Source organism: Dermacentor andersoni, chromosome 4 (assembly GCF_023375885.2).
Source record: "Dermacentor andersoni chromosome 4, qqDerAnde1_hic_scaffold, whole genome shotgun sequence".
NCBI classification, from domain to species: domain Eukaryota; kingdom Metazoa; phylum Arthropoda; class Arachnida; order Ixodida; family Ixodidae; genus Dermacentor; species Dermacentor andersoni.
The window spans coordinates 161,806,375-161,867,322 of record NC_092817.1 but is presented as its reverse complement, the minus strand read 5'-3'; the positions used below and the strand labels follow the sequence as shown (position 1 = coordinate 161,867,322).

Below are 60,948 nucleotides of genomic sequence, written 5' to 3'. Positions count from 1 at the left end.
TTCAGATTTCTTCCAATGCCTGCGATCATTTTGTTAATGTATCAATAGCATTTAAGCACACTCCATACATTACTATCCAAATTTTAGATTTTAATAATGTATTAGTCCTTAAAAAAAATTTAAAGCTTTGTGCTGCATAACCAGGCATTCTGTAGCGGGTAAGCGTGATTCCATGGAAATAAGATCACTCTCGGACAAGTCGTAGCAGATATAAAAAAAAGACACGTTTCAGGAACCTTATGCGGGAGTATTATGTATCAGTAACATTAACACGGATATTTGTTATTGTGGTGGCGGTAAAAAATGTGATGATATGATCAGCTTAAGACATACCGCGTCCGACGCTGCAGTGTTGCCCGTCTCCGGAGTATGCCACAAGGAAGCGGAGGAAAAAGAATTCCTTCCACTCGCGCGCTTCCTCGTACGTTGCAGCCTGCAGCAGCCACCGGATCTGCACCTACCGAATACTGAATCATCTGAAACGCCAGCCTGCGTAGCAGCACCATGAGGAAGACGACCGGTGCCTCTAAGCATCCACCGAGGGCCTCGACACTGACCGCCTTGTCGAGGGGAAAGGACACCGTTGGAAAGAATGTCGCGAGGCAGTCGGCGGTGTCGAAAATAGACGGCGACTACTCGCCGCCGTGTACGCGCTCGCAACCCGAGCGCTTCGCGAATCAGCTCAAGATCCAAGAAGAAATTGAAGAACGCCGTGTGTCCATCATACGCCAGCGGGTCGATGACCGTTCCGTGCTGAAAAGCATGGAGAACCTTCGACTGAGCGAGGTTGGCGAGGGAGCCCGTCGAAAGACGACTGTGACCAAGAACGACGGCGGCGACGGGAATAAACAAGCGGCTGCTCTGCAAAAGACGACGAAGCCTAAGAGTGGTGCAGTGTCCGCGACTGCTGGCGATGGTAGCCAGGACGAGGGCTTCAAAAAGCCGAAGGCCAAGGCCCCTTTGAAGAAGGCGAGCAACACCGCAGCCTGAAGTGGCCCTCACATTGTTGCCAGCCGTTTGGCAGGAGTCGGCCGAGAGGAGCAAGGAGGGTTTCCAGGAAGTCCCGTCGGCTGGAGTGTCGACACCCGCCTCACGTTTGTTGCAAGAGCCACGGACTATAACATCGCTACAAGCAGCATTCCTTTTCGCTTCGCTAGCGTCTTTTCTTTCTTTGCTTTCCGTTCGCCCAGTAAACCGCGTCTCACTTTCTTGAGCACCGTTTGTTTGCGTCAATAATTCAACTCTATTCGCGAAAGAAGCCGATCGAATCAGTAAAACTTCAGCGATAACTTGTCGCTTAAGTAACTTAAAGACAGGGTTAAATTTGTATCTATACGGTACCACCAGTTCATGGGGTAAAAAAAGAGGAGGACAAGTGGTCGGCTTCCACCAATCGCGAGTAGAGGACAGGCATACGGGGTAGTTGAATGCAGTTTATACTTGCATGAATGACACGAGAAAAGGAACAAGGCAATGGAACTAGCTGCCTACAGTGCCAACACTTCGTTGGTTCTGCACGCGTTGGTTATTGGCTCCCGGGCAATTTACAGCTCGTTTGTTTGGTACGGGTGCTTGACTGCAGAGGTCCAGTCATAAATTAATATTTGCTGATTCGCTCGCTGTGGCATTCCATGATGATTATGCTATCTCTGATTTACCAACGTTATCGTACCTATCAACGTCAGCATGCATGATCACGCCATGGTGAGATTATCCCCTGCTGATGTTGATTAGTAATACAGTCGTCCCCGGGGTGGAGTTGGGACTTAATGTGCGAACCACTGCCTGTAGTTCCGCAAGAGTACCGGGGACATCCATCTCAGCTTGTCCTGGCCTTTGTAGGATGGTTGCTGTTGAGGTGTTTGGGCGTCAATGTACTTGGCGGTTAGGTCCCGTAATAGCTGAGCAGCTGAGCACGGAGCCAGATGTGGTTTCTGAAGGTTCTGACATTGTGTAGTTTTACTGGTGCGATCACCGAGGAGATGCCGGAGGATAGTCCAGATTTTGTGGCGGTGAGATTGCCGTTGGATGCCGTCACATACACCACGCCATTGCTGATTGGTGAATTGATGCGCATAGTGCTCGATATCCCGGTTGAACAGCGCGATGCGATTGCGGAGCTTAAGGTTGAGTTTGATACTGGTGCCGCCTTTGAAGTCCCTCGAGGGCTTCTAACATATACAGGAGGCGGTTGTCGAGTTGCTGTAGGCCAGCCTCTTCAGAGACAGTTTTGGTCGTTTCCCGGGCGCCCTCCAACAAACCGGCAATCCGGACCTCAAGAGCGGGCGGAGGGCTGCCCGGAAGGGTGCGCCGTGCGCACCGTGCCCGAAAGGCATATCCCAGTCCGTGAGGCTGAGCGGCCGTCCAACCCGTCTACTCGGACCGGCCGTGATCTGCGTCTGGAGGACGAAGTGGCCACTGCCGAGAGTGTGTCCGGTATTGAACCAATCTGCCGCGGGAACACGCTTGGTCAGTGTTAGATCCGGAGGGGTATTCCTGGACACGCCGTTGCCGGTGCACGTGGGGTTGGCAGGATCAGTGAGCACGGTGCAGCGGAGTTGCTGAATGTCTGCCCAGAGCTGACGGTCCTTGCGTCTCTCGTGGGGGTATTCCGATGCAAGTGCGGGGGCGTTAGGGTCTCCCACAACAACGAGGGGGGAGCCGTGGGCAAAACGATCCACTGCCGCCAGGATGCGGCAGAAGCGATGCTGCTTCCCGAGACTGCTGTACAGATTGAGGATAAATAGACTGGATGTACGGTGTGTGTGGAGAGGCGTTAGAGCTGGAGGCCATGGCTGCCCAGTTTACCTGGGTGGATTACGTGGAGGCTTGTTCTGTGGTGGGGTTGCATCTTGATTGGGATGTGCCGCGGTTTCGGGAACGGCTCCTCCAACGGGCCCTGGAGCAACTGCGGCAACCACTCCGTGGTGATGAAGACGGATCTCCGGAGCGTTGCAGAGGCGAGGGAGGACGGGTGACTGCGTGTGCCGTGGTGCGATGTTGAGTCTGTGCTTGCCGCCGCTGAAGAAGGAGGCGAGGGGTAAGGTAGTGCCGCGCACAGACCTTGTCCCGAGGTGAGGTGACCGAAGCCGCAAGAAGAATATCGTGGCTGGTAGGCGTGGTCCGGTTGAAGATCTTCGTAGCATGTGGCACATCGGTTGTGGGGTGGGGCCGGGCAAACATCGGCACGATGTCCGACTGCCCCCAGGGGGTACAGAATTCGGCTTTCTTCTTGCGGATATAACATTCGCATTCGGCACGTGCCTCGGTAGTAGACTTGAAACGGGACTGGTCCGTTGAAAACAATGAGCACCGAGTTCGTCTTGCTCATCCGACTAGCTCGCAGTATAGAAGGGTTACGCTTGTTAACTAGGCTGGTCGTGAGGGTTTCATGGGTGTCGTATGGTGGAATGTTGTGGGTGACCTTTTAGTGATGTCATCCTGGGAGGTAGCGTAGGCCGCCGCGGGATCGTTCTTGCCTCCGATCTGAAGGAATGTGATCGTACAGTAGCACTCGGCATTGTGCATGTCAGGGCTGCTGGCCAAGACAATATTGCAGGCTGAGTATATCCTGTAGGTATCCTCTTCGGAGTCAGTCAGAGTGAGGCCTGTAGAAGCGAAGATTACGTCGCAGATTTGCGATTCTCCTATTACGGCGGCAATGTAGCCGTCTCGCATGCGAAGAATGACTTTGGTGTCGTCCTCAGGTAGATTGGGCTGTCTTGAAGCACGCGGGCGATGGGCGAGTCGCAGGGCCCTGCTGCGACTGCGTGGTCGTGACGCGTGCCGGCTGAGTCGATTGGTGCTGGCGTTGCTTGTGCATGTAGCAAAGAAGCCATCCGGATCCGGTGGTACAGCCCTGGGGGGCAATCTCTGTCCCTTCAATTTCAGCAACATTCATGACGATAGTGCTAAGCTCGAGCAACGACGCGGGATACCAGTGGCATCAGGGATGCGCGTTCGCAAGGCGAGCGGAGAGCTTGTCGTTAGGGTTAGCTAGGCGGCGGCGTCGCGTGGTAATAAAATCACCGAAAAAGCTACTTGCTATGTGCCAAAATGATGAGAGTCCTCTACGCAGAGCTGATGGTCGCTCGATGTGAGAATTTTGCCAGAAGGATTGATGACGGAGCTCATACCATATGCACCACTGCTCGCGCCTTCGTCATCGTCTTCCGCACAGTACTAATACAAAAAATGTTTCTGTGACTTGCACAATCACAACAATTTCCACCGTAGCTGTTTCCATTAAGCTGTAGCATTAAGGCTTTCATCTGTCTGTAATTAAACAACACAGATTAGAACGCTGACCGGTTATGAAGATTTTGAGCACTTGGTTAAACATTTAGCAAATTCCATATTTCACCCACACTCTAACTTCGCAAGCACGTCAAACATAATGTTCCCTCATTTTCACCACAATTGATCTCAGTGGATCTTACATGCGGGTAACTTAATTCTACGCCATTTCATAAACTTACTTAAAAGGCGCCGGTCCGCTGGCGTAAGCTTACTTACTACGAAGGCCATAATAGACCCAAGCACTTCGAACTATGTATGTCTACACATCAACTGTGACCTGCACCCAAGTTCCACTATATATATATATATATATATATATATATATAAACGAGAAGAAAGGGGGTTAGCAAAGGGGCCCGATTTTTATTAGTCATATCATAAGAATATCGTGCGATGCTCTACCAATATATATATATATATATATATATATATATATAGGGTGACTCGCTTGGTCGCTAAGGCCACCTCTGGCTCCTGGTCAAACGCAAGAAAATAGGAAAAGAACGAGGGCGCAGTAAATATTTGCAGGTCTCATAATTAGGTCAGAGGCGTTAACGTTTCGCCATGGATTACGCGTAAAATTTCCTCCATTTTCACCAAATTTAAACTCAGCGTGACATATACAGTTCTCTTGGGCTACTGGTACAAATAAAGAGACCGACCACGTACATAAGACTTTGCAGTACTTGTTCACTTAGTTTTTCTAAACGCTGCGATTAACAACCGCAGGCATTAAACTTCGCAGGCGCGCGAGACAATATTTCCCTTATTTTCACTATATTTGATCTCGTTGGTAGCTATAACTTCCAGGACAGCTAGTTAAATTCTGCACCGTTCCCAAAAGGCAATTCTAACGCTATGAACTGCGTGCACACGTAATTTCCTCTAAATGGTGTAATCAGCCTACAAACCGCGAACTTTGCATATGCATCGCCCATAACGTGCCCCATATTATTGCGAAATGTAGAAAAGATTACTTCTTTGATCCGCTCGCGGGCACCACTCTCCATATATTGATGCGTATTCAGACTTGTGCGTAACGAATTGCATGTAATTGATTACATATAATTGATTATATTTCTTAGTATTTCTGTAATTCAACGCTTACTTTTTTGCTCAGTAACGGTCGCTGTAGTTCAATTGCATTTTTCTGTAACCAATTACACGTAACCAGTTAGTTTATTAACGTAACATCTTGTAACAGAAGACGTACCTATTGGTACTTTCATTTAGCAGGAATTACAGTAGGACGCCAGTGGTTGTGCAAGCGTCGTGGATGCGCCGGTATTGATATGCAAGCCCGACTTTTGCGCACCTCTCTCTTACGCGCTTTTAAGCGGCGTCCATAGGTGGTAAGAGTTCACACTCAATTTTTCGCTAAGCGCAGTCTCCAATATCGCTCATATAGACAAGTTTTTGGCCGTTAAACGTACATGTTCCTGTGTGTCTGCATGATACGTTAGCCGCATATACAATATATAACAGAAACAGTATTTTAAGGTCTGCAGGATGTGCACTTATATCTTTAATTATATTACAGATTTCGCCAACTTTTCGAGGAACGTCAACTACGGCGTTCGTGTTGTCCGCTTCTCTACTCTTGTGTCCTGTCTGCACGCCTCACCTCTTTTTTGCATAATGAATCCTTACCAACTAGCTCAGCTTTCTGTCGTCCTAAGATTCTGCTGGGGTCCCTTTAATACTTCGGTTTAAGTCTAAAATTCTAACGAGTGAAGGGGTAAGGCAAGAACTCCGCGAGATGTTCGTGAGGAATTGTCAACGAACAATCGAGGCTCGCGAAAGACCAAGGTGGATTCAACCTCTTAGTTCGACCTCTAGCGTCAAGACCCAGGTAACCAATAGTATTAAGGGCCAAGTACGCTCGGGACACGTTCGCTCGTACTGGAACATCTTGAAACTGAATATGCACGTCATCTTCAAATTTTTACTGATGGCTCTGTGGACAAGGTCAGAGGATCTTGTGCAGCTGCTTTTCATATTCCCGCTTTAAAGTATGATTGGTCGGTTCGCTTCACTACAGTCGTGTCCTCCACAACGGCCGAAAGCGTTGCCATTGAGGCAGCCCTAAAAAAGCTACGGCTTTGTACGCCTCAACCCGTAGTCATTCTTACAGATTCGAAATCCGCCCTTCAAAGGTTAGAGTATGGGTTCCCTACTGATGCTTTATGTCTAAGCTCCCTACGCTCGGTGCACACTCTCCTTATCAAAGGCTTCTCCATACGATTCCAATGGGTGCCCTCGCACATAGGTATCATAGGCAACGAGATGGCGGACAGCCTTGCCCATAGAGCGCTGTCTGGGAATCCTTTGAGAAAAGTGCCTCAAGAGGACAAGAGACTCTTCAGAGAAGCGGTGTCGTGCCACTTCCACTCTTTGTGGAGCTCACCTCACAAGCCATGTGTGACTAAGGGTCTCAAAAGAAACCAAGCCACTTTACTGCTCCGCATTCGCACGGGCTCTGCTCGTACCCCTGCGTGGATGTGTAAGACTGGCCTGGCGTTGTCACCATTATGTTCAACGTGTGGTGTGTGCGGTGACATAGAACATTACCTTATGTGCTGTACTCTGTATGACGCGGAAAGGAGCGTGTTATTCGGGTCCCTCAAGAGGACAGGAATTCCCCACAGTTCTATACAGGACATTGTTTTCCCGCGCGGGAACCGGTTAGATAGGAAGGAGGTTTCTCGCCTTCTTTTAAATTACCTGCAGGACACGGATTTGGCCTCCACATGGTGACCTTAGGTGTGACTATGTGTAGTGCAGTTGTGAGGTCTGTGTCTGATTTATATGATTTATGTATTTTAAGTGTCGCTACGGTGGAGCAATTGCCGGCAGCTACTGCAAGGCTAATCCCACCAGTAGCCTACAACCACTCAACTCAACTCAACTCAACTCAACTCCGCGAGATGTTGGCCGACGAATTGAACTGGCGTGACTCGGTACGAATGGCTCGGTACGAATGGCCACTTCGGAAGTTGTTGCCAGCAAATCACCTGCGGGCGATTTTCTTTTAGCCTTTGCCTACCACGAACAATGAAGCGCTACGATTCATAGAGGATCGAGACGCGATCATCGCGGCATTGTGCTACCACGATCTCGTGCGTAAGGAACGCTATACATACCTACATACCTAAGCTGCATACGTTGTATACATACCGCCATTCCTTCCAGCGCCCACATCGAGGGAGCTTTCAGCGTCACTGCTGGTGTCTTTAGAAGAAAAAGAGAAATGTGCGATGAAAATCATGAAGAACAATTGTTAGTTAAAGCGTGTGAATGAGTGCAACGGCGCACCGAAGAAGCCAAGCCAGCTCATTCGATATACTTACTGTATTCTTGCAAAAGCTGGCAGGAAAGCAACGTAATGATAATCGCTTTATTTTAGTAATTGTCCATGCAGTTGCTTTCGTGGGGAAGTAAATGATAACTGCAGTCAATTACATTTTTTACTGAAGTATTTGAATTGTAACCGGTTACTTTTTTTTCTGCAACCTGTACAAAGCCGCAGGTATTATGCATGAAAATGGGGAGAAAAGGAGGACTTCAGGTTAAACGCAAGAGAGCACGCAGAACAGAACAGAAGAAAGACACAACGCTACTAACAAGTGAATCGTTATTACATACGAATAATACATAAATACCACAATACAATATGAAAAAAGTAAGCCACTAGTCTCTTCTTTAGAAAACGAGGGTTCAGTAATAACTTATAACACTCATGATTAAGCCAGAAGAAAGGGGAGTTAACCAAGGGGCCGATTTTTATTAGTCTTATCATAAGAAGCCTACAAACACTGACACCAAGGACAACATAGGGGAAATTACTTGTGCCTAGTAAATGAAACAAAGAAACGATAATTTTATGGAAATGAAAGTGGATTAAAAAACAATTTGCCGCAGGTGGGGAAGGATCCCACAACCTTCGCATTTCGCGTGCGATGCTCTACCAATTGAGCTACCACGGCGCCGTTTCCCCATCCACTTTCTTGGGTATTTATGTTTCCTAGTAGAACACTGCGAGTGTTAGCCAGCGCCACTGCTGCTGCTGCTTCTAATTCTAATTTGTTCTTAATTGCCACAGCAATTATACGGGCACTTCAGACGAATTTTCGCCGCTGCCATGATGGTCAGAAGAAGTTTAAATGATAAGAGAATGAGCGGCCCGCGCACCATATGCTTCGGGTGCGAGGGCAAGTGTGAGAGGTCGAGCCGAGAATGGCAGTGGCTTGATGAGGCGCCATCCGTCCACGCGCACCGTGTTGGAAGTCACGTGATCCAGGGCGCGCTAGAAGAGCGGAGCAGGCGTGTCTCCCTCTACGAGCTGGCCGTGGCCGCGCATGGCTGTCCGCGCGGCTCAACCGCCTGCGCTTCCTATGTCCTTTGCCTTGGTCCTGCTTTGGAGTGCAACACCCTCAGCACCGCCTACCGCCACCTCGCGGCCTGCCAGTTCGCGGCACTGCGAACTTTCCTAGAGTTTGCCGGCGGGGTTGGGCTTGCCACCCTGCAGTCATCCGAAGACCGCACGCACCTTTGACGGCAATTGCCACAGCCTCGTCTGATTATGCAGCCGAGCCTGTCCCTCCACTCCTACTTTCTCTTTAAACTTCTGCACTGCTCTTCCCCAACCTCTCAATCTTCCCCAGGCGCTGAGCCGTGCTCCCATTAGAGTAGCAGAAAACCGTGCCTTTCTCCTTTCCTATAAGCGCGGCCCGCCTGCCGTACGTTGGAGGTCATTTGCGGCGGGCGCCATGACTGGAGACTTCACGCTCGCTGTCTTTCGGCGCACCTAGAGTTGGAGGTCGCGTAACCAGAGTTTCGAAAACGCGGCACGGTTGAAATGGGGAAGCGGGTAGCTGCGCGAAGCGATCGCTTTGGAGCAAGCACGCGCGCTCCTTGCTGCAGGTGCTCCTTAGCACGTCAGCCTTGTAACAGTGAGTGCTCGCGGTCATTGAGTAAGATCGGTTCGTGTTTGACGGTGCGTGCCTGACACACTGCTTGCGTAATGAGCAAACGAATATTGCCGGCAGTTTAGTTGCACATCACTGTCAATGTTCCTGCTTTCGAGCAAAACAGCGTTCTCTCGCTTTTTTTTTTTTTGTTAATGCGGAGCATTTGTTGCCTTATTCTTAGCACTGCGTTAAGGAAGTAGATAGGTAGCTAGCTATAGCTACGGGCTCGGCTCGCTTTAATAAAAGAAAGTAACGCGGAACCAACGCTGGCATTGAACCTCTACCGTCAAGCACGACAGTTAGGCATTGTAATCATTAGGTAACGATCGCTTTTCTTTCTTTCTTTATTGTCGGTTTTGTAAAACAGAGAACCGTTTTGTTAAAAGCGAGTCCACCTATCTTTGTTGACGTAACGAGATTAAAATTTCTTCGATACAGACAAGTCACCAAGCACTCTAATTCAGTCAGGCTGTCCAGGCAGCATACCCTGTACTGACTGGACAGCCTGACACTTTCTATGAAATTTTCACGTACTGAGCGAGCGTACAAATACATCAGCATTCCTCACCTGCGTAGGTGTTTTTCACAAGCTCCGGAGGCCAAGGAACGCATTTCGGTGGTATCAACTGGTAGAAACCTGGTTCCATACGTATAGAGTGGTAGCTTTCTTTAATAGTGTTCTGTAGAATGATCCAGTGAAATACTGGGTCCTAGCATTTTAAAAAAACGTGCTCAATGGTCTCAGCATTTTTGCCGAGTAGACAGTTTGTCGTCCAAGGGACGAACAGAATTTTTTCGCTCAACCATGCTTTTGTAGATGTGTTTGTGTGCATCGTGAAGAATATTTTTTAAGGCGAGAGCCTTAGAACTCTGTTTCAAAGTCCCGTTGTGAGGTACTGAAAATATCACGTGGCCCAAGCAAGGCCAGAAGCGAACCAAAGCATGCCCGGCTGTTTAAAGAGGTAATTAATCATTAGCAAAGTTAACTAATGATTTATCAGTGATATGATTAAAGTGTACTAGGGTGTATTAAAGTGATCAAGGTGGACTACGGTAAATTAGGGTAGATAATTAAGGTGAATTACAGTAGGGCTTTACAAGGCTTCCGCCTTCGCGTCTCTTAAGCGATAGCTAAGGACACCTGGGACATTTCCCTCGGCATACCTAGACATTTGCAGGTCGCTTTCAACATGGTGCCCGCGCGGCCGCGCTCCGCCACGCAATACGCGGACGCCGTCGGCGTACAACCCCCTTCTCCGGTGTCTCGCGCGCAGTGGAAGACGGCGCGCTTCGTCCCCGCCTTCGTCGTCGTGCCCCTGTCGTCACACACACACACGTACGCTCGCGCAGTGGAAGACGGCGCGCTTCGTCCCCGCCTTCGTCGTCGTGCCCCTGTCGTCACACACACACACGTACGCTCGCGCAGTGAAAGACGGCGCGCTTCGTCCCCGCCTTCGTCGTCGTGCCCCTGTCGTCACACACACACACGTACGCTCGCGCAGTGGAAGACGGCGCGCTTCGTCCCCGCCTTCGTCGTCGTGCCCCTGTCATCACACACACACACACGTACGTACGCTCGCGACCGTACAGATTACTACTCAATTTACACAAACACTTTGGCCAGCCTGGTATCGCGTTGCGGAATCTGAAACAATGCTGGAGAGCCAGACACCTGCGAAATGTTTCGCATAACATGGATTGCCAAAGTTCGTGGGATATACAAATGTTTGTTTCTTGCATTGACGTGTTCTCTAGATATACACTGTTAGACTCGGGATGTGTATCGACACGAAAGAGCGAAACGTATTTGTTTTCTTTTTTTCGGACTCACTGAGCACTCAGTAATATACGTCTGGAAGTTCTTGGCACCGCCGTGGTGACCATGCATGGTGGAGCTGAGATCACCAAGAGCCCTCGCAAGAACAGCTTTAGAGTAGCACTGAATGTTCTTGTTCGCCTAGTGGAAAGCCCAATTCTTCAAAAAATGCTTAGAGGCAAGGTGCGGTGTTCATCTGGTGGTGCGACATCTGAAGTGGTTTGTGACACGGTTTCAGCTATGCGAATGGCAAGAGGTGGTCTTATCGCTAAAGTAGTCCTTGTCAGCGAGTATAAAATTCTTTGCATCAACGTATCCAGTGAATCATAAGGGCAAGTGTGCGGGCGTCGGAACGCGAATGTCTCCATCACTAAGTAGCAAAGATTTCTTTTTGAAAATGACACGCCAAAGTGAAATGAACGGTAAATGTGCGTGCTTCTACACAAAAGATATCATACACACTACCAACACTTTTAAATTTGTTTCTGAAATCAAGTCTTGATATTCATATAACTGATGTACCAGCTTTACGTGAACCTTTTGTCACTCATCCCTTCATAAATAATTTAAGAGCGTTTTTCAGGAAATTTTTGTTTTTGCGTTTATTTTTGTGCATATTTCACATGTAGTCAATTGCTATGTATATATATATATCTCCTGTTCAATCACTGTTTGCCTTGTAAAGGAGGCTGCGGGCTCTAGTCAAGTCGTATGCGTCTGAAGCGACTTTTACCCGCAGTCTCCTCCATCACTGACGGAAATAATGAAGTTATTATTAATATTATTATTAACACACTTGATTTCTATTCAAGCCACTATGAGCTGCTAATGCTGACGGGAACTGCTAACTTGACGGTGATTAAGCACAGTCAGTGTGACTATTCAGGAACTTTCTCAATTCATTTGGTTCCTGCACAGCATGGCTAGGCTGCAACGTCATCTACAGGCGCTGTCACAGTAACGTGAAAGCAGCGTGCCCATCACGTGTACGACGAGTGTCCACAAAAGAGCTACTTCCACAAGCGACCACGTCTCGTTCGCCGAAGTGTCGGCGGCTGCCGCCGGTGACTGATGCACATTTCAGCCACCAGCGCCAGGAACGGAATCGCGGAGCCCAACAGTGCCGCAGACACGAAGGTGGCGTGCATGTCTTTCAGGCCCAACGGCTGGAAGCCCTTCTGTCGCTGCGCGCAGCGACCCCAGTCCGGAAGCATGCGCTGTGTCCACAGGCCCATCAGGCCGGACTCGCGAAGCCAGCCAAGCCTGCGGACATGCGAGCAACGGGAAGAAACAGAAGTTCATTTTAGAAATGGCAGAGAGGCCGACCCGACGTTCACTCCTCTAGCCTGATACTCTACGTCTGCATAAATCAAAGGAGAAAGTTTACGAGCTAACGTGGGCGGCGTCTTTAAGCTGAAGCCACAAAAGCATAGGAGCTACTTCCGGGGCTGTATAGGCAGAACTAAACATTGTCTAGATGCAGAAAGTTGGCCTAGCTAGTTGGAAACTTGATATTATCGAATATTTGCAACGCCTTTCACAAAAAAGAGAAGGGGACAGGGTGAACACTCGCTCTATAGTCCGCGGTACCAGCCTGAAATCAAACAGACATCCACAAAGCGATGTCCAGTATTTTGTTGCCGCTTGAAATCACAACATTAAAAATTTCTTGACACGCAGCCCTTATATGCAATGCGAGAATCGATATGGCGTCACATAACGTGCTGAATTCAAAGCGGAAATGCGTTGCCCGTGGCATCGCTGCAGAGAAAGGAAACTGCGTCCCTTTTGCTCACGACTGTACATACTGCCTACGCGGTATGCGCTACGTACAACCAGTACACGTGCACGGCGCACGTTCACAGAAGCGTGTGGTCGGCAGGCTCCCGCAATGTGTGCAGTCTTGTACATCTTAAGATGCTGTACTACAACCAAGGAGGTTAAATAAGAACTTTTTAGCAGTTTTTCTTTAACCTCCTTGACTACAACAATGCGTCCAATCCACGATATCGGCGAGGCGACGGAATCGGCTCACCTCTGGTCCAGAGCGCGGCGGAAACGTGGGTCGAGCCGCGCGTTGACGTACAGTCCGAAGGAGAGCGTGTTGATGGGCTCGCGGGCCACGTAGAACTGCGCTTGCGGGTAACGCGCGCAGCTGCGGCCCACCACGTAGCGGAAGCTGGTGCGGTCCGACAGCACCACGGCTCTCCCGCGGGCCACCTGTGCCAGGTGGGCGGGTCGGTACAGCTCGTCGATGGGCACCTGGCCCGCGTGGCGCTCGACCATGCGCCACACGCTGCGCCACACGGCACGATCCGAGCTCTGCGCCGCGTCCGCCACGGTGAATATGTACGGCGACATCGACGTGCAGGCAGCCAATGAGCAACGAGCGAGTTGGGCATTCGTGAACGGCGCTGCCATTGCCAGGCAACTACTATCAGTAAGCACGTGGGATCATATTCAGTTGTGAAAGAAGTCGTATGTGAGAGCGCTTAATCGTCCTTTTTTGAATATGGACTCAGTGTCGCAAAAGAGTATTGAAGAAATCAGCATTAGCTTTTCGAAACAGTGGCGTGGAATTCAACGCTATCAAACGTCCACGCGATACGTTTCGCCGCCGAGTTTGTTCATGTACATCTTTCGAGCCTTCTGCATGATTTATTGGGACAGGCTCGAAGTTGATAAGCCGGTGAGAGGGAACCCTATTTGCTCTTCCCTTATGTTTTACTACTTACGCTAATTACTTCACAGAAGCAAGATCTTTACGCCTGTCCCATGTGTATGTGAACGAAAACAATTAGGAAATCTGATGGGCCCATCTTTAAAGCCAATTTCTCGGCGAACTACTCCGTGATTTGACGCGTCGTCATCGCGGTCGTCGTTGGTTAACTCTGCGAGGAGAAACTGCCTCTGCTCAAGCCACAAGAAAGCTTCTTGTCACGATGTCTCGCGGGCTTCCACCAATGGCAATAGAGATTTCAATACGTGACGCAAACCTCGGCCCCCTGCAACATTGCCATATGGCGTTGTCCTCCGCACATCACTATAGGGAGCCTATACGAACGCGTGCGAGACCGAGTCGCGCGCCTAAATGTAGGCAGCCTATACGCATCACTTGTGTCCCTGGGACATTGCACATCACTGATGGTGGAACCCACCAACTGTGCCCGCAGTATCGTTGAAGTTTGACCGTTTTGCCGCGGCGTGGATTACGCCTCCCCGTTTCCTTCGTGCGGATACCCTCGCGTCTGTGGTTAGGGCGGTCGCGGGCGTTTGCCGTCGCGTTCGCTCGCGATGGAAGTGACCGCGCACATTGCACACACTACAAAGCTGCGATTGCATCAATTGCACTTTACGCAAGTAGTTTGTATGGGCGACGTTTAAAAGAATACGTTGTATACTTGAATACTTCAAAGGTCACTCGGCATGTGAAAATCACATTTCGGGTGAATGTTTCGAATGGGTACATATTTAATGCGAAATATTCTTTGCATTTTGCGGTAGGTAGGAAGTTTTCTTTCTCGCCTCGCCTTAAGATTCGTAAAATAATGCGTGACCGAAGTGGGGATCGAACGTCTTCCACCGAGCACATATCAGGTGGGTGGTCTAGCAATAAGGCCACGGTCAGTTTTTCTTTCTTTATTGGCTTTACTTCATTTACACAGAAGCACACTGTACAATCGTACCAGCCAAGCATGAGTCGAGGAGAGCAACAATCAAAACTCTGGCATGGACATCAGCCCTTCTAACCTAGGAAGCCAGTCTGGTTCTGGTTTTTGCAGTTTATACGCTTAAACCATTCTACTTACAGGTCCTCTAAAGTATTGTCCTCGCGTCTAGATCTGCATGACGATCGGCTATTCTCCACAACCGAGTACTATTTAGGTCCAGCAGCATTATCATGTCAAATGGTATGCCTTCGTCGGTATGGACCAGTAAAAATCTAATGCCGTAGCTATTAGTGGGTAAGTTGTTTTTTAATGTTCTTTCAAGAATATTCCAAAAGAACTAATCTCCCCAACAGTCTAGAACAACGTGTTCAATTCTTTCAGGTTTCCTACAAATAAAACAGTGAATACCCCAAGGTACGAACATTCCTTTTTCTTCCATGTATATATTTACTTCTAGCATATTTGTATGCAGTTTGTAAAAGAAACTTTTGACACCTCGTCCCACAGGGATGTTTTTTACCCTTTTTAAGACGTCTCGACCTGGGGCAGCATTGTATTGGGCTCTATACAGGGTAATTGGAATAAACACATCGCATAAGCCTTTGTACAGCTCTTTGCGAGACACGCGACAGTGTTATTCGAGCGATAAATAAGATTTTCTAGTACGACGCGAAAGGTAGACTTCTCTGATATACGCAGAAATTGTAGCTGGCCGACACTCCGTCTACATAAGCCTTGGACATATCTACCTAATCTCACTTGGCACACAGTTCGTAAAAAGGGGTGAATAACATTCCGCAAAAACATAAAGCGATTCACCAGCTGTCTCAGATACAGATGTGACAGGCCAAGTCCTCCTAGACGGACACGCCTAAAAATACTTGTTCGTTTAGTTCTTTCCCACTTGGATCCTCGGACCAAAACAGCAAAAATGTGATGCAATTTTTTAATGTTATCACTTTGAAGTCTGAATGATAACGATGATTTCTGAATTATAGAACTCCACTTAGAAAAAGCATTTCATTGAGTGCCTCAGGATGTATGTTGTGCATTTTGCAGCAAGTAAATGTCGGATCTATTATAAGAGATGGTGTTGCCATGGCGTCCAGAGGTTGCACAACGTAGATTATTGTTAATAAAATGGTGGGAGAGCGAATCAACGAGCAACGCTCTGTGCGCTAGTGATGTCCCCTCTCGTCACTACTTCTTTGCTTGTACATTGAGCCATTTTGTCCAACCGTAATCAACAGCACCAGCGTTCGAGGCTGCACGCTACTGGAGTATACGCTACGCTGACGATATTGCTGTATTCTGTGCGAACCAAGAAAGTTTTCATAGAGTTGTGAACATAGCAAAACATCTTTGTAGAGTCAGCGGTAGCGCTATAAACTGGGGAAAGGGCTTGGGATTCCGGCATAGGTACTGGCTTATAAAACCCTGTATTTTCGCAAACATGTCTTGAGTCACTACGCCAGTTAACTACTTGGGTGTATCTAGAGATCATTGTAAAGACAGTGAGCACTAATGGCGCGGAAAAATTGCCACAGTGCGGGACTGCTCCGAGCGTTTTAAAGGCTTCAATCTATCTATACTCGCACGCATCACAATTTGCAACTTGTCCCTCGTTCGCAAATTGTACGTGCTGCGAGTATTACATTGCTCACGTGATGAGGCCACGGTCACCCGCACGCTTCCCTCGTTCCAAAGCCAACCAGCCCTTTGAAACACTCGGCGCGCGAACCTCGTGCCACTTTGTGGTCTTCTTTCCTTGCAACAGCACGCGCTTTGAGGCGCCCTGTTAGACTGCACTATCTCCGGGGCTGGCCCATTTTCCCCGGCACTTTCCTCGTGGCAGCTTACGCTACGTAGAAACTGAGTGATGTACAGACTCCACGATCGCTCAAGTTAATGAACTTCTAACATTTTTTCGCCGAAATACAGATGCCGTCGTCGTTTTAACATGCACCACATGAAATAGCCATGTGTACGTACGATTGCATATAACACATAGCGGCCGATGACGTCACAATCCATCTTTCTATCGCTTGCGCTCGTCCGCCAACTATGCAGAACCCAACAATCGTAATGCTGTACGCTCGCGTCGAACGGCCGGCGTAGAAATCATGCCATTGCCGTCATACGATCGTCTGCAATGTGGTGGACGTCGTGCTGCTGTCGTCCGACACGAATAAATACTCAGTTTACAGGAACACGTTGGTACAGCTGGTATGGATTTGCGAACGACAAACAATGCTGGATAGCCAGGTACCTGGTACATGTTTCGCATAACGTAGATTACCGCACCATGGTCAGTGTCGGACTTCGCTCCTCGATGAGGCAGAACGCGTTTCGAGTGAGCTCCCGAAGAACACTTCGCAGTGTGCTGAACGCGGTTTAAATCATGGAACCGGGACCTCAAAGAGGTGCGACGTAATCCAAACGTATTCCTGTCGTATTTACCCTAGATAGCAACTTAAGTTCCTTTCTCTCTCTCTTTTTTTTGTATCTGTGCATCTATTGCATCTGAACACGTTGAGAGCGCCACCAGAGAGCACTCACCAGGGCTGATTCGTCCTGTTTAGAGAAGAGCACGCACACCAGCTGTGATAAGTTGCCGTGCACCACTTCAACTTTGCCTGCCATGCCGCAGTGGGCTGGCAACCAGTGAAGCATGGTGGTTCAGCCTACATGCCTCTGTATGCACACAATTAATATCTCGAACGAGTCCTTCTCTTGCCTGTGGCGAATATATAAGTAGAAAAGAGCTGCGCGTGAGTAAGGGAAGATAACTCATCAATTCGCTGGCTTTTCGAAAACATGAACGAAAGCAGCAAGCACTCCATCGAGCTCCGTGACAGTGGTAGACGTCTTATGGCTAAGCCATGCGAAATTGTTCGTTCATACTATATGCAACCCAGGGGCCTTTTGCAGAAAAAGCGGACGTCACAGCGCGATCGGCATGATCATCAGATCGTGATTAGGGCACGTAAACTCCCGTAATTTTATGTGTTTGATCGGTACAGTCGCGGCATCTTGAGATGTGCTCGGGCTTTGGTGAAAAACATAGTCCGCGGATAGCACACGCTGCTGCGAACGTCTCAGTAAAATTTTGCAGTCGTGCGCGGCGATGGAGCTCCCAAGCGCAACGCGAAAGTCACCTTTATTCTCCAGCGCTCTCTTTGCACTAGAAGCCCGGTCCTCACTTTTCTTCTGGACGCTTTATTCGGTAATGAAAATGATTTCCGTATGCGACAGCTAGTACCCAAGTATTTGGACAAATGCGTTTCTTCCTACTGTTACTGTGTATAGTTACTGCCGCAGTTCATTAAAATCTTCTTTCGAATTTCTATAATAATTCCGTACTTCGGAAGAAGCCGACTACTGTCTGCTCAAGCACGGCCGCGGCCGCCCGCGTGGGAACTTTGGCCACCCTGCATATCGATGTCACAGTCGTCGGGTCTCGCTAGTTTCGACAACCACGCGAAGCTTACGATCAGACCACACGCACGTTTGCCAGCGCACCCTCACTGCTGGCCACTCATGGTTAGACGACTTCGTTCGTACTGAGCTATTGAGAGCGCCTCAAAATGCGCAAGTTGTATGTGGCTACTACCGGCCGGTCAAGCTGGTGTGGGATAACGCCGGTCCACATCACGTAGCACGGCCAGACGGGAGCATATGAGCGCGAGCGCGCACTCAAGCCCCGTCGTGCACAAAGCAAATGCTGCGCATACGCACTACAGTTGCGTGTAGCTGCGGTCTGCTACGTAGCGTAGATACCACGGTCGCCGTGGGGTGCCGTGACGAGTCCGCTGGCTGAGCGCACTGCGACTCCCTGAGAGTAACCGCGTTTGGCGAGTCGTGAACATGTAAAAATCAAATTAGAACTGTGTCCTACGGTAGCGTTCAGGAGGCGGAGCGTTGTGTTGCACGCTCCGCTCCGCCGTAGCCTTGGGAATGCAAGTCATTGAAGAAGAAGCGGAAGCACCACGACGGGGGTGTTTGATTGCCAATAATTCAGCTTCGGCTGAAGGCATTGAAGTACTTTTTACGGCAAAGTATTTCTGAAATGGCCTGCTTTAACTTCAGATGCATTTCTCAACTTCGGTAAAAAGTGGTTTAGGGCCCATTTAAATCTGGCAAGTGGGGGTTAGCTTTTCCCTTTATACCTTACACTGTCACAGGGATGGTCCAGGGAGAACATTTAAATGAGGGTGAAGAAGAAGCTGAAGAGCTCTCATAGTGAGGAAGCCTTTCACCGCACAACTAATATAGCGCTTGCAGCGGGACGATCTGGTGCTCTTGGGACATATCGATACGAACCACAAGTAGCTCTAGTAGTTGAAGTAATCGGGACGAGAGGCGTCTGCTGCAGCATTCCTTCTTTAAGGTGTTCCAGGTTAAGTCCAAGATAAATCCATAACACTTTGGCTTGTGAGCCCTGTAATATTTTCCCACTAGTTCTTGTCACAGGTTCTGAGGGGCCAGCAGATTATGCCGAAGCAGGCCTCCTAAAGGCGCATCCTCTAGTCGCACTACAGACTCAACAGAGCATTTGCACACTCCACCGCAAATGATGCGAAAAGCGTTTGCAAAAGAGTCGAGCTGTTCGTCGTCGAGTTTAGCGTTTAGCGTGGAGTTAAGTCCTAAGTATTTCGATTGTGTCAAGCTAAGCGTTTTACATGCGGCGTCCACGTCATGACTTTCTCAATTGTAACTCTCATATATCGCAATAAAAGTTAGCTTTAAAAACGTGCAAGTGTTCATAGAGCGTGCTGATATGGAGGTATAGGATAACTTATTTATTTATTCATTTCAGAAATACTGCCAGCCTTCTTGAGGGTCGTTACGGGGAGGGAATAAGAGATGCAACATTGCATATGTATGAAACATAAGATGTTTTTACACAAAGAGATATGCCGTCGAATGCACAAACAAAACTGACATTAGGTTCACGAGAAACATATATAACACTCATGGCATATACCTTATCTAAATGTTTGTCAAGCAACGACAAGAACTTGCTGTATCACTTGTATTCACGACAACAGATGTCAGCTTATTTCATGACTGCAGTTCCTCAGGGAAAAAGTTAATGTAACGACAGACTGGATCACCCCGTTGTGTTTAGTTCTTTCGCTCTGCTTTCCAGGCAATTATAGCCGTAAACCACGAATTTTTCGCCTTAAGTTTGTTTCCGTGTGCCACCGCTGTAAACATGTTAAGACGTATTAATTACGCAACCAAAAAACACGAGAGAAGAGTGTGCAAGCCTCAGCTGTGTGAGGCAGATGTACGTCATTCAGGGAGGAAAGAAGTCCTCTTACGCTGAGCATGTCCACCAGAATACTGTTCGTGAAGAGCAAGGGCCGCACGTGAGGCCTGTGAGCCAAGTCATCGAGACTCTCGATGCGCGAGGCCTCGGAGCGGACGGAGAGACAGGCCTTCATCTGGCCCGCCATCGCGTATGCCAGCACCAACGCCGACAGCCACCACACCACGCGCAGCGACCGCACCGCCAGGTATCGCTGGCCGCGGACATCCTCGCCTCCAGAGCCCCCTGCAAGGGCCATGCGGCAAACTGTCATACTGTGTGCAAGGTTCTACCAGTGTTTCGAGTTCGCACGTAGCACTGGAAGTGCGTCAAAACAAGTTCTTTTGATATCCCGCTTTTATTACACTATGCACGGCACGCAATGTTTCAGAAAACTTCGTCTGTATAGTCACCCCCTTTGATTTCTGGAGATCTGTAACTACTTCTAAAAATCAAGAAAGTGATAGAACGCATGGACGAAGCATGCGGGACGACCATGCGTGGTCTTATTGCAATGTCTGCCTCAACCTTATTTTGCGCAGCATGGCGAGCAAATCGAACGGCTGCCCACTCAGTTAAGTGTGACTCGCACTGCACCTGCCTAAGCCTCTTGGAGCCCAGCTCTTAGGCGCCCGTTCCTGCGTTGAGCGTCAGCCTTGGCGTAACCGGCAGAACGAACGAGCCCACCGAAGGATTAAAAAATCTCAGTGCCCTTCTATTCTGTGAAGGATGACCAGCGAAGCTGTGTATGTAGGCCCATTAATGGCGAACTGCACCTCCGCCGCGGGTCGGCCCGGCAGTTCACTATCTTCGAGATCGGCCCACCTATGGGGAGTGCTTCACGCCTGCTTCACCTCCTCCGCAGGTGAGCCCGGCATTGCACTATCGTCGGGATCGACCAACGTATGGGGGGAGTGCTTAACGCCTGCTTCACCTCCGCGCGGATCGGGCCTATATTGCATTATCTCCGGCATCCGCCCACGCATGGGGAGTTTTCACAGCGAAGCTGTATACCTCTCCAGTCCGATGAAATTTTTGTGTCGTCAGCAACAAACTCCCCATACGTGGGTATCCAAGTGCATTGAGTAAGTTCGGTTTTTTGTTCACTAGAGTACGTCGCATTGCGCGCACCTTGCTGCAGGAGGTTGCCCAGGAGGCACAAGAAATGGTGCGTCCAGCGCCGTAGGAAGCCTTGAGCTCGCCGCTCGTTGTCGGCTGCGGCCACGAAGATGCAGCACACGATCAGGGACGCCATCAGGCACAGCCACACCTGCGACACACGTGCCACTGAGCTATGCAAAATACGGAGAAGTTGCGCGCTGAGAACTTAATGAAGTGGCGAACAAATGTATACATTTCCTTTGCCTGCCTTCCCTCGACGTGACACCGGAATAGATGGCTGCCGAAGAGAACCAAATTGCCTCGGTTCGCTGACCACTTAGCCCGAAAACACACTCAGATATTCGCTAAGACAGCTATAGCCTGTAAAGATTATAACCTCGAAAAGGCTACATTGCCTTAGGAATTATCAAATTGAAGGTCTCAGGTCTCCCAATCCAACTTGTTTTGGTAAAAAGGTAGGAAAAAAATTACTTGAAGTTTATTTATTTGTCCACTGAGTACATCGGGAAGACCGAGGGAAATAAAAACTTCACTCTTACTGCCATATACACTTATATCGAAGTGTTGCGCTACTAACAATGCTCAGTATGTCATCGAGAACCACTTATTCATGTTATAGTCTTTCAGACATCATGCCCACACTGCCTCCTACCGCCCGAGACCTTTATGACTCCGTGCAGTGATTCGTTCAGTCCATTTACTCGATCTATGCGAATAGTATACGTGAGCCTACGACCCATCAAAGCGTTTAAAGGCCGCACGTTATTCTGAGAATCCTTAGCAATCGCTGTCTTAATTGGCCGTCGACGAAGTGTGGACGTCATATTTTATCTTCGTCGATATGTTGCCGTTTTCGTGGTTTTGGCCGTCGTGCTGTCGCCATCATACAGCAACCGTCGCCGTCACCTTTATGACGGAGGCTCGATCAAAGCGCTCAAGTTGTGTGGTTTGAGGGAGCGGCCACGCCTTTATAAACAGCATGACGCCGTTCGAGGACGGCTCAGAAAGAATGCAGTAATCCACTCACGGACATGTCGAATGCCCGGAGGAATCCAAAGGATCCCGCTGCCCCGCCGTCCGTCGGCACGGCCGCCAGGATGGTGATCTCGTCCGAGTAGACGGCGGCCGTGTACCGCGCCGCCCGGTTGCGCTCGTTCGACGGAACCATCATTGCCATGGCCACGTCGGCCTCCTGCACTCGCGCGTACACGCCGACTATTGCAACAGAGCTCGTAAAGCGTCTCAGTGAACACGACAAAAGTGGATCGAGTCGGCCCGTGAAGTTATGTTCGCACTTTGCGTTCGTGTAAAGGCTAGAGGCCTTTGAGCTACATGCAAGTTTCCGGAACACGTGCTTCGCGGATGGCTGCAAGCAAGTGCCGACGGAGGCTGCTCGAACGTGCTTCACCAATCATTTAAGTAACCATCTTACGTTTGTGATGAGGAATGCTTGCGACAAGTATAAAAGTTTTCATTAGTACACAAACCGAAGTAAATTTTCAGGAATATTCAGCTTTGTCACATATGCAATAGGGCACCTCGATATCAAATACAAACTGAATGTAATATGTCAAGTGCTCAAGCTTTAGACATTTTTATTCTGAACAGGCATCGACAAAAAGTCAAGTTCCAGACCCGCCCGCATTCTGGAGGGAAAGCTGTGGAGAAACCGATTTCCCTCGTTTTAAGGCACCCGGAGCCCTATGAAGATTATGTAAAGCAGGCCCTAAAGACTCAGCGACGTTTGTGCTTGTAGTACTCGATTACGACTCTTGACAATAAGTTGCCACATAAGATACCAAAAGCATCAATTCTAGAAGCTGTAAGTGTCGTAACTAAAGTGCCGGCATTTTGTCCAGAGCATCTCAAGAGAGAGAGAGCTAAGTCATAAGGGAAAGGTAAGATCGTCTCAAAGCTTATGTAACGCAAATTATGACCAAAAGGGCTCTGCTTTCTCTCGGGCAGCAGAGCCGTCCCTTTCTTTACTCCAGGTCTATAGCTGCGTGTCGGTATACCGTCAGCATCTGAATAGCTCCCCACTCGCTGTCGCACATGCGCAGTGTCTCCGGCAAGACGGACGCTTGTGTGACTGGCGCAAGGTGGGGAGACGCGGAGCCTTTCTCACTCACATCTCGCTGGAGCCGGCCGATTAGTCCCGTGGCTGTGCCGTTGGGAAGCAGATTCCCCAGCGCCCGGTCAGCTGCCAGCTGAAGGCTGTAGCTGTTGGAAAGCGGACACACAGAGTGACAAATCTCTTTGTTTTGAGAGACAGAAAAGGAAGAAAGAACATCATCATCATCATCATCATCATAATCATCATCATCATCAGCCTGGTTAAGCCCACTGCAGGGCAAAGGCCTCTCCCATACTTCTCCAACAAGAGAAGTATGGGAGAAGAAAGAACGCCGGGATGTTAACCAGAAAATCATCTAGTTGGCTACTCTACACAGGGGGAAGCAAAGGTGGAATAGAAAGAAGAGAGAGGGGAGAGAAGTGAATTGTGTGCACGTGCACTGACACCATCACGAAATTAAAGGCGCTCGCACAATCCTGTCATTTTCAAAAAAGCAAATTAAAACGGCTTTACACTGCCTTCTGGACCGATGATTAATGGGGACAGTGTTCCAGCAGTGTATGCGCCCTTACGCACTGGACATTAGTTCTCTTTGTATGTCAAATCTAAAGCAGTGGCGCAATAGGTGGTCTATGTTCTCTTTGCCGCCGCAGACATCACATGCAGGGCACGAAGCCATTACAATTAGTGCTGAATAAGCTCTCGTCAAAGCTACTCCCAACCACAACCGACGAAGAAGAGTTGCCTCGCGTCAAGATCCTGGTACTGCACGAAGCATGTACGACATGGGACGGATAATTGTTCGACACGTCAACAGGTGTTATCACATACTCAAGGAGGTTTGAACCTGCTTGAAATATTTTGAATAATATTTTGCATCTGTACACAACTATTCCAGTTACCGCGCGGTATCACAGTAAACGCGTGCGCATTTAAAATTTCAGGCCCGACAATGTACGTTTTCAGGGCTTTAATTTTCATGTACAGAAGTTTTTTAATGTACGAAAGAACGATGTTACCACGAGAAAATTAGGCGTTTGATACAAGCACGCTTGTACTGCTGCCGCCTATTACATGACGCGTCTTCGCTATTATGCACGTTTCAAGAGGGAGGTTGAAAAAAAACGGGAAGTTTTTTAGAAAATATCTGGTACAAACGGATTGTTGAAGTTAACTTTCAAAATATGGCACTTACTTGAAGCGCAGGGACAGCGACAGGGCGTCTAGTACGTCACCCAATAGTCCGCCTAGACGGTCCCCGGACTCGGTCTTCAAGATCACCATGTGGGGTTTGTACTGCAAGTGGGGGAAACAGAACAACTGCTTGCTACTTTCCGAGGCCTTAGCACAGCGCTGAAATATTTTTATTCACCTTCTTACTGCCTCGCAAACAAGACCTCGCTACAGCCGAAACTTTTGAGGCAATTCCAAGTGTGCCACATTAACCTCAATCAGAGCAGATGTCAGGTTCGCTCAACTGGGTCCTTCGTCCACTGCTCTTCGGGAGTGCGTGATATTTGCATTATTTGTGCGCAATGGCACACAAAGGCGTCAATTCGTGGAAACTGTAGAACTTACGCTGCTGCGCACTCGCGTGACACTAAGTGACCGGCTCGAACAGATTCAAGGATCCTAAGATAAATCGAGAAAGGCGAGCAACTAATTCAGTTCCTTAGAACACTAGAACACTGGGTGTTTCAGAAAACTCATTCAAAATTCTTTCAAAAAAGTGAGCACACGGTAATTAGGCGGTTTCTTCGAGCTTGTTTTCATCGCAGAGGCATAGGCACGTTTTCAAATAATTCGATGTAATAATTATACACCTAATTAGAAAAATTATGCTTATTAACCTATTATTCGAAAGAGCTAGACAGACGATTAACGCTAACGAAAAACGAAGCCCGTCATCTGAGGAGTTCATAACTGTTTCCAGACATGCAAAAAAGTTGATGTCGCTAATTTTTTGCAGCGTAACAAATTCCGGATGACATCACCCACATAAAACGGAAGCTCAGCCTGCTGAAGAGTGTTGCGTAAAACGGATAACACTATAGTTAATACTTGTATGAAACACTATGGAGACGAAGGAAAACGAAAATCGAAGGCACATGTAAGGGCTCTATGCGTCTGTACGAGTCTTTTTTTTTTCTTTTTTGGCGTTCCAGGCACCCAAGTTTCACTAAGACGAAATACCAAGTAACCCAACTGCACATCCCCCTACTGACATGAAGAATTTCAAGGAACCTACCAGAAAGGTTATGACGCGCAGCGTGGCACCGCTTGCCATTGCCGAGCAACAACAGGAGTAACTCTGGGCAGTCGGAGAGAGAGGCCTTCCTGGCCATTTTAGCGTTTCTTTTAAGCGCAGCAGCCGTATTACTATAAATCATCCTTATCTTTTGTCTCGTTCGTTAAGCGTTAAAGAATGAGAGATGTATCGAATTGAATGGAAGCTGAACAATGATATAGTATCGAGTGAGCGAAAGTCGATATGAAAAGCCAATGTTACCCCGGCCTTTCGCCGGCGAAAGTAAACCTCTGGTGTGAAGCTTGGCACTTCTGCAAAAGGCGTCAGAAAAAGGCGTAAGGCAAACAAAACGGTGAAATGAAAGACCCAACAAAGGTGTCGATTTTCTTTTCTTCCTCGTGGTATATATATATATATATATATATATATATATATATATATATATATATATATATATATATTGCGTAGGCACCGTAACATCTAGTCTACCTAGAAAAGAAAGAAAAATGCGGTCCATAGTAATAAAAGAAGTTGACCTTCGTAAGAAGGTCGAAGCTCAGCCATTCAATAACACATTGCGGCCACGTTAAAAAAATATTCTAAAGCTCTTGCAGCTACCATAAATGTGCTAAACGTCATTACTTCAAAACCAGAATTACACAATGTGGAAATAACACTGGGCGAAACTGACAAATTATTAAATAATTTTTAAGCACTAATACCGCTCAAAATCGCATATTATGCGTCAGCTACAATTCAGTTAATTCCACCTACCCTAGGAACATCGCTAACGTAGTCTGTAACTATTTTAGTGCTGTACATTAGGTACAGCCAGAACCACCCTTACATAGTTTACCACGCAGTCCCTGTTCGCTTTATTTGTGCCCTACAACTTAACAAGAAGGCTGTAGTTTCATCGTGTCACTCGAAACGACTGGTCTTGGCTTAGATTTCATACGGCCCTCGAACATTAAGCTTCTGCATAAACATATTTCACCGGTACTTGCCGACGTAATAAATTATTTAAAGAAGGTGTCTTTCCCAAGTGCCTCAAAATGAGTAAGGTAATCGCAATCTTTCAAGAAAAGGTGATCGGGAGTGCTTAATTACATATCGCCCTATCTTCATTTTGTCTTCTTTTAGCAAAGTAAGTGGAAAGCTTATTTACAAATGTTTAAAGAATTACTTATTAAAACCTAAGCAAATATATCCCTATCAATTTGGTTTTCGGGAGCATTTGTCAACGAAACTTGCCCTTATTACGTTTCTAGCAAAGTTAAATTAGCTATAGACGAAGGCGTATGCGTCAGTGCTCTCTTTAGTTTACTAAGGCGTTCGATACAATAAAACATCTCATTCTGCTACAGAAACTGCGATCTTTTAGAATTTCTGCCCCACCATACAGTTAATTCCTGACTATGAAATCAAGAGTTCGACGAAAACTCGTCTGGTCGGATTGCTCATGCGCTCTTAAACAAATGTACACCCTTAGGGGTGTATATTGTCCCGTGGTAGTGACGGTTAAGAAGGCAGCAAAACTGTGATTAAAGAAACGAGCGTTTTATTGGGCGAACTTGTGCCCTCAAAAACAGGCTACACTCAAAGAAAAACGGTAGCGGCGAACACACTCGGCGATCGTCGAAAATCTGATCAGCAGGTCAAGCGCGTCGGCTTTTATACAGCAGTCGTCGAACGTTCCAGACTAATCGTTGGGACTCGCGTGCCTTCCACAAAGTTCTACACAATTCGCGTCAGGCGATGAAATCAGATAACACAAGGTTCGGCGACAACAGACAGAAGCATCGATAACTTTCTAGAGACTTCGGATACATGCAGGCGCGTCCCGCGCCGCGCGATAACATTTGTTAGGCGGCGAAACGTGGTCGCCCGATAAAGGTAAGTACACGTGTCAATACCCCCCCCCACCCTCTTAAAAAGCATCGACCCGATGCTGCAAACAAACGAAAGTAATAAAGAAAAGCACTCTCAGCAAAGAAAAGAACAAAATAAGGAAGTTCGTCAGCGTCCGTAAAAGGGTTTAAGGCGCACCACGTGGATCACTTCAGATCGTGCGCGGCGCCGCTATGAATGCGAAATGCCGTCTGGCACGACCTCATAGTCCAGTGCGCCAATACGTCGGATGACCTTGTAGGGTCCGAAATAGCGTCGAGTAGTTTCTCACCGAGTCCTTGTCGGCGTATCGGGGTCCATACCCAAACACGGTCGCCAGGCTAGTACTCGACGAAGCGTCGTCGGAGGTTGTAGTGTCGGCTGTCGGTCTTCTGCTGGTTCTTGATCCGTAGGCGGGCGAGTTGTCGGGCTTCTTCGGCGCGCTGGAGAAAGGTCGCGACGTCAAGATTCTCTTCGTCGGTGACGTGCGGCAGCATGGCGTCGAGCGTCGTCGTCGGGTTCCTGCCGTAACCAGCTTAAACGGCGTGATCTGTGTTGTTTCTTGCACCGCCGTGTTGTAAGCGAATGTTACGTACGGCAGGACGGCATCCCAGGTCTTGTGTTCGACGTCGACGTACATTGCTAGCATGTCGGCGAGGATCTTATTCAGGCGCTCCGTAAGACCATTCGTCTGTGGGTGGTAGGCCGTTGTCCTCCTATGCCTTGTCTGACTGTATTGCAGAATGGCTTGGGTGAGCTCTGCTGTAAAGGCTGTTCCTCTGTCGGTAATGAGGACTTCTGGGGCGCCATGTCGCAGCAAGATGTTTTCGACAAAGAATTTCACCACTTCGGCTGTGCTACCTTTCGGCAGTGCTTTAGTTTCAGCGAAGCGGATGAGGTAGTCTGTCGCCACGACGATCCACTTATTTCCGGTTGTTGAAGTCGAAAAACGTCCCAAAAGGTCCATCCCGATCTGCTGGAATGGTCGGCAAGGAGGCTCGATTGGCTGTAGTAATCCCACTGGCCTTGTCGGTCGTGTCTTGCGTCGATGACAGTCTCGGCATGTTCTGACATAACGGGCGACGTCGGCGGTCAGGCGCGGCCAATAATACCTTTCCTGTATCCTCGATAGTGTCCGGGAAAATCCGAGGTGTCCAGCGGTCGGATCGTCATGCAGGGGGTGCAATACTTCTGGACCCAGTCTTGACGGGACAACAAGAAGGTAGTTGGCGCGAACTGGCGAGAAGTTGTTTACGAGTAGGTTGTTTTGAAGCGAGAACGAAGACAATCCTCGCTTAAATGCCCTAGGGACAACGTCGGTGTGCTCTTCCAAATACTCGACGAGGTTTTTCAACTCAGGGTCTCCTCGCTGCTGTTCAGCGAAGTCTTCAGCGCTTAAAATGCCAAGGAAGGCGTCGTCATCTTCGTCATTTTGCGGCGGCGAGTCAATGGGGGCGCGTGATAGGCAATCGGCATCGGAGTGTTTTCGTCCGGACTTATAGGTTACAGTGATATCATATTCATGCAGTCTTAGGCTCCACCGCGCCAGCCGTCCTGAAGGTTCCTTTAAGTTCACTAGCCAAGAGGGCGTGATGGTCGCTAACGACTTTGAATCGCCTGCCATATAGGTAAGGGCAAAATTTCGCTGTCGCCCAAGCGATGGCGAGGCATTCCTTTTCGGTTGTAGAATAGTTGCCTTCCGCTTTTGACAACGACCGGCTAGCGTATGCTATCACCCGTTCCAGTCCTTCTTTCCTCTGGACTAGGACGGCACCGAGGCCTAGGCTACTGGCGTCAGTGTGGATTTCGGTATCGGCGTCCTCGTCTAAGTGCGCAAGTACGGGCGGTGACTGCATGCGTCGTTTGAGTTCTTGAAATGCGTCGGGCTGCGGCGTTTCGCACTTGAACTCGACGTCACATTTAGTTAGCTGTGTCAGCGGCTCAGCGATGCGTGAAAAGTCCTTGACAAAGCGCCTATAGTAGGTACACATGCCAAGGAATCTACGCACTGCCTTCTTGTCGATGGGCGGCGGGAACTTTGCGATGGCAGCTGTCTTCTGCGGCTCGGGGCGGACTCCAGACTTCCTGATGACGTGGCCTAGGAACAGAAGCTCATCGTAAGCGAAGCGGCACTTTTCTGGCTTCAGAGTGAGCCCTGATGATTTGATGGCCTCTAGTACTGTCGCAAGCCGCCACAGGTGTTCGTCGAAATTTCTGGCGAAGACGACGACGTCATCCAAGTAAACAAGACAGGTCTGCCGCTTCAATCCTGCTAACACCGTGTCCATAACGCGCTGGAACGTTGCAGGCGCCGAGCACAGTCCGAATGGCATGACATTGAACTCGGAAAGGCCGCCTGGCTTGAAGAAGGCGGTCTTTTCGCGATCTTTCTCGTCGACTTCTATTTGCCAGAAGCCAGACTTGACATCCATCGACGAGAAGTATTTTGCGTTGCAGAGCCGATCTAATGCGTCGTCTATCCATGGTAGGGGGTATACATCCTTCTTTGTGATCTTGTTCAGTCGACGATAATCCACGCAGAAACCCAGAGTTCCGTCCTTTTTCTTCACCAAGACAACAGGGAATGCCCACGGGCTTTTCGACGGCTGGATGATGTCGTCGCGCAGCATTTTGTCGATTTGTTCTCTTATAGCTTCACGTTCTCGCGGCGATACCCGGTAAGGGCTCTGGCGGAGTGGTCGAGCGCACTCCTCGTTTAGTATGCGATGCTTTGCGACTGGTGTCTGCCGAATCCTTGATGACGTCGAGAAGCAGCCTTTGTATCGTCGGAGCAGACTTCTGAGCTGTTCTTGCTTAATCACGGGGAGACTTGGATTAATGTTGTAGTCTGGTTCGGGAACCATGGTCGTCGGGGTAGATGCGGCAGAATCTGAGAGGACAAACGCATTACTGGTTTCCAGAATTTCCTCGATGTACGCGATCGTCGTGCCCTTGTTGATGTGCTCGAACTCCTGGCTGAAGTTTGTCAGCAACACTTCAGTTTTCCCTCCGTGCAGTCGAGCGATCCCTATTTCGACGCAAATTTCACGGTCGAGCAGTAGACGTTGGTCACCCTCGATGACGCCTTCTACGTCGGCAGGTGTTTTGGTGCCGACGGAAACGCCAATGCTGGAGCGAGGCGGGATGCTGACGACTTTCGAGCACGCTTAAGGCATGGTGACTACGAGAGTTCTCCGACGGTATCGCTTTATCTCCCGATAGCGTTATCGACTTCGATTTCAGGTCGATGATTGCGCCGTATTGGTTCAGGAAGTCCATGCCGAGAATAACGTCTCGTGAACACTGTTGGAGGATAACGAAGGTGGCAGGGTAAGTCCGGTCATGAACGGAAATTCTTGCCGTGCAGATTCCAGTCGGCGTGATGAGGTGTCCTCCAGCAGCCCGAATTTGAGCGCATTCCCATGCAGTTTTTACCTTCTTCAACTGGGCGGCGATGTGTCCTCTCATGACGGAGTAATCAGCCCCTGTGTCGACTAAGGCGGCGACTGCGTGGCCGTCGAGAAGCACGTCGAGGTCAGTGGTTCTTTGTCTTGCATTACAGTTTGGTCTTGGCGTGGGATCACGGCTGCGTCGCGTTGACCTGTGACGTCGTCAGGTCGTCTTTCATCGTCGTATTCTTTGCTTCCACACTTCGTCGGGACGGCGGCGTGTCGTTATGACGTCGAGGTAGTTTCTTCGGCGTCTTCGTCGGCGGCGGAGGATCTTCGTTAGTTCGACGAACAGCAACCGCACCTCCATCGGTTGCTGCTTTTAGTTTTCCGGATACGGGCTCGCTGACCGGCCCCGGGCTGCGCCAGTGTATGGTCGGCGCTGCGGCGAACGGGTCTGTCGTCGAGCGCTCCACTGAGTGGCGGCGAGGTAGTCGGCGATATCGCGAGGTCGTTCGCCAAGCTGTGGTCGCGGCGCGTTAACAACGAACCCTCGCAGTCCCATTTCCCGGTATGGGCATCGGCGGTACACATGGCCCGCTTCTCCGCAGGGGTAGCAGAGCGGGTGGTGGTCAGGAGCGCGCCAAATGTCCGTTTATTGGGCGAACTTGTGCCCTCAAAAACAGGCTACACTCAAACAACAACGGTAGCGGCGAACACACTCGGCGATCGTCGAAAATGATCAGTGGGTCAAGCGCGTCGGCTTTTATACAGCAGTCGTCGAACGTTCCAGACTAATCGTTGGGACCCACGTGCCTTCCACAAAGTTCTACGCTATTCGCGTCAGGCAATGAAATCAGATAACACAAGGTTCGGCGACAACAGACAGCGGATAGAAGCATCGATAACTTTCCAGAAACTTCGGATACATGCAGGCGCGTCCCGCGCCGTGCGATAACATTTGTTAGGCGGCGAAACGTGGTCGCCCGATAAAGATAATTACGCGTGTCAATATTTGCCACACAACAATAATCCTCATCTGCCTTGCTTACGTTTCCTTTCTTGAAAACGCTGCGCTTGTTACTTTCCTGTCGAGAATGCTCTGTCATGCTGATAACAGGCACGCCGTTCGGGACTTTGAAGTACCGGGCTCGCAGCGTTAAAGAAAGGAAATGCGGACAAGACAGACGACGATTATCGTTGTATGGCAAGATACGACCCAAAGGGTGTAATTTTGCTTAAGAGTGTAGTCAAGTGTAGCGGACGCCGACCAAGAATATTAAAAGAAATGAAACCAAGACGTTGCGGCATCCCATACAGCGGCCTTGTTCACAAATCAGATTTGTGACAAGCCCCCCGTATGGGAGCCGAAACGTCTTGGTTTCTTTTTCTTTTAATGTTTTTGGTCGGCCTCAGCTTTCCCTCGACTAATTCCTGACTTGACCAAGGGAATAGTGCCTTGTCTTCGTCTAAAATAATTAATAGAGGTATCCCTCAGGTATTAATACTGGGGCCATTTTTATTTTTATTATCCTTTAAGATTTGCGATAGATATTACCACACCCACTTTTTTTTATTTTTTGTCCCTGTGAATATTTTTCAGCATTGTTTGTTCTTCACACTACCACCATCTAGTTTGAACTGAAAGCCCTGCGTTTGATTGTCCATTTTACTCCAAATTATTCTCTTTTTTTTTTTCGCTTATGAACACAACCTTTGTATGATGTAGCCTGCTACTGCTGCCACAATTACATTAATTCCAATTTGTCTCGTGTTAGGAATTCCCCTGGACTTCGGGACCTCCGATTTGTGTTTTATACGTACAATTGATGAAAATTAATTCATCTTCAAAATTAAAAAAATATATATATTTTTCGATCGGAATACCTGTATGTCAAAATTTTGCTATTTTATGTATGCTACATTGCCAACAATCTCTCGGCAGCGTTTGTATCACACGCAATAGAGGCCGGCTCAGGCTTTATGGCTTAGATTTCTCCTACATGAATTAAGGATTAGTCCAACAAAAACTGTATGCGTTAGAATGACACCCTGCATCCTGTGACACCTGGTTATTTCAGCGTGGTTGAGTTGAGTTGAGTGGTTGTAGGCTACTGGTGGAATTAGCCTTGCAGTTGCTGCCGGCAATTGCTCCACCGTAGCGACACTTAAAAAACGTAAATCATATAAATCAGACACAGACCTCACAACTACACATGGTAACTCCTAAGGTCACCAGGTGGAGGCCAAATCCGTGTCCTGCAGGTAATTTAAAAGAAGGCGAGAAACCTCCTTCCTACCTAACTGGTTGCCGCGCGGGAGAAGAATGTCCTGAAGAGAGCTGTGAGGAATTCCTGTCTTCTTGAGGGACCCGAATAACACACTCCTTTCCTCGTTATACAGAGTACAGCACATAAGGTAATGTTCTATGTCACCGCACACACCACACGTTGAACCTAATAGAGACGATGCCAGGCCAGTTTTATGCATCCACGAAGGGGTACGAGCAGAGCCCGTGCGAATGTGGAGCAGTAAAGTGGATTGGTTTCTTTTGAGATCCTTGATCACACATGGCTTGTGAGGTGCGCTCCACAAGGAACTGAAGTGGCCCGACACCGCTTCTCTAAAGAGTCTCTTGTCCTCTTGAGGCACTTTTCTTAATGGATTCCCCGACAGCGCTCTATGGGCGAGGCTGTTTGCCATGCCTATAATAGCTATGTGCGAGGGCACCCATCGGAATCGTATGGAGAAGCCTTTGATATGGAGATTGTGCATCGAGTGTAGAGAGCTTAGACATAAGGCATCAGTAGGGAACCCGTGCTCTAACCTTTGAAGGGCGGATTTTGAATCTGTCAGAATGACAACAGGTTGAGGCGTACAAAACCGCAGCTTCTTTAGAGCTGCCTCAATGGCAACGCTTTCGGCCGTCGTGGAGGACACGACTGCAGTGAAGCGAACCGACCAGTCATACTTCAAAGAGGGAATGTGAAAAGCAGCTGCACTAGATCCTCTGACCTTGTCCACAGAGCCATCAGCAAAAATTTGAAGATGACGTGCATATTCAGACTCAAGATGTTTCAGTACGAGTGAACGCGTTGCCGCCAAAGGAGAACTCCGCTTAGCACGGACGTGAGGAATTGTCAACGAACAATCGAGGCTCGCCTATACCAAAGCCTATACGTTATCGGTGAGGGGGGCACATATACATTTAGTATTTTCGACGTGTAAGCTAAGAAGTCCGCGTATTCATTTTAGCGTAATTTTTCACGTTAGTGATCCGTCGAGTAGAAACGGATTGCATAAACTTACAAGGGATTAGCGGGGCCAAGAAGTCCAATATGATCAAAACTGTACTATGGTAACTGAAAGGTTAAGAGGTTAATATTTTGGCCAGGATCTTCAGCGACCTATATATATTAGAGAACGAACGATGTACGGTCATTTTTACAGTCGCCTAATTCGCTGATACAAGCAAATTAAAAAATTAATTTGGCGAGCCCAGGTCTTGGAGAGGTTAAAAAGGTGCCGCAAACAGTGCCAAATACAACGCCAAAAGGTCACACTTTTTGACATGTGCAATTATAGTTTTACGAAGAAATAAGGGATCACTTTATTACCCATACAACTCTTCGGAGCCGCGTCAAAAGAACAAGCGTTCATTTTTTTCACAAATCCTATAACACTGCAGAATCTCCCCCCCTCCAAAAAAAAAGAAATCTAGTGCGTTAAACACAAACGCATTGGCGCTTACAGAGATGATGTCGTTTTTCAAATGAAACCACGACAACACTTTTTTTTTCTAGCAAGATAAAGCGGCTAAATTTATAGTCCTTATAGGGCGTTTGATATCGCATTTGCAATGCAGATGTGCACAATGAACTCGCCGATGACAGTGGCGATTAACGGCTCCTCATCATATATTATATAAAAGATCCAATAGTAAATAATCTGAACGTTGTGGTTGAAGTACGTTTATCCGAACGCTTCCACACTCTTTCTAAAAAAAAAAAAGAAACCATCGATCACATGGAGAGAACAGGGGGAGGTTATTGATTATCTCCCTGAGGGGAATGCCGGAGCTGCGCCGTTGTAAATCACAGATATTTAGGTACTTCAGTTCTTTCCACAGGGACACCGTCAAGGCTCAATGTCGGTATTTCCATTCGCTATCTGCGTGAACAAACAATAACGCCTTTTTTAACTCGGCGCCGTCATTTAGTGACTGAAGGCAAACCTTCATTTTCCTTTGTTTATCGACCACAGAAAGTAACGTCCATGAAAGAAACTCGTCGCTGTCACAAGTCGTGCCGGTTGCTGCCTTTCGCCTCGTTACGCCATTAATTATGACGCAAGGAGTGTTTCGCTTTGCGCATACGATACTGACAAAGGCTCGCTCAGAACAAAATATTACGGCAGAACTCATCTCGCGATGGCTGTCGACGACAATGCGATTAGCATTCAAGCAATCTAGCGATACACCGCATTTCGGAAGTCACGTTTATTTAACCTCTGTAGTGGTCCTCCTGAGTGAGTGAGTGAGTGAGTGAGTGAGTGAGTGAGTGAGTGAGTGAGTGAGTGAGTGAGTGAGTGAGTGAGTGAGTGAGTGAGTGAGTGAGTGAGTGAGTGAGTGAGTGAGTGAGTGAGTGAGTGAGTGAGTGAGTAAACCTTTATTGGGCCCAGCAAAGCACGGTAAAACGCGCACCCGACTAAACCCCCGACGGGACTGACAGATCTAGCCTGCCGACCCGATCGCAGGCGCGCTGGACGGCCAGGATTTGGTCCTCAAAGACGGGACTTCGCAGGAGCGCGTCCCACTCTTTCTTGGTTAACTTCGGGCCCAACGACCCGCGCCCCCAGAGCATATAAGGCAAAGTAGCAACCTCACCACAGACGATGTGTGTGCCGTGTTATGTGCTTCCTCTATCTCTTCTCCCAATCTTTCATCCCCCCATCCCGCTCCCATGTGTAGGGTAGCAAACCGGTTAAGCTAAATTGGTTAACCACCTTGCCTTCCCATCTCCACTTTTTTCCTTCCTTTCTTCCTTCACCACAGACCACGCAAGAACAATTCGGATAATTCTCGGGATATATGCTGTTAAGGAACGCCGGATTTGGGTAGGAGTTCGTTTGCAAGAGTCTGAGCGTGACCGCCTGCGGCCTGCTTAGCTTGGAGTGAGGCGGCTGGAAAACCTTTCTCTCTAAGTAAAAGAATTTAGTAAGTTTATTGTGCGTGATAGGAGCGTCTCTGTGTCCGGGGAGAGAGTCACCGGATCCGAAGTCCTTCTGAGACTTTCGTTTCTTCGGATACATGTGACATATTCCGGTATTGTCTCACTATGTTATGGCACTCGCATGGTTAGGTCGACCATGAGCACGGCGATATGACGACGAATGTGTGTCGCCGATGCAGTGATGACGATGGAATTACAAAGAAGGAATGACGTCGATTGAACGACAATGGTGGACTGACGACGAGGGCATGAATAAGATAATTCGTAAATGATGACGTTACAACGACCACAGCATGACAACCGCATGAGGACTACCGAATTACGACGAGTGTATGACGACGATGGCCGTGACGACGAAGTTATTACGACAACAAGATGACGGAGATGGAATGACGATGGTGACAGCAACACAATGTCCTGACGATGATGGTATGACAGCTGATTCATGATAGGGACTGCCTGGCGATGACGCAATGATGACGACGACATGACAACGGCAGTACAATCACAATTGAAGGACGACAGCATAATTATGGTAGAATTACGAAGGAATTACGTTGATGGGTCAACGAAGGTGGTGCGGCGACGAAGGCCTGATGACAGTAAGATTACGTTAGTGGGGTAGCGACGATGGTAAAACAACAGCGTGACAATGATGGCGGGACAAAAGTCGAATGTCGAAGTTGAAATGACGACGCTGGAACGACCGTGACGGTATTACGACGACGGTGTGATAGCGAATTCGACGACGAATGCATGACGATGTCGACGATGGCGTGACAACAGTATGAGGACAATGGTATGACGATTAGAGTATGACGACAATGACGTGGCGGCGACTGTATCATGAAGCCGTATGGCGACGATGGAGTGAGGATGATGCCATGACGAATGTCAGATGACGACGACGGCGAGACCACATAGCATGACGACGACGGTCTGACAACGGATGCATGATAGCGACCATCTGACGACAATGGCATAACAATGAGGGCATAATTATGACTGAATTGCGATAGTATGATTACGATAGAATGACGAGGAATGATTGACGTCGATGGAAAGACGAAGACGGTATGACGACAATGAGATGGTTTTACTGAATTGACGTCGATTGTAAAACCTCACGATGACAACATGACAATGGTATGACGACCACTGTGTGACAATGATGCCGTGACTGCGATGGCATGATGAGGTTGGATGACGTAGATAGAATGACGACAACGAAACGACCGCGATGGCATCACGATGGCGGTATGACAACGAATGCACGAAAACAACCGTAGGACGACGATACAATGACTACGACGGATGACGAGAGTCGGATGACGAAGCTGGAGTGACAACAATGTACCGACCTAGACGGCATCAGGATGGTGACGTGGCAATGAATGCACGATGACTGTATGGCAAGATAGATAGATAGATAGATAGATAGATAGATAGATAGATAGATAGATAGATAGATAGATTCAAAACCACTGAAGTAGGCAAAAAAGGTTAATCGCCTTAATACCTCAGAGGAGCTTACCTTACATAGCGCGCAACTTGACAAATTAAAGAAAATTCCGGGGTTCTATGCGCCAAAAGGAACACATGACTCTAGTACAATACTGCGGATTGATTCTGGCCACCCGGGGTTCTTTAACGTCCACCCAATACACGGTACCCAGGCGTTCTTGCATTTAGACCCAGCGAAATGCGGCTGCCGCGGCCAGGATTCGATCCCGCACCCTCGGCCTTAACAACGCAACGCCAAAGCCACTACGCCACCACGACGGGTCCTCAGAGATTTGTATGTTGGTCCTTCTTGCTTTATGCTTTACCTGCTGATATTCTGAACATGCTGCAGCTTCTGAAATAAAAAAGGTATTTCTGTTACCAGCGCGAGCGTAATGCGGGAGATAAAACGAACGATCATTCCTGCAAATCTGTTAATCCGTAATCATTATTTCGCGAGTACCCCAGTAAAATATGCCTGTCACGCGAAAAGCGTAATGCCTTATATCTGCACAAAAATGCGTTTTTGAAAGGTTAAGACATTCAATCCTTCTAATAGCGAAAATGTATATGATTGGAAGCCTTAAATCGATAAGCAACAATTGAAACAAAAGAATGATCATGGAGAATACCCGTTGAGTAGATTGATATAGGCCTCCATAAAAAATGCACGGGGAAGCCTATAGAAGTGGTGGGGCAACTAAAATTTGGGGGTGGGCGAGCGTGAAATTTGGGGAACGTGGATATAACGGCGCCTTTTGAGGACATGACAAAGAAAGAATGCACACAGGATGGCACACTGTTCTGTGTGCATTCTTTCTGTGCCCTGTCCTCAAAACGCGCCGTTATAACCATGTGCCATCAAGCCAGCAACCAACTAGCCCAAGTCTGTTAACAAAATTTGGGGGTGGCCCGACTGAAATTTATTGGTGGGCCAACTTTGAGTTAGGGCGTAGACCAAATTAAACTTTGGGGTCGGCCAACTTGAAATTTGGGGTTGGGTCAACTATAATTTGGAGGTGGACCACCTTGAAATTTGGCCGTGGACCAACCTGAAATTGGGGAGGGGGGGGGGTGGTAGGTCAACTTAAATTTGGGAGTGGACCAAGTGAAATTTATAGTTTGGCCGACTTGACATTTGGAGGTGGGCCAAATGAAATTTAGGGGTATGCTCACGCATACTTAGACAACTCCAGTGGAGCTTTTGCATACATTTATTACGATAGCAATTACATGGACACTACAGGCGCATTCTTGTCGTCGGCGTCGCCGTAATGTTTCGTATAAAGTCAAAAGGCGATAACACCGTCGCCGCGCGCCGAACGCTGTATGTTCGAGTGAAAGCACGCGAGGGGAGCCGACGATCGCGGCTCAAGCTGGCACGCGCGAGGGAGGAAGGCGAAAAGCAAACGCGTCGTCTTCCGTCGCGCGAAAGGTCGTGTGAGGATGTGAGGGAGGAGGGCGGCGTTAGGCTCCGGCAGCAACTGCTTGTTTCGCGAAGGGCGCAATGACCATCGCGGCTCAATCTCGCGCGCGAAGGAGAGGAACGTGGGGAGGCAACGCGGGAGGGCGGAGGGAGGAGGCTTCAACTCTGATAGCAACTGCGTATTTTGCTCGGCGGTGCGCGGTCGCGCGCGCCGTATCTTGAAAGCGATCTGCAGACGGCTCATACCTTTGTGGGTGCTGTTTTCTCGCCGCTGTTTGCGTTGAAGCGATAGGCAGCACCAAGGTCACTTCGCTCTCCGTTGCTGGCGCGCTCGGTCACGCCAGCGTTTTGATAGCGAGTGTCCGCAGCCATCGAGTGTGATGTGTTCATGTCTGCCCTTGCGCGCTGACACCAAGCTTGTTAATTCAGTTAGTAAGCGAATGTTTCCAACATAGAGTTTCATATTAGTATACCTAGAGGGAAATCTGGCGCTGCGATCGTTCAACCATCATGGGAATGATGGGAAGTACAGGCTTCGGATTGGCGTTCTATTGACTGGCGAACTAGTCTACAAGTATTTTTTTTTTGCAGTTTTGGTTTAGCTTCAAGCGCACTTGCTGTAACCGGCAGTGGGACAGTGCAACGCAAAGCTCTCTGCCTTTGTTATGTAGCTCGAAGTGGCGAGAGCGCGCTGGGCCAGCGACTGGGACGATGTTTGTGTCGCGGTGTGGCGTCGAAGCCCTGACGACAAAGCGACGGCATCGTAAACGTTGAAAGGACATGTTTTGAGCGTTTGGACCTTGGTTTGTTAAGTGTGTTAGGTTGGCACTGTACCGTTACGTGCTTTATGAAACTTCAGAATATGAAAAAGAAGGCACTACTGATACAAGACATATACAGTTGTACTTCTAGTGGCTTGACAATCAAATTTTGAGGGCTTCATTATGCATTCCTCGTTTATGTGCTCATTGAAATGCGTGTTTTAGGTCTTTGAGAACACAAACGTACTTGTGGTAGGAAATGTTGCTGCTTCCTGGCTGTAGTCTAGTGTCGCAAAATGGGTAAGTGCAAAGCCACGCCATAACGCTTCGGAAGCGGTACGTCAATATACAATATGATGAAGCATATTGGTAGGAGGCCACTAGCGTCCTAGGTAGCACTGCAGCAGATGTGCTTAAAAGTATGTGAAGACGTTCAGCAATCGTGACAGCCGACGCAGCCTTTCGAAAGAGCGAGAGAGAGTTAGCAAGTGCCTGTCGTCTGCGAGAAAAGTCTCGCGTTTGCAGCGAGCAGGCTTCGTAGCAGACGACACTTGTAGCATTCCACTCAAGGGCGCAACACTTTCTCACAATACAACATTATTATTTCCATAAATACTTGATGAGCATTTTTATATAAGTACATGCACGATTGTTATTGCTGTTGCAAAAATAAATAAATAAGTATTCTTTGTGGTTAAATCGGGAACAGAATCGCACAAGTATGCATATCCTGGTGTGTCCTGGTGACAAACCATAGTAAACCATGCTTCCATCTCAAAGTCATACAAAGTTTATGTAGCGTCTTGTACATTATATAACATACTACAGAAATAAAATTAGATTTTACGCGATAATATTTGAGTATAGCTTTGTTTACTGCGCCACAAGCAAACGTCACTAGTCTAAAGATCGAAGTCAATCCGAAGCCTGTACTTCCCATCATTCCCATGTAGGTTGAGGCAGCGCTCATGAGAACCCCCGTAGACACTAGCGCCACATTTCCCTCTAGGTATTTATTTAGAAACTCTATGGTTTCCAAGTACATATGGCCGATAAAACTACTATCCTTTCTTCATATAACAGTCTAGTGAGTTCCTATCTCAATCGATGCTTCGCGCGAAACTGGAACTTTTTAGTGGCACGAGCATCGAGTGACACTCTTGTTTCTTGCGCAGCACTTCCGGTTTACCTGCTGAGACGACTGCGGAGGAAACTCAAAATAAATCAGAAAAATATAAAAACATAGTACACTGCAAAATTCATGGGTTTCATTATAGATATGATATGAGAGCATAAGTTTAGTTACAAGTTGAGTTACTGAAATGTCTGGAGAAATTAGAATTAATTGGAAATCACTGAGACGACCGGGGACGAAATACAACGGCATACGAATTTCAATGACAATACGATCAGCGGCAGCACGCCGCCGCTGGTCGTATTGCCCTTTCTTTTCTCTTTGGCGCTCCTCGTATTCACGCCCCGTGAGTCCTAATTATGCGTTGCCTAAGCATAGCGGTGCTGCAACAATGAAATCGGTTCCTACGTTGGTTCTTATACGAAGGCTAGTGACGTCACTCCCGACGTCGGAAGCTGCTGTCGCCGCGGCAGCTTGCGCAACAGTAATCTTTACCGGGAAATGTATCCGAGGAGCGCTACGTGCTTCACATTGTTAGCAGGAGCGCCTTATCACCAATGATGTGGTTTGTATGCTCGTTTTGTGCTTGTTGTTTATTGAAACGAATCCTGCGCTGCATGTTCCATAGGCGTTTCTTACAATAATAAGTAGAAGGAACTAGGGCTTATGTCTACGGGTTCTGCAATCGGGGCGGTTCGCCAATTCATGATCTCCGAGGTTGCTCGTGCCGCCATGCTTTATTTCAACCGTCCCATTCGCACGGAGGGAGCGTAAGTTCGGTGGTGGGGGGCGTGGGCGGCTCTTCCTCCGTACAGCGGCACTCGCAGTCGAGGGATTTTCATGCTTTGGAGGAGCCTTTCGGCCACTCCGGTACTGTTACTGCGTCTTGGATAAGGCGAGAAAAAAAATGCTTTCGCGTGGTTTTGTGATCTTACTTTGGAAATGACGGCTGACGGTCTACGAGGCACAAAGTGCATGCTTGTGCCCATTTATTCTCAACTGCGTATTTATTTTTTGCAGGCATACTCCCACTGCATTTGCGTGGGTATGTAGATGTGGTATACCTCTGGAACGCTTCGTCATGTGCCGGAAACGGTCTATAGTTCAGAATTTAAGGGTTACATGCATGTTTATCGTTTTGTGAGCTGGTTTCAAAGCTATGAATGAGTTGCCAGCTGGTGTAGGTTCTTTCTGTCGCCTTTTCGTTTCGCCGTCGTATAGGGCGTGAAGCAAGACGTAGCATGATTCGCCCCCACAAACATGCTGCAATCGGTCGCGCAGCTAGGTTTAATAATCCAATTATAGGGTTTTACGTGCCAAAACCACTTTCTGATTATGAGGCACGCCATAGTGGAGAACTTCAGAAATTTAGACCACCCGGGGTTCTTTAACGTGCGTTTAAATCTAAGTACAGGGGTATTTTCGCATTTCGCCGTCATATAAATGCGGCCGCCGTGACCGGGATTCGATCCCGCGACCTCGTGCTCAGTAGCCCAACACCATAGCCACTGAGCAACCACAGTGGGCCACTTAGATTTTGGTGCACGTTTGAGAACCCCAGGGGCCGTATTATGTAGCGGTTCACTTTGGAACCGGTTCGGTCTGGCTGTTGCCATTGGTCGGCGCGTCGTTGTCATCATCCCTGGTGGGCGGGACGACAAATTTTGTTGACGTCACACAGGTTGTCAATTATCTGGAAAGGAACCGGTTCCCTGCTACGAGAGGAACCGCGGAGAAGTGGTTCGCTCGAGGGTCGCGCGCGACCAGTGGCGAGCATGATGTCGAGGGTTGCTAGGGCAACCGTGGCAGCCCGCTAGTCTCGCGCCAGCTGACGAGCTGGCACCTAGACGAGACGAGATAGAGACGGCGATGCGGCTCCTTTGGTTGTGCTAGGTTGTGCTGCTGGCGAGCGCCGAAAGACAACGACGCGACAAGAGGCAACGACGCGACGCGTTCGGCATGGCCGAAGAAGAGTTTCGAAGGCATTTTAGGCTCTCCAAAGACATAGTGCGACGTCTTTGCGATGAGCTGGAAGAACATCTCGGACCTCAAAGATTTCGTGGTGTCGACACTGCGATGAAAGTGCTGTGCGCGCTGCGGTTTTTTGCCACCGGGAGCTTTCAACAGTGCGTCGGGAATGAAGAAGCGATTGCACTGTCGCAGCCTTCGGTCAACCGGATCATTACAGCCATCGCCAAGGCCATCACGGTTGTGGGCAAAGAAAAAGGATGGGTTAGATTCCCATCCACGGCGCAACAGAAAGCCGCCGTCAGCTGTGCTGGCCCAACACACACGACGCCTTTGCTAAGGTAGGGGCGCTCCTCTACAAATGAAACGAGTATTTCGCGCTCCCTCGCTGAAACATGAGGACCCAGCCGCCTGTCCTTGTGCGACGACATCGTTTCGGTTTCGGCGCGCGAACAAGTCCAAAACGTAAACAAAGCGAGGCAAGTTGTTTGCATAACGTATGGCACAGCACCTTGCGACTAAATAACAAAACAACACAAATAAAATTACAGCTCCCAGTAGCCGTCTGCGCCGCAAGCTCACGTTTATTACTGAAGATTATATTTGCAAGTGTTCTACACAAAGCAATGTTTTTTTATCAGACCAGCAACATCCTTCAATTGCTATACCGTCCCCCAACTACAAACAAAAATTGGAGGACGCTTAAGCTTCGCCTTCAAGAGTGGAACGCGATAGCGTTATCGCACCCCGTTCGCACCGCCTACTCAAACGATCTACGCCACCCAAACGTCGCGATCGGCACAGATAACCGGGCCACGGCGCGCCATGAAGGCGCACGCGATCATGGGACGAGTGGCGCGCCGCGTGTCGGGGCAGCGCCGTACATTGAGAGGAGGGGATCCTCTGTGTTTGCCGCAAGATGGCTCTGCGTGTGCGCAGAGCGCAGAAGAAATGTAGCGGAAACGTGCTTCGCTACTCGTGAAACTGCGACTTCTGTAAGTTATGTGGTCATAATTACCGATATACACCGCAGTATAACTTTCTACGGCGCGTTTCTAAGGCAACACCGCATTCACTAGAGGCGATTTTGTAGCGCTTTGAAGGAACGAACTCGTGGCTGAGTGGTAGCGTCTCCGTCTCACACTCCGGAGACCCTGGTTCGATTCCCCCCAGCCCTTCTTGCAAGGTGCTTTTTATTTATGAGGTGCCTTCTGGGATTTATCGCTCACGGCCAACGCCGCTGACGCCGACACCGACGACACCGGCTTTTCTGCGACACAAGCTCCTTAACGCTGTCGCGTTAAAATGATGGCGTGACCTTCCGGCAGACCGCCGCTCGCGTATTGGTTCCCCTCACGCCGCCCCGTTTCTCCGATAATTATAATTCTCCTTTATTTCTCCTTATAATTATGTCTTGTTTTTGTCATTTACGCCCCATAATTTATTCATTTATTTTATGCTTTTTTTGCCACCACCGCCACAGTAAAGTTTCATCGTGCTATATCACTAACTGTAATTGGGCTAAATATGGTATTTGACGCTGAAATCTTTAACCCGGTCTACTGAGCGTTGCGTGTATTGACAGGCTCACAAGCGAAGACATTCAACATTATTAACAGAGAGTAGAGAAAGTAAAATTTTATGCTTGTGTGGCGGCTTTGTCAGCAAACGGGCAAACCTAATTATCACGAATAAGTATGCCAGTACAAAGGCACATATCCTAGGTGAAATGTCATTGAAATGTGTAAACGCACAAATTATGTTTCAACTAAGCCGCAGCAAACTTTAACAACGATATTTTTGCGGAATAAACAAAATCTGTGTTATGCGTCAGTTTGCTTGCGATTGCCAGCTGCGTGCCGCAGTCTCACGGCTTGATGGAGCAAGAAATCGTGCAGCAATAAATTATGGAATTATGTACCACTTTATTTACATTCACATCACACACATTAATGTACAAATTTGCACTACGAAGTAAGCATACAAAATCAAAAATTGCTATTTCCATCACTTAATCATCGCAATGCAAAATGAAAAAGAAATATACGAAAGACAAGTAAATAATTATTAAACTCTGCCATCTACGATAAGCTACCAATTCTTACAATTGATGGTTTGTGAACCCACACGTGGTTTGTTTGAAAAATAAACCATTAAAGATAACATAAGCACAGACTATGGATACTGCAAAATGAGACTTAGGATATAGAAAGGTGCAGAAAAAGTAAAGACAAAAAGGGCTAAATGGTTGAGACAGTAAAACGTTCGAAGCATAGCATGATGTAGAGCTTAAAAATTGTCTGTGATAAATCCTGTGAAATTCTGTGCAAAAATTTTGAGGACGCTTAAGCTTCGCCTTAGTGGAACGTGATAGCATTCAAAGATCCCTGACTGCTTCACACGCTTCATTGTACCTGCAGCGCATTTAACCCTAATGTTTACCGGCAAACGCTCGCGGCGAAAGCTATGCACGAAGCTGGGCTTTTTGGTAGAAACGCGGTCTCTTGCGTGGACCGCCATGCGGCGGAGGCGAGCGCCATATGGAAGTGTTTCAAGGAAGCCGGCGCGGCGCCGCTCCGTGGCCTCCGAGCACGGAGTAAGACATATAGGAGGTGAAACTCCCGTCAGCGCGAGCGAGCGCGGGCGACCAGATAAAGTCACAATTGTTGCATGCGCCGACGCTACCCTATGCAGTGGCGGCACCATGCGGCGCGTCGTAGAAGCCGCAGCGGAAAAAAAAAAAACAGCACTCGGCAGGCGGCTCGGCGCTCCGGCGCTCACTCCGGCGGCGCCCGCTCAAAGCAGACGACAAGCAGACGACACGGGTGTTTGCTTCAGCGGGCACGCCGTAATCGAACTTCGTAGGTGCGCGCACTCAAGAAAACTGTTTTGTTGTGTGCCCATCAAAAAAAGCAACACGTGTGGCAAACTTCCGCTAATCTTCCTCTTATCGCCAAGCAGCTAGGGCAACTAGTTTTCGCGAGTCTTAAAAAAAAGAAAAGGAACGGAAACACATGCACGGCGGCATCCTTCCTAAGCGCACCCCTGTGAGCACTAGAGCGAGAAACAAGCGGTCGCCCTTTGAGCGATTAGGAACGAGATAGCCATCAGTTTCGCAAGCGCAAAAAGCCGAAAACCGCCCGCCACGGAGCAAGATAGCCCTTTCTACAACCAGAAGCTACGTATCATCTTATAGCTGTCATGGAAAACGCGTTTTATTTTTTTACTGTGCTCAAATGGCTGAAGCGTAGCAGCAGTTGCTCTTCGGGCTACAAGCGGTAAAGAAGCGCGCGAGAGTGCCCTCAGTAGAAGTCAGGCGCGCGCGGCCGAACGGGAGCAACACGCTCGACCGGTTGCCCTGGCAACCGAAACGGCGGTAATTTCTTCCCATGCCGCCAGGTGCCGCCAGCATGAAAATATATCCGCGGGCTTGTGACCTTTTCTGGTCGCCGCAAACAGCGGAGTTTCCACTCCTATATTTCTTGCTCCGTGCCTCCGAGATATTAGCGCGCCGGCGCGCGCAAATGGTGGAAGCCGTGGCTGGTCTATTTATGGTAGAAACGCTGGAAAAACGCGTAACAGACTTATGTTTTCTCGTATATTCAGATTACAGTCCGACGCTATCATGTCTGTAGCTTGTGTGTAAGTCGTATTTTACAATTTTTCTTCGTATTTTAGCTTGAGAAATACAATTAGTTCTTTGGGCCACACGGAGGGCCTGGGTATGGGTGGTTCGAAAACCTTTAAGCCGAAAGGACGGCCGACGCCGGGCGCCGACACCGGATTTTCTGCGACACGGGGCCCTTAACGCTTTCGCGTTAAAACGTGACGAGAGGCAATGCACACGTTGAGATCTCGTACGGTCTGCCTTCCACGGCCGCCTCCACGAGCGCTAGATAATTATGATCGTGATGATTTATTTGCATCCCCTTTGAAATGAGGCGGTGACAAATAGTCACCTAGCGTGCTTGAGTTAATTAGATATGCTACGCAGGCTTTATATTGTAGCATTCTTGTATGCATCTTTTTCTCCCTCAAAACTTCTCTATCCACCATGTATCGCTACCTATGCCTGTAACGGATCCGGTCGTATCAATTTCTTCCCTGCTTTTTCCCCCCAATAATCTAAACGTCGTTTGCTTATATCCATTGCTGAACGGTTGATGCTTCCGTCTACATCAAATCCAAGCACTTTTGGAAGGTGTACGTTACCTACGGGTCTCACTGGGTGAATACTTTCGCATTCCATTAGGATGTGATGCGCGGATTTTTGCTGCAGCATACACATGCCTCATCTTGTTGTGAATATTTGCTCTGGTATGTTTTTGTCCTTAGGCAATCAGCTCGAGCCTCAAATAGCGAGGCACGGCCTTTTGTGTTATTGTACAAATTTTCTCTTCTAATTTCTTTCTTCCCATTCTTGTAAATCTTCATGGTATCTTTTCTGCTTCCATTCCTTGCATCTCATTCACTCTCTCTCTTTCTATCAATTTCTTTTTGATGACTCCCGATTGTCTGTTTACACTTTTAATTACCCTGTACCTGGCTGCCAACTTTTCTTACCTCTTCCTCCATTCTGTGTCCACGCTAAGTGCAGATACTTGTGCCGTTTAGCCTCCCATTTATTTTGATCCATGTTCCTGGTTGCCAACTTTCTTGACCTCTTTCTCCATTCTGTGTCCACGCTTTCTAAGTGCCGATACTTGTTCCTTCTAGCCAGCCATTTATTTTGATCCATGTTCCTGGTTGCCAACTTTCTTGACCTCTTCCTCCATTCTGTGTCCACGCTAAGTGCAGATACTTGTGCCGTTTAACCGGCCATTTATTTTGATCCATGTTCCTGGTTGCCAACTTTCTTGACCTCTTCCTCCATTCTGTGTCCAGGCTTTCTAAGTGCAGATACTTGTGCCGTTTAACCGGCCATTTATTTTGATCCATGTTCCTGGTTGCCAACTTTCTTGACCTCTTCCTCCATTCTGTATCCACGCTCTTTAAGTGCAGCTACTTGTGCCATCTAGCCGCCCATCTATGTTGATCCATGTTCCTTGTTGCCAACTTTCTTGACCTCTTCCTCCATTCAGTGTCCACGCTTTTTAAGTGCAGATACTTGTTCCTTCTAGCCACCCATTTATTTTGATCCATGTTCCTGGTTGCCAACTTTCTTGACCTCTTCCTCCATTCTGTGTCCACGCTAAGTGCAGATACTTGTGCCGTTTAACCGGCCATTTATTTTGATCCATGTTCCGTGTTGCCAACTTTCTTGACCTCTTCCTCCATTCTGTGTCCAGGCTTTCTAAGTGCAGATACTTGTGCCGTTTAACCGGCCATTTATTTTGATCCATGTTCCTGGTTGCCAACTTTCTTGACCTCTTCCTCCATTCTGTATCCACGCTTTTTAAGTGCAGCTACTTGTGCCATCTAGCCGTCCATCTATGTTGATCCATGTTCCTTGTTGCCAACTTTCTTGACCTCTTCCTCCATTCAGTGTCCACGCTTTTTAAGTGCAGATACTTGAGCCATTTAGCCGCCCACCTATTTTGATCCATGTTTCTGAGTCTTTATTCAAAACTAATTTTGCACTGCGCTTCTCTGGCATCAAAAGACGCCCAACCATGCGCTGCCTCATTTGCAGTTTTACCGTGGACTCCCAAAGCCTACCGGCCTACCCATCTCTGGTTAACTTCCAACTCCCGACAATATATCAGATTTTAGTCACAGAATGGCGCTGGCACGATCAAAGCACCGGCAACATTGCTCCTTTCCAGATCCCATGCACGCTCCACCTCAGGCTTACTATAGCCCCACAGTGCTTCATGTTTCCTATTTACCGCATTGCGCTTCCCCTTTATTTTTCACATTATGTTGGTAGGTTCTTGATTAAGCCTTGCCTTGGTTTATATATACGATGAGGTATTTATATTGCTAGAATAGGGGTATGACTTGCTGTTGAATTGATACCACGTGATCAACGGGCTCTTCAGTAAAGATCACAATTCCCGATTTCTATGTGGTTATGTTAAGAGGAAGCTTTAGCTCGGGCCCTACTCCGACGCCGCCTATTCAAATACATGTAAAACGCAAAAACGTTTTCTGAAATAACCCCTGGACCGATTTTAATGAAATTGGTTGCATTTCAGAGAGAAAACTAAATTTATTGACTGTTAGCAGCGGAATTTCGATTTAGGGCCTGGATATTGTTAAAAAATTGCAAATATTCGGAAGTTCGAAAAGGTAGACGCACGAGATCTACAAATTAATTGCTCTGAATCAAGAAAAGATACCGCGGATCTGTAACCGGAATCCACTAAACCACTGAAAGCACACAAATATGATATGACGGGGAATCCGGGAGATGGCAATTCAAGGCGATGAGCAAAACGTGAACAAGGTGAATGCAGGAGCCAACGTTTGTCGAAACGTTGGCTCCTGCATTCACCTTGTCCACGTTTTGCTCATCGCCACAAATATGATATGTCATTTTATATTTTACGAGAATTTGTTACGTTGTGCACAAGGGTTCTACAAAAGCTATATTTCAGTATTATTAAATTTTTGAGATCCATGTGTAACATATCAATTTTGTCCACTTTAGACGTAATATTAGAAGCAATTAATAAAATTTGATATAATTTTTATTGCTGAGTTACAGAGTTGTAAACTTGTTAGTTTTTTTTTCTGAAAATTTGCCATTTTCGCCAATTTTCAGTAAAAGGTTGACAACCTAAATCAAAGATTCAAAACCAACGGTCACTAGATTCTAAGCTTTTCTTTTAAATGCAATAAACCTCGTCAAGTTCGGTGCAGTGGTTGCCGAGAAAAGCGAATTCTCCTTTTACATGTATTTAGATAGGAGCACTCGAGCTAAAGCTTTCTCTTAAGAGGAAGCTGCAGCTCGGGTGCTTCTCAGCACAACTGCACTCAGAAGGCACTGCGCCAGTGACCACGCCTGTTCCATTCGGCGCCAGTCTCTCAAGTGAAAGCCCTCTGCTAATAGTGCCACCTCGGAGCAGCTGGGCGCACGAGACGCGTTACACTTTTTTTTGCTGGGGAGCGTGCCGAATGGGACGTCCGGATCAAAACCTACTAGCGCGCGCAATCTCCGAAGCCTTGGCCAATCTGGTGAGGAAGTGTCTTTGTTAATGCTCAGTGGACCTTCCTAATTTGTTTGTACCTCGAATAAGCACAGCTGCCCTGGCACTTGGCATTTATTTTTTGCCTGTGCCAGGAGCGACTCCATGCCAGAAAAATGTGGACTAGGGGATAATTCAAATTTACGAGCTTCAGATTAGAAGCCCGGTATCCTACCACTGCTCCATGCCACTACTACTGCTTCGCTTACTGGTGGCTAAAGCCTCGCAGGCCTTACAGGATATGGAAAAGAATAGAGGCGCGGAAACAGCGAGCTAAAGCAAACTCTTGCGGCTTGCCAGGGGGCGCCTCTTCGATTTCTTGTTGGTCGAGCGCATGCAATGGAAAAATGATGTTTCCCTCTTCGTCATAGCATCACAAGAAGCTATCATAAAATCATCTTGTGCCTATGTAGTGCTAAAATATTACTATACGCGTCACCTTAATCACCTCGCGGCAGCTTGTTAATTACGCCGTAAATACGGTACCGTGACGGGAGGCTCGAGGCCAAGTGAAGGATTGGCTTAGTGGCCTTTGACAAGATGCATCCGTCTGCGTATTTCGACCCCTTCGCATTGTGATCACAAACAGAACAGCAGGAATCCACCCACCTGCTTATCAGAAGCGATCGAAATAGTTACGCCGGTGGCATGCACCCTGCGAATGATTGTACTCGGAACGTCGATAGTTCATCTGCATCTTATTTCGTGGTTTTCAATCACCGACCGCTCCATCTGCTTTGCTGCAATCACTGGCAACTTACTCGCCTTCTACTTTTTTTTTCTTCTTCTCGCATTCTCGCACGCCTTCCTTTTTTGCGTACACGGAAATTGACTGCCTGTAGTTGCCACGTGTTGCGCTTGTATTGTGTCATTGCTGCTGTGTCTAGTCTAGCCCAGTCTGGCAACCGTCTGAGCGCGTCGTTCGTCACCGTGATTTACCGATCTGCTCGCCGGGTGCGCGCATAATTTAACTTGTTCGCTTGCCCCACGCTGGCAGTCTGCGTATCGCGCAATTCGTCCTTCACGTTATATCAACGTCCGCCGCAAAAAAAAAAAAAAAAATGAATGAATGAACGAAAAAAAAATACTTCCACGCTCGGGCAAAACACGAATGTCCGTCCATGTGAACGTGGTGACATATTCTGACGAAGCTCAGCCGTGCCTGCATTAATTTTATCACCTAGGGTTCTCTAACGGCAGCTTAAATCCAAGTGCACGAGGGTTTCTTTTTTTTTTTTTCACCCCATTGAAATGCGGTCGCTGCGGCCGCGGTCGAGCCTGCGACGTCTCTTTAACGAAGCGAAGGGAACGCTAGCCATAACTGAAAGTCTTACGCAGTATTACTCCTGCTCTACGTAAAACCTTGTTTGAAGAAAATATAAAAAGTCCAACGCCGTGAGATAGATAGAAGCACAGTGTGAATAATTCTTCAAATATCATCAGGCGTCAGCGATACCTTCTACTTTGAACTTATTTAAAGGGACGAGATAACCCCGCTGATGGAATGATTCCCTATCGTAGTGGCTAAAACGAGCCTTGTTTTTATCACGAAACCTGGATCTATATTTTGAATTCGTCTCTAAAAGTCGCGAAAAATGACATTTGGCGTCCCAGGCCGCAACAACATGAAGCTGCATAAGAGGTCCACCACGGGCCTTTCTATTAGTGTACGCGGCTCTTGATTTCTTTATTAGTATTAAAAAGCAATATGGTTTTTATTATCATAAGTCTCTCCTGACTTACTATGTGCAGATAAGCCTTCGTTTGTGGCGAGCAGGAAAGTGGCGCTGCCTTCGCCTTCATTTTCGATGAGTTGGCTTGGCTCGTCCATAGACAGAACAACGACGACGGGAGGCGGCCAGCCATGACGTAGACATGTACTTGGAGAAAAAAGCGGTACAAATATAGGAAATTTCTGTACAACGCGAGCCTATTGCGCCAGCTTTTTATTTTCGAAAGTGGTTGAAAAGATCTAAATGTAGGCGGTTAACCACAGCTACACTCGCTTTTGCGAAAGTACAACGATGGGCGGCTTTCACAAATTGCGAGGTGGGCTATCGACATCGCCCTCACTTCTCAGCGTTGCTGGAGGAGAGATTCTGCTTTTTTGGAGGCTGCTCAGATGGAAAAATCCTGCTTACTAAATATCCAAGCGCTTTTGAAAGTAACCGCTGCAAATATAAACACTACCGAGCGTGAGCTTCGCGTTGCGCCATAAAAAACTAAGTCCTTAAATATCGGTTGTCAGTCGCTTTAACGCGACAGCAGTTCTTCCCCCGGTTAAAACCAACGCTTAAACTTACACATTGAAAAAACACCGTATGCCCCTTAACCCCCATATCCGGCAATCTCGCATGACATATGGGACAAGTGGGTTCTTATGTGGGATTCCATATGCCTCATATCGGATTATTGGGTATCCGAGTTTTATCCTCTATAGGTTTTTTTTTTTTTCATAAGGGCTTGTTCGATGCTCCTGCAAACTTGCGCAAAGCCCGCCAACTGCATTCGACGACAATACCCAATACTTATACATGTTATTTCTTATCCCCGTAACTGCACATTGGGCGTCACTTCGGCTGTCGGCGACCACCCATAGGCATCTTGGAAAGAGACGTCATCCAGTTTCAGCAGCCAGATACACATTTAGTTCATGCTGGGTCACTACAACCAAACACAACAGTAGTCAACGTTGGCGGTCGAAGCCAAACGAAATAAAATCATTGCGCCAAAAACATTTTGCTACCCGTAAATTCGAACTGCAGCGGCCTCATTCCACTGGTGGCGGTACGCAACAAACGCTCGTGCACCGTTCTTTGATACATGGAACCCAGGTGACTGAATCAATCTCGAGCCACACCCTACAATGTTGTATCTTATAACCAGCTGGTTTTGATCGTAAAGCTTTATCAGCTGCCATCATCGTCCCCCTGATGAGCCTGAAACTTTATCGTGCTGGGCCTTCAGATAGATGTGCAGCCGGCTGAACCACCGTGGCGCAGGCTTTCAGCAAGCATTGTGCTCCTACTTGGGCGCAGACAAATTTCGCTCCCTTTACCCTTCAAAATGATGCTGAAAATGTTGCACCGTTCATTTCTCAAATGTAAGGACAAAACGCTACATGAATATGAATCGCATCGCGCAATCTCCCTTGTACAGCAGGAATCCCTGCCGGAGATTATCGGTGTATATGGCAAAGTCCTAAACGTTTACTCTAGAACAATTCAAATATAGCGGTCAAGTTTTCATTTATTTTTTGGCACTGGGCTCAAGAAATCGACGTTCCCGATATGGGGGCCTCACAAGCTTCAAAATGCGTCTTTTACTTTATGTTTTATATAATACCCACGTGTCAACACACTATTGTTGAATATTGCGGCATCCCTGTAGCACAATACCATTACAACGCTAAGGGCGTTAATTTGTTTAGTGTGTGCAGTCATGACTCTTAATAAGCACTACTGAATCGTTCAATTCATCCTCATTCAAGCATAGGTGAAGTGAACGCGCGGAATATCTCCCCGCAGAAGCTGCCTGTGGATGATGGCGGACCTGTAGGTCCTACTCGGTCGAGTCTCGCAGTCGCAGCTGCTGTCACCAAAAACTGAACTCGGGGTCGTCGGAACTGCTTGATAGATGGAGGCCTAGCCAATGGAAAACAGTTTCCAAGTTCTTAACAAATGTCTCTGCGGACTCTTGTCGCGCTGTCTTTCTGAGCTTTTTGATGGAATTATTCTTCTCTGAATGGCTGTCGTGCTGTCGTGCTCATCACAACATGAATTTCGCGAGTATTCTTGAAATCCTGTCAATATACGAAAACAACCGTGCTTTGTAAAACCCATATATAATTGCCAAGTTAACTGCCAAGTTCGCGCACTTCAAAGTTAAAGAGCGCATTCTAGCAAACTCGGGCAAACTGAAAGATACTGATTTCAGTATATCTCCAGACTACTCACCAAACACGCGGCTCGCACGCAAAAAACTTGTTGCATTTGCTAAACCTCAAGGCAAACATTATAAGCTTCGCCACAACAGGTTAATAATGGACAGCTCCACCTATGTATATGATCATTCTACGGACAAAGTAATCCAACGACCATCATAGCTAAAAAATGATCCTGGTGAACAACAAAAAAAATGCCTTCTTTCGATTTTATATACCAACATTAGAAGCCTTCTGCCTAAGCTCGACTCTGTTTCTAACCTTATTTCCACCACAGATAGCAACGTTCTTATTCCAACTGAAACTTGGCTAAACACAACCATTGATAACACCGAAATTCAGATTGCCTTAACCGACTTCGATATATTCCGTTGTGATCGTGATGTGAGGCGAGGAGGAGGAGTGTTAATAGCCACTAACCGCAACCTTCATTGTTTCAAAATTGATATCTCCTCTCCATTGGAAATACTGTTTCTGTGCACTAAAAATGCACACCCACCGTTAATATTCGGATCTTGCTACCGTCCTCCTGATGCCAATTCAAGCTTTGTTGCATGCTTCCATGAGGCACTTTGCACTCTGGCACATTCTTTTCCTAACGCGCCAATCATTCTGTTCGGCGATTTCAACTTTCCAGCAATAGTATGGTCTGACATAGCACAAACATTATCGAAGTGCAATGCAGAAAGTGAATTTCTTGACACGTGTCTTACGTTTGGCTTATCTCAACTCATCTTCAATCCAACAAGGCATATAAATGAATCGTCCAGCTTGCTCGACCTCTTGTTTGCCACGCATCCTGACAACTTTTCTGAGATAACATTTTTGCCCGGGCTTAGTGATCATGCTGTAATTCACGCTACTTATCAATTTCATATAACATCCCCCCAAAATAAGAAAGATCATAACGCTCTACGACAGAGGGGATTATGTCGCGTTCAATGAAAAGTTAACACAGTTCAGTTACTCCTTTCTTGAAACATTCACTTGTCGTTCCGTTGAAGATAACTGGTTAATGTTTAAATCCAAAATGCAGGAACTAACGAAAGCCCATATTCCTACCATCACTGTAACTGAACGGCCCTCATCCCCTTGGTTTAATAACACATTAAAACGCCTGAACAATAAAAAGAAAAGGCTTTATCGTATCGCCAAGCAATCTAACACGTCGCGCGCATGGGAAAAGTACCGCTGCATTGACAAAATGTTTCAGTCACAAGCTAACAAAACTAAGCGATCATTCTTTTCAATCTCACTTCCTGATATGCTACGTAATAACCCTCGTCAATTCTGGAAGGTTGTCAATGCATGCCCAAAGAAATCGATAAATATACTTGACCAAAATGGCGTCCCTATTCCTGATACTGAACTTGCAACAACACTTAATTCAACATTCTGTTCAGTTTTTACAAAAGAATCTGAAGGCAATCTTCCTTATTTCCCTAACCCTCAATATCCTCCCATGCCTGCCATCACGTTTGAACCTCATGGCATTTGCAGACTAATAGAATCTTTGAAGCTAACTTCATCGGCTGGCATTGACGGAATTAACGCGAAAGTGCTTAAGAATACAAAAGATGTCACTAGTGTCATCTTATCACACATTTTTCAACAGTCACTCTCGTCTGGAGTGGTGCCGCAAGACTGGAAGGCAGGTAAGATCATTCCAGTCCCCAAAAAAGCTTCTTCAACGTCATGTCTTGACTACCGGCCTATTTCTATTACCAGCGTTTGTTCCAAACTGATGGAGCATGTAATATTTTCCCACATCATGAGATTTCTAATTTCTAACAACTTTTTTTCATCATAGTCAGCACGGATTTCTTAAGAATTTATCTTGCGATACTCAACTTGCGCTCTTTGTAAATGACATCAGTTCCCAATTAGACCTTAATGTACCCGTAGACTCATTGTTTTTAGACTTCGAGAAAGCTTTTGATAAGGTACCTCACAACCGTCTTTTCTTGAAACTTTCAGTCCTGAATCTCAATCCCTTAATTTATAATTGGTTGCGCAGCTTTCTGACCGGCCGACAACAGTTCGTTTTTGCAAATAACTTTTCATCCCCTCTGTCTCCTGTACTTTCTGGGGTTCCTCAAGGTTCTGTTCTTGGCCCCCTCCTCTTTTTAATCTACATTAATGACCTTCCTAATGACATATCTTCTAACATACGCCTATTTGCGGACGACTGTGTTATTTACCGACCCATTAACAATAGCTCAGATATCCCTGCCCTGCAGCGTGACTTACAAACGGTTGAAAAATGGTGTAAGACATGGTTAATGTCATTAAATGTAAATAAAACCTCATTAATCTCTTTCAATCGTCGGCACTCTTATGTAGCACCCTCATATCTCTTAGGTAATTCAACAATATGATCTGTGACCTGTTATAAATACTTGGGGCTTATCTTAACTCAAGATCTTTCATGGTCCTCTCACATCGCTAAAATAACTAACGAGGCTAACCGCACCTTAGGCTTCCTCCGGCGACATCTGAAATTTGCCCCTCCTCCAGTAAAAACTCTTGCCTACAAATCTGTGGTAAGGCCCAAACTTGAATACGCATGCTCAATTTGGGACCCTCATCGTACTAATCTTTCTAACATGCTTGAATCTGTCCAAAACCGCGCAGCCCGATTCATCTTCCATCACTATTCTTCATATACAAGTGTAACAGCCCTAAAATCTAATGCGAATCTTCCGAGACTACAAGCGAGACGTCAAGTGTCCAGACTCATTCTATATCACAAGTTTTATCATGCCCCGATTGGTAACAGCGTCATATCGCCAGCTCACCGCCATTCATCCCGGACTAATCATTCAAAGTCAGTGTACCCCCCGCATGCGCGCACATCATCCCATCTTCATTCGTTTTTTCCACGTACAGCGAGAGACTGGAATGATCTGCCTGAAGAAGCAGCGGACCACTCCAGTGTGACTGCATTCAGGACTGCCATCGAACGCATTTTCCTTTGAAGCAGCCCACCCCTCATGTAAAACCCCTCTCCAGGGGCATTTGAGGAATAAATAAATAAATATCCAGAAAAGGCCAGAAGGCACCTACAGATATTGGCGCAAGCATCTAGCGTTAGCAGCAACGGAGCGTGTTTTTGCCGTGTTCAACGTGTATTGCGCGAAAGGCAAGGAAGAAAAAAGGACAGAATGACGGAAAGAGTGCTAATCGCTGTTCCTATTCTTCTGTTCTTCTTTCTTTTTACCTTTCTTGTGAACTTTCTCACCCCGCTCCTTGAAAGCTTAGCTATGCAGTAACTCGTCCAACATCGTACTTTGTTGTTTCCTCGTTCTTGCATTTTTTGCAATTCGTTCTATTTGCAGCCTAAGCCTTTCACACGCCTTAAGCACGTTCGCAGCACAGCGAAGCAAATATGACTTGCTAACTACCGTCCAATCCATGCGTTAAGGAGCGCAGCGTGCAGCATGAACCTCGACGTGTCGACGGTTGATGAGTAGTCGTCGTCGGCGGGGACCGCCCCGACCTCGTTGCATTAATTCGGCAGCACGAAAAAGCAAGTCAACCAATAAGAGCCCGGAGAGAGAGGGGAGGGGAGGCAGCCTTCACTGACTGCGGAGGTCTACGCATCTCTTTGACCGCACGTCGTCGGTCGAAGCACGAAGTCGTCACGGTTCCCGGAAAGCGAGCGAGCGCCAACCCACGGTTCTCGCATTGCAAATCTCCGCACCGTGTGTAAGTGGCTCGGAATCAAGATCCACAGCCGACGGCAAGTGCTTGTTCGAATGACAGCACGAGCGCAGCTGTGTGGCCAGCGACTCGGCTCGAATGTGATGTTTCGCCGGCGGCTAAAGACACCTTACGGCCCATGGTCATGCTCGCGCTTGGCTTCAATGCAAATAACCACCAAGTTTGCCTGGCTTATGCGTTGGCTTGAGCGAGTGCCGGTCGAAGCACGCGTGGCCACGGAAAGGCTAGAGAGCGCGGGCCATCGAAGCTAGGATGTCGGTGGCGGCAGCGGCAGTTGAGATCATTATGGATTGACAGCTCTCACTAGCCTCGGCCGACGCCTCGACGCGTTCGTGAGCCGCGGCCAAAGGAGCCCGTGCTCAAGCCCACAGCGGCGGCGTTCGCTGTATTTCAATCACCATAGGTCTGTGGTCCTATGCCGTTCACCCGAGGCTTCGTTTTCTGACTTGCATGCAGTGCTAGCGAAGCTGGAAAGCTTATCGTAAAAGGCATGCGCTTCCTATACACAAGGGCTGGCCTGCATGGACCTAGAAGCGGTAGATTTGCATGCATGTCCAAGTGAAGAGCGCATCAGCTCACTGCTGTAGACCGGAAAGTTTCCGGTGTAGGTGATTCATCAACGATAAGAGCAAACTGGGAGTCAGACGATGCATGAGACGATAGTGACCGCCAAAAAATAGTAGATCAAGCCTGAGAGACACTTAATACAGTCATGACCGTCGGATGCAGGAGCGAACGGTGTGGAAGGGTTCTTTTACAGGAGTCAACCGATGCTAAATGCAGCTGCAAGACATATGCCATCAACGAGAGCAAAATCTAAGCTAGGCTCGATTAGCACCCCACACTCATTTGTGGTTGGCTGCGGCTCGTACCACACGAGTGTGGAGCGTGGGGCGGTCCCTGCATACCTCCTATGTATTCTCAACAAGAGATCCAATAAGTGTTTTTACCAGCACCACCACCATTACTAGGCATCATGCACTCATGCACCAAACTCGTATCTTTGTAAATATACTTGTCCCCATGGGTTCCATCGACTTCTGCGTACACAAGAACGGGTTGTATATTTGTAAGTTCCCACTATCGAAGTGACAAGCTAGATGCTAATTTGAGACATTTGGTGCGCTTAATAAACGCGAACAGAAAGCTGTAACGTCGGGAAACACACAGCGGCATGTACGCGTTGTCATCCTAATTATATTTCCCCGTTTTTCAAGCGTAAATATGCCTCATTATACTCAGTCAGCATTTCCACTGCATAACAATAGCCATCGGTAACTTAGAGGCCATTCATATGGTCGAGAAAGTTTCTGGGTCCTGCACAAAAGTTGGCCCTTAATAGTAGCGTAGCTCGCGGTTGTTCTCATATTTATTAGTTTCTGTAATAATTTACTGCCAATAACTTTATATTCCTTTGCAGGGTCTTGCAGAAGAGGTAGAAAACGGTAGGGTAACATGGCTCAATAATGCTAGGTAGGGCAATAAAGAGCCATACAATGCGCATGACACAACATAAAGGAACCCGTGGAACATTGAGTGATCATGAGTAATATGATATTTAAAATTCAAAGGCGCGAAAATTACGCCGAGAAGCTTCTTGATCTGACTGGGGCGTTGCTAGTCCATCTAAGCTTAGGACAGGCGCTAGTATCTCTATGAGGCGCCTGCAAAGTCAGCGCGTTGTTGCGAGAGAGAGAGAGAGAGATACAGAGAGAGACATTTATTATGACAAAAAGAAAGCTGAGAAGTCGCGGTCTGAATCAGAACTCTGACCAGTTACTCAACGTTGGGGTAGGGAAATGGGGAGTGTAAGTAGAAAGGGAGAAATGATGGGGACGAATTCGCTGGTGAATGAACTTAAACAACGAAGGCTTCTTAAAGTCCCGAATCCAGACCTCTCTTGCAAGAATTTGGTGAGAGCCTTTAGAACATCACGCCGATGACAAGGGATGACAAGTTCCCAATAAAACCTTTTCAAGCAGAGGTTGATGGAGGAACTTGGACAATTATTGTGGGAATGATTGTGTGTGTGGGGGGAGGGTGGGGTTCTTTGCAGGGCATATCGCGGACAGATGCACAAAGAGTGCTCCATATAGTTGCACGCTGCTGCATGCAACTACCGATACGCAGCCACCATTCTTCCCCTCCTCCCCCCGAAGAGATCACCTACTCTTGCCCACTTCCATCAGCTCCTTTCGAATCGCAGCCCCACGCTTCCCTTGTCAGCTTACCTGGGCTTTTCCGTCGCCCCTCACGTCATCTCGCCCACGATCGCCAAGCTGCTTACGTTCCGGCTCGTAAATCCAGCCGTCGCCTCAAAAACAAGGCGGCGCCGGCCGGACAGCCGTTGCGTGCGCCCTGGCCGAGCACGGACACTGATTGAGCTTGGCAGGCGAGGCCGCGCTGTGCGCGCTGGGCACCCTGCATTCGATGCCTCGTCGTCCGGACACCCAGTGAGAGAGTACTGCGAGCTACCACTGGACGTGGAACGGGGCGGTCACGGCGACACCGGCCTGTACAGAAGCGCATACACAAACCCTCGACCGGCCGTCGTGGTGGCTTCCTGCCGGCAACCACATTTTTTTCGAGTGGTCTCCCCTGGACGTCTTGGTCACATGGCAACGACGTCGACACGTCCTTTGGCCGTGCTTGCTGCACTGGTGATCTGCATCGGCTGGAACCAGCAGTTTTATGCCAGTGAGTATGCGAGAAAAAACGAGAGCGAAGTGTACAAGCGCAGTAGGCGGAGCGAGTCTGTTGTTTCGTCGGCGCAAAAATGCTAGGGAAATCAGAACAATTCCGCGTCGTCGTAAAGCGTTTGGAAAACAACCTTACAGATCCTCGCCAGAAGCTTTTCAACCTACCTCTAATACGGCCGGGATGGAAGAGAAAGTGCCGACGCTACCCTGTACGCGTTCCTGAGGCACTTCTTTCCGTAGCTGCAAGCGCACGTTGGCAACGGGCCTAAACACATGTGTACACCGTACTGAACATTATTTGGCGCAAGAGACATTCAAAGGAATTACGCAGATTCAGCCACCATGTCCGCGCATTCGCAAATTGTTGGTAGTGGTGCTTCGTGCGAATGTGTAAAAGTCCTTTTGACTATGTATATGTGAACGTACGTAACTATTCATAGAAATTAAAGTTACGAAATCCTACAGGATTTCTGTTGCATCTTTATCAAGTTATACAGATTTTGTAATATATGTTGCGGTGTTGTAGAAATGAAACTTCAACGAGTACGTCGTGGTATGAAAGACAACAGGATACATTAGCATTTTTTTTTTTCGCAGAATAGTATCGCTGTCCTTTCTGTTAGCTCAAGTTGGCTC

General features: G+C 47.8%; 3 protein-coding genes across 3 annotated transcripts in view; 1 reads left to right on the top strand and 2 right to left on the bottom strand.

The window, feature by feature from the left end:
* Nucleotides 1-11,708: 11,708 nt before the first annotated feature.
* Nucleotides 11,709-13,401, bottom strand: LOC140217165 (uncharacterized). The gene is made up of 2 exons (XM_072287558.1): nucleotides 13,121-13,401; nucleotides 11,709-12,348 (listed from the first exon to the last, which is right to left on the bottom strand). The coding sequence occupies exons 1-2, from the start codon at nucleotides 13,369-13,371 to the stop codon at nucleotides 12,096-12,098; spliced, it is 504 nt and encodes a 167-aa protein (XP_072143659.1). The 5' UTR covers nucleotides 13,372-13,401; the 3' UTR covers nucleotides 11,709-12,095.
* Nucleotides 13,402-18,519: 5,118 nt separating this feature from the next.
* On the bottom strand, nucleotides 18,520-24,557 carry LOC126538251 (probable glutamate receptor). The gene is made up of 6 exons (XM_072287660.1): nucleotides 24,462-24,557; nucleotides 23,322-23,412; nucleotides 22,220-22,384; nucleotides 21,202-21,340; nucleotides 20,084-20,316; nucleotides 18,520-18,591 (listed from the first exon to the last, which is right to left on the bottom strand). The coding sequence occupies exons 1-6, from the start codon at nucleotides 24,548-24,550 to the stop codon at nucleotides 18,520-18,522; spliced, it is 789 nt and encodes a 262-aa protein (XP_072143761.1). The 5' UTR covers nucleotides 24,551-24,557.
* Nucleotides 24,558-59,820: 35,263 nt separating this feature from the next.
* LOC126538265 (uncharacterized) overlaps nucleotides 59,821-60,948 on the top strand; it is a 4,357-nt gene continuing 3,229 nt past the window's right edge. Inside the window, exon 1 of the mRNA XM_050185144.3 lies at nucleotides 59,821-60,310. Within this exon, the coding sequence (XP_050041101.2) occupies nucleotides 60,229-60,310 (82 nt within the window). The 5' untranslated portion in view covers nucleotides 59,821-60,228. The remainder of the gene's footprint in view (nucleotides 60,311-60,948) is intronic.

Excerpts from the sequence above, each read along its gene's own strand:
- LOC140217165 (XM_072287558.1), bottom strand. The coding sequence starts at position 13,371 with ATGGTCGAGCGCCACGCGGGCCAGGTGCCCATCGACGAGCTGTACCGA. Across the intron at positions 12,349-13,120 it reads CGCCGCGCTCTGGACCAGAG|GCTTGGCTGGCTTCGCGAGT; the intron begins GTGAGCCGATTC and ends GCATGTCCGCAG.
- LOC126538251 (XM_072287660.1), bottom strand. The coding sequence starts at position 24,550 with ATGGTGATCTTGAAGACCGAGTCCGGGGACCGTCTAGGCGGACTATTG. Across the intron at positions 23,413-24,461 it reads TCGCTGTCCCTGCGCTTCAA|CTACAGCCTTCAGCTGGCAG; the intron begins GTAAGTGCCATA and ends GCTTTCCAACAG. Across the intron at positions 18,592-20,083 it reads TTCTGGTGGACATGCTCAGC|GGAGTCGCAGTGCGCTCAGC; the intron begins GTAAGAGGACTT and ends GGTTACTCTCAG.